The following is a 71,410-nucleotide window of genomic DNA, read 5'->3' on the forward strand; positions in this document are numbered from 1 at the left end:
CAGTAAAATTTGGATCTCTTTGTTCTTCATTATTTTGTATGTGTTTATTACTTTAAAATAGCAATGCAGTTACATAAAAAAACATTTGAGTGAGAAAAAAACTCCATCAAACACATAAAGATAGATGTATGAATCAGCTAAACTGACGGCATTAATCACATGGACTGTAAGGCATCACATTGTGCAAGACTTGGTCAGCAGTGTCAGAAGTGTGATGCATTGGTAGACAAAATTCTATAAATGCATCCTACCAAAAAAGAAATGTGAAGATCTTCTATTACATCTTCGACTGCAATTACACGGCCAAAAGAGAACGCTGTGTAAAATAGAGCTTCACTCGACATTAAGCTTCAGTAGTTTTCTAGTATTGTAGTCAATGGTTAACTGCATTTTACCATTTTAGACAAGATCGTTTACTTGACAAACATTAATGTATTGATGCAACAATAAGTCTGTGTGTCTTCACAGCTTTTTACACTAGTTTCCTGTCACATGACACATTACCAAAGAAAGATCTTACAGGAAACCACGCCAATGACACTGTGTTTGCTCTGTAACAGTTCAAATCACAGGAACTGAAACTGCTTTAAAAATACTCTCTGACTGAGAGAGTCAGAGGGGAAAGAGTTTCAACATTCAGAGATTCTTATGTGCTCTGAGGCTGTGTTTGTATTGTTAGACTTTTTAAACATGATTGGATGGAAAGCAGTTCTATTCTGGAGATTGTTCAGAAACCAAGAGGTCACAACGGGTCATTTTATACTGTGAGGTCAAGTTTCAAGAAATGGCCTCACTGTGAAAATGGCAAATATGGCAACTAACAATTGGTTTCAATGCATCAATAAGAGTCATAGCTTTCCAGTCAATTTTATTCAATTTCAAGACTGTTTTGGGCTCACAGTCATTTAAATATCTTGAGGTCAGTGGTCAAGGGACCTTTGACTGTCACAGTTCACAGTATTGAAGTTTTTCCCTCACCAAAATGTAGCTTAACTTATGAGCATTATTTGCCAGATACCCATATGCTGGGCTGCTTTGAAAAGCAGCCCAGCTTCTTTAAAGAGAGTAATGTCTGCTAATATTGCTTGTGGTCCTGCAGGTCTAGAGATTTTATTGGCTCCAAAGTTTGAGAAAGGGAAGAGCAGAAGGGGTTTTGTCTTCAACAGGATTAAACTCAATAAATTTGACTTTGACATTAAATACTGCTGCCCCAAAAATTGACTGCATCCTGAAAATTGGGTTCAGATAAAGTTCAGTCAAAGTCAATCGGCTGGTTGGTGCACAGCAAGATGCAATGTCATACAACACAAATACTGCTCTGAGAAATAATGGAGATTAATATCAATATGTATGAACACAAAGAGATAGAGGTAAATTTACAAAAATACATAGTGTAATTAGTTTTACGCTGCAGTCACCTAACATGACACTGTGGTATATGAGGACCCTTTCTCTACCTTTTTTCAAAGTAAAAGAGTCATGTCATAATCATGCATTAAGTTACAGCTTCATATAGGATGATTTGCTAGCAAAACATCAGCAATATCACCAAATTAGAGCTCGTCCCAGTACAGGTTTGTTTGATTTTGCCCGAGGGAACCAAGGCCTCTACATCCCTGCATAACGTGTACCCAAAATATCCCTGTGAGTAAGCGCTGATAGTGCTTACGGGCCTCTTTCTGCAGGGTTCACATGCACTGAGTCAACAGACATCGCACTCTTCCTACTGTTGTGTCTTTGTGCTCTGTTTGTGTCATGCTCTGAGGAAACATTAGATACCACGGTTGTCCAGGTGCAACTGACCTTGTGGCATCACGTAGGTATGTAGCTCTGAGCATTTTATAATGCCAAATAGGTATTATTGTGACTGTTCTTATCTTTCTTTGTATATCTAGAAATGTTCCTTCATTAGGACAAAAAAAATAGGGAAAAAAATATTGTCTAAAAGATCACCATTGTAAGTACTGCAGAATAATAAAAGCATTTCTCACTAGATTGCTAAATAGTTGCATAAAAATGCAATAAACTCACAAGAAATTGGTATGGGCCAAAGTCTGTGTTTAACCAATAAAAGCATGTATAATAAACTCAAATCTTAACTGCTTTAATATATTTAAATATTTATATATTTTTTTAAAAACAGAGTAACTAGTGGGTCAGTGGAAAATATTTGCTGCCACTTAATATAATGGTTGAAGAAAAGTAAGACAAGTGTGCCCTCTAGAGGCTGCTGCTTGTCTTGACTATTATGAATACTGGAAATGTTCTGGAAAATATATTGTTTTAATTTTCTTAATGATCATCTGATATAATTTTGTCCTACAATGTGAGACGTTAATGGGCAAGTTAGTATGTTTACAGTATGTTCCTTTTCCACACAGTTTTCTTGTAAAGTGAAGCAGATGTAATGATGAATGAAAAAGAAAAATGCAACAAAAATTGGGGGTGAGTAAATTAATATAAGTTAATAAAATAAATGTTGGAGGAGAGAACAGATTCTTTAACTTAAATTGCTTAGAAAACATACCAGTAAGTACAGTCAGTCATACCCAGAATAAGGTCAAAGCCAGAATGACTTAAAACTGCACAAATGTGTAGAGGTAGTACCAAGTCATTGTTTTCGAGTCACAAGTAAGTGTCAAGTCTTTTAACTCAAGTCCCAAGGCAAGGCAGACAAGTCCCAAGTCAAACCCCAGGCCATAAAGAAGTCATAGCACACTCAAAATGCAATGCCATGTTACAACAGAGGAATAACATATTACATTTACAAAGATCAAAAACAACATTTATATGTTTTCATGGTTCCCTCCTACAACTTCATTAAATGATATCAGATTTTTGTGCATCTGGAGAATGCTGGGAATTAAAGCATTAATAATAGCTGGTTCAGGAAATTAAGTTATTCATGCCACTGTTTAAATAACATACCTCTTCATCTTTGGGATTGGAGGAAGGTACCAAGTATTTGCAACTTTTAAAAAAAAAGTTATTAATGTCCAAGTCGAGTTGCAAGTGCTTTTTGATTTTGTCAAGTTAAGTTTCATATCATAATATCATAGTCTAACTCAAGTCCACCTCTACTAATGTAAATGTATACATACTCACTGACATGGCTGGAGTCACTGTTAGGCTCTTTAGTTTCATTATGAGAGGGGAAAATCTTACATTTCAGATTTAAATTTTTTTCTGTGTATACATTTAAAATGTGTTCCTCATATATCTTTTAATTCACAGGGTATGTAACATTGTAGGCCTACATGGCCAGAAATATTTAGCTGAGAATGGATAAATGAGAGGCAAATTATGCAGCCCCTCGGATAAATGTGATTAAGTAAATAAAGGTACAGATACAGGAAGATGTGACAGGCATTGTTTTTTAAATGTATCTATTTACGAAGCGCTTAGTGGCAAAATGCCATTATTTTTTTTATTTATCAAACTGGTCTCAACGCCATTATTCCATTTGTTCAAGTGATTGGCTAATGCTTGAAGATCTGTGTGTCAAACAATGGAAAATTGGAGGAAACTGCTTTTAGTTTTTCTGCTGCAAACACTTTTAACAAAAAACGTGATTGAAAAAACATGATTACAAACTACTCTGTTGTTGACTTTTGTTTGTTTGTTTACTTGTTAACTTCATTGTGTTTTAATGATTTGATATACTTGTACCAACGACATCATTGTAAATGAGAGCTTGCCCTCAATGATTTCTTGAGATTACATGCATAAATGTTAAATCAAAAATGTTATAAATAAAATAAACGCGGCCCAGTTACCAAGCCAACCCCATAGGACATATGAACAGTGAATATATTTCAACCTAAGAGGATATATGCTGATTATAGTTACTTTTTGTGTGCAACAGATGTGGCCTATGCTTATATTTATAAATAGATAGATGTTAACATTTATATGCTATCCTGCAGTAGTCTACCTCCTCAGCTAATCACTGGGTGCTCCTTGTTTAAGCTCATATTATTGTTTGTGGACTCGCTATGTCAGAGTATATTTTAAGTTGTACTGTAGTGACAGTTGCAGTTTGCAATCTAATGTGGCCAGATCATTGAAGGATGGGACCGGACACAAAAATAATTTTTAGTAGGATCTTTAATACCCCAACTGCCCTCAATTGAGCACAGCATTAATTCTCTAATTTTGAGAGAAATGTTTGTTACAGTCAAATAAAAAATCAAACTAATTGTTTCCTTTCTTTCCTGAATATCCTATGACTCTGTCAGTACAAACAACAAAAACAAAAAAAAACAACAACAAACAACAGCAGTGGCCTTATTCCTATGTAAGCAGAAAATGATTGAAAATATATTAATTAACATTAATACATTTCTAAGCCACTCTTCTAAATTTAACAGACACATTTTACAATGCACATCAGGTTTCAAAATGATTTTAACTCAGCAAACTTCATGAATTAAATCACTAAACACCATAAATTAACTTTAATGTACATATTTATATATCATATTGCAAAATAATTTTTTTTTTAATTGCTTTAAAAAATAATTATGGTGTTTTTCTGTTGAAATCGACCAGCAGAGGCGCTTGTTATGTTTGCAACCAACGCCGCCTGGTGACGTAATGACGCTCCCAGCCAAGCCGATCCAGCCTACACAGGCCGGGTAGGACCCCAGCAACAACGCTGCGATCGGTTCAACCTATGAAGATTGGGCTTTTCAATCGCCATCCATCCTTCCAGTAGACAACATTTTGTGGAAATATATCACTGTCACTGATCAGAAGATACACTAAGACGTTAAATCGGTAAGTTATGGACGTGGGTGATTGTGTAAAATCTCCAGTTTTGCTCATCTTCCCCGCTGCCCAGTTTTATTGTTGCTTTGTTCTGGGCAGCAGCCATTTTTAATCGCCTTGTCCTACATTCTCATCGCTGTCGTGAGAGCCTGAAAAAAATCCCGAAAGGTTGAAAATGCTAGCATTGGACTGAGTGTTTTACAGAGTTTTTCCGCAAAAGAACAGTGTGTTTAGTGATGTCAAGCACAAATGCAAATGCCTGTCAGGGCTGTTTTTGAACACTGGACTGGGAGTTAAACTGGGATTGCCGTTTCGCTGGTTTCTGAACAAGCTGCGACGGTCGAAGCTAGCTAATGCTAAGTAAGACCAGCTGCCTATGTGTTGTTATTTATACGTGCTAGCTTACAGAAAACGTAGAAATAGATATTTACCCGTATCTACACTGTCTAATATGTGGTAGAAAATAATGACATACAGTTCTAGAGAAGCTTGGCTCTGTTGGCCATGTTTACATAGCCATTTTTCTTGAGCCACCAGCTACTAGCATATTTTCCAAGTGATGGCTAGCAACTGTTCTTATGGTCAATTTTTACGTTTGTGCTGTTAGGTTACAATTTAAGGCAATGCTGTGTAGTCTTTGTAATTCGCATGACTGTTTTTATTTTATTTTAACCTAAAACGTCTACTGGAACATATTGTTTTTGTTTTCGTGCAGCAAACCGGCTGGTGTCAGTTTCATGTGCTGGCATTAGCATTTAGGTTTAGGTTTATTTTATTTTTGCACAGTTAGAATGACATAAAATGACAAAGATACCATATAGCGAAAGTGCAGGGAGAGGCAGAAAACCCTAAAAAACAAAAATGAACATGTTATAAAAGTGTATTTGTGTGTGAATTAGAATTTTAAAACAGCAGTTAAATGAGCTTTTAGACATCTTTTGAAACATTTTAAAGAGATGGAGTCCTTTGCCAGATGGGAAAAGGTAGTTATCCATAATTTGGTCCCTAAATTGAACAATAAATTGACCTGTATGTAAGAAATCTTGGAGGATGAAGATCAAATCAAAGCATTAGCATTAGCTTTCTGTGTGGTAAGTTACAACTAACGCTAGAGAGGTCGTCAAAACTATGTTGTAATTATACCGAGTATATTTAGTTGTGGTTATTATGTTGTTTTTTTTCGGTAGTCTACAGTAATAACTTTAAATGCAAAGAAGGAAATAACATTGTTAGCTATCGTAACGTTAGCCTCAATTTCTAACCCACCATTAACTAACTCTATTTTTTTCAATTTGGTGATTCTTGTAGGAAGTCGAGGGTTTTTTGAGAAATCAAAGGAGAAGGGAAATACATTATCTGTTTTAATTCTCAGGTTAATCGACCTTGATAGACCGATATTTCCTCGTAATGTCCCGGTAAAACGCCTATGCGGAGCTTTAACACAGCGGCCTTCGATAACCAACGTTATGGGTTGGCTGGTATTCGGCAGAAACCACTGTAAAATATATAAAATAAATAAAATGCTCACAAACATTAACTGTGTGCTTTTTAATTAATTTTTTAAATAAAAAAACACAAAATTTCCCCGAAAATATTGGAAGCTTTGTGTCTCCATCTCTTCATATTTATTGTTTTGGGAGTCCATGAAACCACCTGCACATTACTTTTTCATGACGTGAAGACATAAAAATGAAGCAACATTGAGCCTTGCCATCAGCTTCCCTCTAAAGTTCTGGCTTGAAACTCAATACCAGATTTTTTTTTGATGATATTCGGCCAAGTAAAACCGGAGATAATGTCAAATATATTTAGTATAAAAATATAGAACTAGAGATTATCCTCATTTTACCTCATGTTACATCTGCAACCTGTACATTTCTGTGTGTGAAACATCATTTTCAATATCAGATTTTTATGTTTTTCTTTTGTTTATTTTGGGTAAAAAAATTTCATCAAGTAAGTCAAAGTTAAAAATTAATTATCAGGACATATAGGTGAGGTTGCTCTGAAAAAACTGATAACTGATACCAACATGGCATGGTGAAGATTTTTTAACAGTTTTTTTTTCACGGACATGATAGCCCAAGATTTCAGAGGTTTAAGCAGTCTCTTTGAAATGTGAGCGAAAGTACCCTTCATAAAAAGTGCTTTGAAAACATGTTTGGCCATGTATCACAACACAAATCATAGAATAAAACGCGTTTGGGATGTGCACTTCATCACAATTGATTGCCGTTGTTAAATCCATTTAACTTATGATTTAAAAAAAATCCAAGACATGGATAACAAGTTAACAGATTTAGCGTTATGACTTTTGCTAGTGAATGTTTGCGGCCACTTGAATATTGTGGCCAATATAGGTATATGTAAAGATAACAAATTCATTAAAAAATCCTTTTACATTTTTAAGTATTTCATCTATCCTGAAAAAAACAAGGTTTCCTGAAATGGGTAAACATCAGTAAATTGCAGTTGCTTTCATTTCTGTTTGCAGTGTAAAATGTTTGCATATTTCTGTTTTGTAACAAGGATTGTTGAAGCTAACCATTGTTATTGTTAGTGTCAATGTTATTGAACAGTATTCAATGTGTTTAAAACATAAATGTCACAAGTCAAAGCCATTCCTGCAAACATTGCATTGGTTCTATGAACTATCTTAACAGTAAGGGAAGAACATGAATGGAATTTCAAGCAGGAAAGAAGGGATATTTGGCATAGCAACATCATTATGTCATTCTTAATTTTAATTAATTTTATCTTCTGAAATTTTGATTGACATCTGTTCCAAGCCATGTTTTGTCAGTGGTGATCAGAACCGACTGCCAAAGTTTTTTTACATACAATTGTGATGTTTCTGGGGTTGGAATTGAACTGTTTATGATCACTTTGTGGCCAACAACCCTCACATACAGAAGAATTTGAAGCACTGACAAAAGAGTGACTGATGCGTCATTTCACATTGGTTCACATCTTTTGTTAAAGTTGCAGATGAACACGGTACGAAAACTAAAAGCTGATTAAAGAGACTCTTTGTATGTTCATAATAAAAACGGATTGTCTGATTTAAAAGTTTAAGTTGGCATTATCACGTTTTGCTATGCCTTTCTTTCTGTTTGCTTTGCACTTGCATTTATGGGTAAAATACAGATCCATTGGGTTGGACTGAAAGCTCTCTCCAATCCACTGCAGATTCATGCTTAACTGACAATAAATCTAAAGAAGAATATAAACTAAATCCCCTATCTGCATAATCTAAATCCTCCACCCCTAAAGGTAAATATTTTGTATATTTTCTCTTTATAGAATCAGAAGGCACTGGGAAGAGGCGCAAAGAACAATTTCCATACTCGATGACATTACATCGCAATGTCCGATCGTTTGGGGCAAATAACCAAGTCCAAGGATGGGAAAAGCAAGTATTCCTCACTCAGCCTATTTGACAAGTACAAGGGAAAATCAATAGAAGCTCAGAAAAACACAGGTACGGTTGACTTGTTTTGTATGTCTTCTCAACAATGTATTTATTCTTTCAGTCCCTTTGTTGATCTCTCTGCCATTGCTTTATATACCTGTGTTTTCTCTCAGTAGTTCCGCGACATGGCTTGCAGAGTCTTGGTAAAGTGGCCGCAGCCCGGCGCATGCCCCCACCTGCTCACCTGCCGAGCTTGAAGTCCGAAAACAAAGGAAACGATCCCAACGTGATTATTGTGCCGAAAGACGGTACAGGATGGGCGAACAAGCAGGAACAACCCGATCAAAAGAGGTAAGTGGAGTAAGGTTATTGCAAACTACCCTTTCCTCATCATTATATTTAAGTTCAGGTAGATCTACTGTACTACAAGTAATACTTTCATATTTATGATATTTTTATGCACTACAGTCATACTGACAGCCTTTCTAGTTAAACGTTTTCAATTGTAAAGATGTAGGCATTGAAAGAAAACAAGTTAACTACACTGAATGCAATGGGAAGTAAATTCTAAGAGAGTAGCATAACTTTAACAAACCCTTTTATCTTTCTAAGACGACAGCATGTGGGAAAAGTGCAATAGAGCTTTGTGAAAGTCAGCAGTTGTTGCAAAGCTAATGATCAGAGATAGCTGTTGTATTTTCACCTGCCTGGGGGTCCAGTCTGTCAGTGAAAGTCAGTCCAGAGTCTTGTGGTTCTGTTCTTTTTGCTTTAATCAAGTAAATTTCACAAAACTAACGGTTTCCTTTTCTTTTTTCTTTTGCCTTTTTGAAGTTCTATTGCATCAATACCACAGCTGCCGGAGTTGCAGCCGCAGCTGGCTTTACAGAAATCTGTCTCCAATCTTCAGAAGCCCTCACCGGTAGCCAACCAGGAGGTTTGTATTTGTAACTATTTCATTAAATATATCAAAAAAGAAGCTCCTTCTGTGCAATGAATCTCCTGACAGCCTTGAATTTAATGTGAACAATTGTGGTACCAGGCTTAATAATCCAGTTGGTACTCATACATTGTCACTGTGTCTCACTGTGTATTATAGATTCAAAGCTGTATAAACCATTTGAGTTAGAGAGCGAATGTCTCTGCTAAGTGAGTGTATATTTTTTCATGCAAGGTACAGAAAAAGGATGATACCCAGTCCTTTTTTTCTGTTGCAGTGTGTCTGCTCTGTTTCAGTGTGGCTAAAGCTGCGAGAAGGTCAAGATGGAGTTGGCAGCTTTTAACCACATTTTTTCAAGAAGAAAAAAAAACCCTTTCAGTGTCTCAAAGGTCAAAGAGACATAATGCACATATTATACTGTGACCTCGGTTTTCTTCATTTCCACAGAACACAAACACAGGTGGACCAAAGCAATGGGCCCAGCTAAATGGAAAGGCAGTAGAGCAAGATGGTAAGTCTCAGATCTATTGATCTCAGATTTATTAATAATTGAGAGTACTGCTGTATTTAAAATCAAAAGACTAGCTAATGGTGAAGGATGTGCTTTAAAGATTGTGCCCCCCATACATGTTTAGCACCATTTGGCAATGTGTGAAATTAAGCTTGGTGAATATTTGCCTCCTGGTCACTTTCATTCTATGAGCGTGAAGAAGAGCATTGCTTTGAATATAACCTTGGTGATGTTTGATCAGTGAATATTGCCTTGGTAACTCACCTGCATTCACATATGTGTAACTGAACCATTCTTCTGTTTGCGTGCATCAGACAAACATATTTCTTTATGCTGCTTCATTCAGGTTCAAGGGCCTCAAACCGACTTCAGCCCTTCTCTCACGAGGAATTTCCCACGCTGAAGGCAGCTGGAGAACAGGACAGGGCTGGCAAGGAAAGAAGCGGCTTCGATCCGTCGTATGGGCCCGGACCAAGCCTCCGCCCCCAGAGTAAGTCTAACCCTAACTCTCAGGAATTGGTTGGCCATCTCATAGAAAAGTTAATGTCTGATAGGAAAATATTTATTTAATTGGTTGCAAGATTTTTGATTATGGAATTGCTGACTCACAGCCTCCAACCCTGGGTCAGGCATCTGTCCCTTGAGGCAGAGGGGAGAATATATGTTGGTCTTGATGTCTGTATGGGCAATTTTGGATGTTCTGGATTAGCTTTTTCAGTACTATGAGGGCATAGATTGAGCCAACTTGTGTCATTAAACACACTGAAATTAGTTAATTCAGTGTGGTATTGCTTTTAATTTAATATTTTCACAGTGTAATTCATTTCATGTAGAATTTGTTCACTAACATTTCTGAAATCTCTCTCTCCGCACTTCAAGATGTGACGAGCTGGAGGGAAGGTGGTGGCAGGAACCTTCAACCCTCGTCCCTGACCCTCGGCCTGCCAGCAGAACCTGAGGTTAAGATCACTGCCCTGGGTGAGACAGGCACCCCTCCTGCCTCATCTCACCCCCCTTCTGCCACCGGCGCAACCTCTTCTAGTGTAGTGACGGCTCAGTCACCAGTCCTTGAGCCCAAGGAGCCTTCCCTGCGCCCCGCCCAGCCTGTCCGCAGAACAACCGTCCCTACTGCCCTGCAGTACCAGCTTCACCATACTTCGACTGCTGTCTACCATGACATGCTGCCTGCGTTTGTAAGTACATGAGTCCTTTGGGGGCAAAAAGCTTCACAAACAGCCTGCTGGTTTTACTTGTACAAACTTTAAGGGGCTCCTTGTATTTTTACTATAAACACATTGTTTCATCCTGCCGTTTTCAGATGTGCTCTAAAGAGACACGTGAGGCACCAGACCATGTTCCTACCACCGTAGCAGCCCCAGCCCGATTTGACAGCAAACCCACTTTTAGACAAAGCTACGCCAAACCTGAACTTGTCAAGTAAGTACATTCACAATGTCAGAGCATTTATCCATTCATTAAATGGTTTGACCAAGAGGGTTGTGACATTTGACCATGGCTAATTTTCCTCTCTGCCATCTCTGATTGCAGTGGTGATGTGAGAAGAGAGAACCGCTTTGTTCGTGCTCCACCTCGACTGTCTTCTCAGCCAATCCGCAGGCCCGGTGACAGACCGCAACGCCCAGCCATCATTAATCCAGAGGACCTGAAGGATCTGGATGAGCTTGACAATGACTGCGAGGATGGATGGGCAGGTCAGTATTTCTTGGACTTGTTTTATGAGCCTCCGCCCCCTCTTGTAGTAGCCAAAGAAAAGATTACAGTCAACTGTTGTTTGTGCTACATTACGTTTCTTCTTCAGCTTCTGAATATTTACTATTACCATAGTTTGTGTTTGCAGTATAGTTTTGTTATTAGTAAGTCAAGGTGTTTCAGATGGAGAGGAGTGAGATTTGCATACTACATCCTGGTATGTAAAGGTAACCCAGACAGTTGTTGATCTGATCCGGCTGCATCTGCTCATGGCTCCCATAATTTACTTAAGCAATTGTGTGTGACTATTATTAGACAAGTAGGATGTGTTGGCATTCCTGCTCAGGACACTGCTGGTTCAACTGCTCTCTTATGGTTTGCATTCAGCCAGATCAATGTTGCTTTTTATTCCTCTTTCGAATGTCTGGGTTTATTCAGGCACACTTTGGGAATCTGAGTACTGGTCATATATGTAGTGCTTAGTTTTGTATGGTTGTTAATTTCAATCACTGGCTGCATGAATGTATTGTGGCTTGTTTTATATGTATATTTCTGCTAACTAGCTGAAAGCATCCAGATAGCATGCCAGTGCCCTATATCCCAGTGTATATTACTGCTGTTCACTGTTAGTTTGTTGTTTTCTTCAGGACTCCACGAGGAAGTTGATTATAGTGAGAAGCTTAAGTTCAGTGATGATGAAGAAGACCACTCCGGTGAAAAAAACAGAATGTGGTGAGACCTCTTTCCTGATATCTCGTAGTTGCTGTAAATGCGCCCAATTTTGTTTTTTGTCATCATTTTTACGATTCCTTGTTTAATTTTGATCTGTTACTTTGTAGGACTGATTGGGAGAGGGAGAGGGAAAGAGAAAACCTGCGTGACTGCCAATCCTCCCTCAGTTCAGGTGAAGTGTCTTACCCCCAGGAGGGCCCTGAGGAGAGCTACTCCTACCAACATCACCACAACGAGGCTCCCAGGAAGACCAATGGCAGATATCTCCCAACAGACACTCCGGTAACAACTCACTTTGCTGTGTTTTTCCACTTTAATGCTCTTCCTCTGAGATGATTTGTATAAGATTGACTCATTATGATGTTATCCATAGTTAAAACACATCTTGTTCTCTAATCCCTCTGTGACTGTGGAGGATAAGCCAACACTACAGAGCATATGAATAGCAGTGTGCCTTCACACGCCCTCGAGTGAGATTGTCATTGTGAATTGGGAGAGATGACCTTGCAGTAACCATAGAGATATGTGTCTGACTACTTTTCACTCGCCATGCTTTTTGCTTGGCAACTGAAAATGTTGTGACAGATATACAGATTAATACAGTTTTTTGGCCTCTTTCTGTGTGAAAAATCTGTCAGATGATTTCCCTAAAATAAAACTAGAGTTGCACATTTAAACCTACATATATATATATATATATATATATATATATATATATATATATATTATTTTTTATTTTTTATTTTTTTTCACTAAACAAGATTAGGCTTTTAAGTTTTCAACAGAGTGCAAGTTCATTTGAAGCCTAGAGTCTAAGTTCCCTATCATCCTTCCACCCCTTTTCCTTTCTGTCAATTATTTAGAGTAATGCATGTTATGTCTTGTTAAAAGTTGAAAACTAAACATGAATTGAACTATTGTGTATGATTTTTGAAAAAACAGACACAGGCCTGTTTGGTACTTAAAATGTCAATGTTGGGGATAAACGGACGACCATCTCCAATCATGCACTTTTAAAATCTGTAAATCCTTTTGGACACATTATAAATGTTTATATAGAATTCTTTATACCTCCCCACTTAAGCCATGTTTGTTCAATCTCAAGGCTCAGCAGAAAATCCAAGGTGAGCCACTGACTGACCAGGAAGATCACCAGCGTCAGGGTCAGGCTCCAGCCAGGGCAAAATATGTGTCCCCTGAGCTGTCTGAGGCTGTTGAGAGGGCCCGCAGACGCCGGGAGGAGGAAGAGAGGCGTGCCCGTGAGGAACGGCTGGCTGCCTGTGCTGAAAAACTCAAAAAGCTGGATGAGAAGTTTGGGAAGACTGAAAGGCAGACATCAAGGACAGAAGAGGGCCTGAAAGAGGGAGAGGGCAAAGAAGTTCCACTCTCTCCAGACAGGGAACAGAGTAAAGCCCATCATGAGACCTGGCAGTACAGCACAAAAGGTAAATACATTTAGGCATGTATATTTATATATAAAATCTTATCTTAATAATCCAGATATAACTACAAAGTGTAAATCATTTCCAGATGGAACTGAGTGTCCCCCACACAACTCTCCTGGACATAGTTACCGTGAAGAACCTGTCTTCTCTAACTACCGTGCCAGCGAGGACGATGGCCAGGAGCCCTCCTCCCCCTCTGGAGACTACAGTGGACGTCATTCCTCCAAACCCATCCCACCTCGCTTTCAAAAGCAGCCACAGCACCAACAGCAGGTGAGCGCCAGCTGATGCCCCTTCTAACCCATAAAGTCTTAATCCCAGACTAATGCGTCAATGTATTAGTGGCTGCTTTGTGAGAAGAGGGCTTTCAAGGGTTCATGGAAGCAGGGATTTTTTAAGGTTGCAGTCATTAACGTGCAAACAGCCTTGTGAAGCTCATTAACCTATTTGTTTTTGATTGGATTGTCTATTGTAAATTCTTGTCAAGGGTTTTTGGAGCTAATGCTCTTTGGCTATCTCATGCAAGAAAGTAGGAATTGTAATCTGTGGAAGGTGGTGGATTTATAAATATGCAAAATGTAATTTTCTACATTTTGGATCACATCTGAAGAGTTAGGTGAGCACACTGAAGCCTTTTTTCACTTAAGACTTCTTGATGTGTCAGTAGGAAAAGCACAGTTGTAAATTATAAATTTAATGATGGCTGAATTTTGCTTGCCGTCACAGTGCCATAGCATACTGGAACACATGAATAAAATGGAAAAATTTCCAACTATGACAAGTCAAAATATCTGCTGTGAAAAAGGCTTATTGCTACACTTTGGTAATGTTCTCTCCCTCCCAGAGAACAGCTGCTGTGATGATGACCATCATGCATGAGGAGAGAAACAGGATGTTCACATTAGTCTTAAATGTCTTTATATTAATCTTGTGTTATTAATCTTGCTATTAATTCCTTGCTCGGACCAGTTTTTGGTTAATGGACTGCACTTGTATAGCTTTAGTTATAGCTATGCTATATATAGCTATAGTTTTTAAGATCTTCTGTGTTAAATTGTAAATGTGGAATTAAATAATATGTTTACACTTCTTTTAATTTCTCTTAAAATTGCTGACATATTGAAACAGAACATTTTATAAAATGAAAACTGACATTTGAAGATATCCTCTTGACCTGGCTATCTTTGTAGTCTCGAATTGGCTACAGTTGGATGTTATAAGTAATTTTAACACAGCAAAGACTGTACCTTTTGTCCACCATCTCTTACAAGTGTATTGGTTTCCATTCTACAGGAACAAGTATACAAGATGCAGCACTGGCAGCAGTCAGGTCACCCTGCCCCATCTGGCTCAAGCCACGCCCAGCGGGGCTACTACCCCCCACATGTCCTCGGGTTTGATCCCCGCTGGATGATGATGCCGCCTTTCATGGATCCCCGCATGGCCCAAGGACGATCTCCTGTGGACTACTACCCCGGTCCTGTCCACTCTTCAGGTGAGCACTAACTCAATAAAATGAGCACATACCTCTACATCTGAGTGTTTTTGCAGGTTTTTACTTCAGGAAAACTCCCATTTTTTACCCTCATTGCTCTCAGCAGGAATGATGAAACCCATGATGCATCAGGACCACCTGAACAGTCCTGGTTCTGATGAGGGATGCCATCCCAACCTACACCAGGAAAGAAGAACCCCATCTACTGAGCCTTATCCTATGTGGAACCAAGATGGCTACCCCTTGCGTAGTTTCACTCCACCTTACCAGAGACAGCACGAAAGCTCAGACGGTGGCCAGCCAGATGACAGGTCAGTTACTGATGAAAATATGAGAGCCTGTGCATTTTTAAGCTCTTTAATTAAAGCATAGTATTTTTGTTAAAATCCCTCGACCTGACCTGCGCAGGGACATGTGCCCCTCTTGGTGGGAATTGTCTGTTGACATTCTTCATCTTTTTATGTCTTCTTTGTTCCACAGAAGTGACATGGCCTGCTCCCAACAGGACTCCTATGAAGAGAGGGCCAATGAGTGCTTGACTCACCCTCAAGATGATAGCCCCCATCATGCTTACCAGAGCCGAGGCCCAGACAGAGAACACAAGCACCATGACCAAGGCTTGCTGACCACAGCTCAGAATCACTCACTGAATCATGCAGATGGTGATTACCCAAAACAAGACCCTAGAGACAAGCATCTCAAAGACTGCTCTGATTCTCACGATGAGACGTTAGATGGCTCCAAGGACAATTGGAAAAGAGATGGAGGCCAAAAACAAGACGGAGGACTCAACAGTTCTCAAAGCCAGTGGTCCGAAGCCAGTTCCAGTTCCAGTAGTAGTGTTAGCCAGCCATCCGAGACAAGCGGGCGCACCTTGACTCGCAGAACTGGGCCCATCAAGAAACCAGTACTCAAGGCTCTCAAAGTGGAAGACAAGGAGAATGAGAAGCCCAAACCTGAACCAGAGGAGAAGCCTGTCCCTTACCGCCTGGAGAAGGAAGTCCTTACTAATGTTTACGACTTGAAGAAAGATAACCAGCCTGCTAGCAACAGACGTTCAGCCTCACCTGTGGTTGAGAAACAGCCTGAAGAAAGGCAGCGTCAGTCACCAGCTCCAACCAAAACAGAAAGGCCTCTAAGCACCCACAGTGATGACTCTCCCAAGGAGAGCGCCTGGGACAGTGGCAAGAGCCAGTCATCAAGAGATAGCCAGGAAAATCGTGAGCCCCAGGCACCACGGCGCAATAACTGGATCTTTATTGATGAAGAACAGGCCTTTGGCGCAGTGAGGGGAACAGGTCGAGGCCGTGGGAGAGGCTTTAGGGAATTTAGCTCAAGAGGTGGAACCCGTGGTGGCCGAGGTGGAGACAATCTCAGAGGGGCTTATAACAACAATAACAACAGCAGTGGTGCTCAGCGGACGGGCAGAGGCAGGGCACCACCTAGGGACCTTATCAAGGTTGAGGAGTTCCAGAGGGGCAAGCCCCGCAGGCGAAATGTCAGTGAGACCTTGAGTGAAGCCTCTGAGTATGAGGAACTGCCCAAGAGGCGCCGCCAGAAGGGATCTGAAAATGGAGAAGGTTACACAGAGCCTGGAGAAGTTCGTAAGGCTGATAGAGACTCTTGGAGATCCAACAAAGTGTACACAGATGATCAGACAGCCCCAGATTCCAGAGAAAAGGTCAAGGCCAGCAGGGGTTTTGGAGGTCGCATGCTGCCTCCCAGACTGAACACCACTGGAGGTTACAGTCGAAGCTTTGGGGGATCCAGAGACATTTCTACATGGAGGGGCCGTGGGCCCCAATTTAGTAGCACTGGTGGTTCCATGCAAGAAAATGGTTATGGTCCTGGAGCTGAGACTACTTACTCCCGCAGGCCCCCTGTTGAACGCGAGACCCTCAAGTACCCCCCAAAATTCACCGGCTCCTTCATGGAAAATGGCACAGAGGACCGTGAAGGAGAATACTATTTTGACAATGACAACCCTGACAGGCAGATGTTGAGGAGACGGCGTCCACCCCGTCAAGACAAGCCCCCACGTTTCCGTCGTCTACAACAAGAACGAGAACCTGGCTCCAACCAGTGGACAAGCGATGAGTACATAAACGGAGACTTTGCTAATCCCTGGCCTGGTCGCACAAAAGGCAGCGGGGAAGACAACTGGCCCACCGGCCACTACTCTGGTGGGCGCCCTAGTCAGCATGGTCAGGCAGAGGAATGGGAGACAGGATCAGAAAACAGCGACTTTGGTGACTGGAGAGAGAAGCGAGCTGGAAGTGGAGGTGCGGCTACACAGGGACATGGTGATATTCCCTCAGACTCTGGCCATAGTGAACCAGGCTCTGGTGAGAAGAGGGAACTTTGCAAGAGAAGCTTCTCCAGCCAGAGACCATTGGTGGAACGGCAGAACAGGAAAGGAGAGCCATCACTGCTGGAAGCGAGCAAAATGGCACGTACACCTGATAATCCCCCCACCTCCTCCAACAGGAGTGACAGTTGGCAGAATGGAGGGACTTCTTGTAAAAGGTGAGGTGAACAATGGCAAAAAGTCAAGTTTAAGTAATTGTCCTCATACTGCACCTACATATATCCACTGCACTGGGAATGAATTATATTAGTCCTCTAGTGGTTTGTTTCAGGTCTCGTTTGTTATAGTTGCTTAGAAACCAACAACACAAGGTGTCTCCTGTCTTGTTTTTGACCTCAGTAAAGTCATTTTCTCTTTTGCCTCTCGACCAAGATTGGTCTGTCACTAGTTAGCTTTCCATTCTGCTTAATTTTTTAAGGAAGTAAGAATGTTGATACTGTTTTCCCCTGGCCCTGGACAAAACCTGCAGTACTAAGCAGTTCTCACGAGGCAGGCTGTCCTAGATGAGGATGTAGCTCCAATTCATTGGCTAGATGAATGAGGAAAGGCACCTGTGCCTGACAGGAGGATTGTCTACTAGCACTGTAGATTCTCTACAGATTCCCTCCTGAGTCTGAATTTTCAGTCATCATGTTTCTTTTACAAACCAAGATTTTGTTTCAACTGGCAAGATGAGATTATTTGGTTATTTATATTTACAACATTTTAATATCAGAATACTCAAATAAAACCCTTTGGTCTCTCCCTTTCCTGTTTTTCAGCAGGAGCCCAGATGAGTCAGGCTCAGTCTACAGCATAGAGCAGCCAGAGGAGAGGGAGTCCGCTGAACCCTCAGGGAAGAAATTAGACAAAGAGCTGAAGCAAGGAACTGCTAAGAGCGACATTACTGAACCTCTGTCCCAGTATGAGCTCAGCAGCTACCCAAGTGAGTCCAATTTTTTAATTTATCTTTTTCTGTTCTCCGTGTTTTCATAAAATGTTCTGAATGTGAACTGTTGCTCATTTACATTGAAATAATCACTGCAAGATTATTGCTGCTACATTTTTAGCTGATTTAATTTATGTAAAAAAAACAACCCACAACAACAACCTGATGATGCATGTACTGACTCTCAGAAATAAAGATCATGTTCAGCACTGCAGTTCCTACCTACCTGCAGATAATTTTGCATTGACCACATGCCTGTTTTGTAGTCGAGGGGGATGCAGGGGGACCAGTTTCGAGTCCAGATGGATACCAGGATGCCTTGTCCAAAAAGCAAAGACGCCCACAAGAAGATGACAGGAGGAGGAAGGAACAGGGGGCGACTGTAAGTTCACATATGCTGAGTAATGTTGCCAAGGATAAACAAAAAGTTTGTGTTTTATAAAGCTTTTTCTTGTTTTTTCTTGTATCAGGTGCCAGTAAAAAACAGGACTATCCCATCCAAGATACCACCACGTTTTGCCAAAAAGCAGGGAAGCATGGGTATTGAACAACCTGAGGAAGCGCTTTCCTCTAACAACCTGGGAACTGAAATCTGGGAGACCAACAGCTCAGGTACTAGACAGACCCAACTGTTTCTCAATACTTTCTTTCTCTTGTTCTGCTTTTGTCACACACATTCAAGTAACTTGAAATTGTTTGTAGAGCATATTTGCACTATGACTACACAACTCAGAATATGGCTTTGTACAGGTTTTTGCTTGAATATTAAAATGAGACAAAGTTTATGATGATGACATTTCTTAACCTTTTATTTCGTTTTAAAACTGCCAGAACAGTAAACTCTTAGACTTACTCTAACTCTTACTCTTACTTAGAATGTTAGTTTTTGTTTTTCCACTCAGAACAGTGTTTATCAGCATTTATAAACTTTGGTTTATTATTCTATGAAAAAACAAAACCGTTTCTCCACTAATGGCATTCGTTTCTTTTTTAGCTCTTTCAGTACAGTCTTCAGGGGGAGACTCATGGACTAAACAGGTGTCTTACACTGGGAGCGAGCCCAACTCTGAGGTAGTACAGTGCAGTTGCTCATTGGAACCTAGATTGCATGTTTTACTGAATTCTTATTATTTCTGCTTTATTATAAAATAACAAATTGGCTATGAGTATCTGATAAAATTGAAAAACATCAACCAATTACTGCCTTTTGTTCTCCTTGGCCAGGACTCTGATGCTGGCCCAGAACAGAGTAAAGAACAGCACAAGCCTGGGCCCATCGGAAATGAACGCTCCCTGAAGCACCGCAAGGGATCAGAAGGTGTTGATCGGTTGGAAAGTGGCCCAATCACCCCAGTCAATGGTGTGGACCTCCATGTAGACACTGTGTTGCCCGTGCCTCCTATTGAGTTTGGTGTCAGTGCCAAAGACTCTGATTTCAGCCTACCGCCGGGCTCCACCCCAGTGCCCGTGTCCAATCCTGTCAACAAGCTTCAGGACGCACTTGCCACCAACGTGAGCAAATATATCTATACTTTTGTGGTGTATTGTAAAAAAAATAATAAGTGGAAATCCAAATGCATTAGAGGTTAATTATCATTACAGCAGGTATATATTACTTCAAGTGTTTTTAATAATGGGAGAGTTTCTATGTTGCTTAAAAACAAGAGATACTGACTTGCAACTGATTGATCCTGAAATTTTGTTTATTTTTAAACAGACGGCTCTCAATCAGAGTATCCCCATGCTGCGTTCCAACCACCTGCAGCCTGGTATTAACCTGAACCCCATCTCCTTCCCCAGTGCAGACCTCACTCTCAAGGTATTTGCATTACAGTCCAGCATACACAGAGTAAATACGTATAACATCAAAGCAATGCCTGTTTCTGCAACTCCTTCCTATATGGAAAATAATATAATGGTAATATTTAGGTAAAACGGGACTGTTATCAGAACATGCATATCAACCATAATTGTCTCTTTTATTAAAGATGGAATCAGCACGCAAGGCATGGGAGAACTCTCAGTCCCTTCCTGAGCAGGGCTCTCCTGGTGGCAATGCTTCAGGTGCTCAGCCTCCCTGCAGCGTTGGTTCCTCCAGCGGTGTCAGCTACAGTTCCTTCGGAGGGGTTTCAATGCCTCCGATGCCTGTAGCATCAGTAGCACCTTCTATGTCCATGCAAGGTGAGACTGCATTTCATTTTTTCTACCAGTGAGCGGCTTTGTCCTTGAATGGAACTAAACTAACAGTTGTCCGTCCTGTAGGTAGCCATATCCCCCCGTTGTATCTGGATGGTCATGTTTTCCCTAGCCAGCCCCGCCTTGTACCTCCCACCATGACCCAACAGCAGACGTACCAACAGGTAGGGAAATAAACTGACGCACACACATACAGGCATGCTTGTGTATGAGCAGAATTTTAATTTTTGTTACATTTGTTCATCCATCCAGGCGGCTGCAGCCCAGCAGATTCCGATCTCTTTACACACGTCTCTTCAGGCGCAGGCTCAGTTGGGGCTTCGGGGAGGTCTACCTGTTTCTCAGTCCCAAGAGATGTTCAACTCCATTCCCCCCTTCAGGTACTGCCATTATCTGTTTCATGTATGTGGCACCATGTACTTTAAGATGTTTTCCTTTAACTCATTCTGCTGCCCGGCTGTGTCTTTCTCCTTTCAGGTCCCAGGTGTACATGCACCCCAACCTGTCGCAGGCCAGCCCCATGGTGCTGTCGGGCGGAGCCCCTCTCAAGGGGCCCTACTCTGCTTTCCCTGGTATGCAGCCTTCAGACATGGTCAAGACCCAGTCAGGCTCACACTATCAGCCTATGAATGGCAGCCAGCAGCTGGTCTATGACAGCCAGATGAACCAAGGACCTGGTATGAGTTCCTCCCAGCTGATGGACTCTCAGCTCATCCAGGTTAGTAGATTGTTAATCTGATGTTTGTGAGATTTGAAAGGGATTTATTCAGTGTACATAACATTCATGTCAAACCAGCAAGTATAAGCCTTTATAGAATAATCAGACCATCTTTGGACTGTTGCTTTAAGTGATAACATTGTTGTATGCATGTAATATCCTTGTTTTTTTCTAGGTGACCATGCCTCTACCCGGCTCTCAGCTGCGCTATGGCTCAGCTCAGCAACATCTCATCCTCCCACAGTCCATCCAGCTGCAGCAGGGACAGAACCTGTCAGTCGGGGGCCCACGCCGAATGCTGCCACCTGGCTCTCAGGCTGCAGTTATGACTGGTGGCCGAGAGGTGGGATTTACTAAAATTGTTGCTCAGCCAAAAACTGGTCTATTTAGTCATTAGTGTTATGTAAAACTCAATTTTATTCCACACAAAAAACACCATGTGTAAATTGCTGCTTATCTCTTATCTATAAATAGGCATTCCACAATGTTTCAGTGCATTGACATTGTACTTTCTTTTTGCTCTATTTTCAGGGTTCACAGATGGAAATGAAAGGCTTCCAGTTTGCTGAGAAGCCAAATCATTCCCCAGGCATATCTGGAGGATCCTACAGGTGAGTGGAATTGACTTGAAAAATAAAACAAGTGTGAAATGGTGTATCACAAATGAACATTTAGGGAAATGTATTGTAAAGCCATCTTTTTTCTGTCTCCCCTCTCCTCGTTAGGCCTGGGTCTGCCAGCCCTAGTGGGAAGCCCTCTGGTCCTGGGGGACCTGTAGGCCCTCTGCCTACACATTTTGCCCAACAGGTATTTACTTTTCAAATATGTATATTTTAAAAATTTGTTTTCTTTAAAGGTTAATCGGAGCATTTTTAATCTTTGGAAATGGAAGAGGTTTATCACCTAAGTCTGAAAGCTGCTGTCAAAATGCTGCTGTCCATCTCAAAAACTTTGCCAGGATTTACTTTTAAGATTTAAAAATTAAATAAAATGATTGGTTAAACACATTCATTATGTGCAAAATACAAAACTGTTTTAAAATATACTGATGGGAAGTAATTGAAGAAACAAACAGGTCAAGTCTGAGAATTACTTGGAAATTAATGCATACAAATATTTGCATGCTAATTAATTTTTTTAATTTTATTTTCCTCTTTCTCATTACCCCACCCGACCCCCACCCCCCCTCTCCCGGGACCAATAGGTCCAACCTGCTCAGGGCAGCATGGTGATGCACATGCGGCCCCCCACCAGTGGCCCTTTCCCTAACCCCATCCAGAGACCAGTCATGCAGGTCAACAAGCCTGTCATCATCCGCCCCCCCCCCTTACCCCAATCCTGGCCGTGACCTTTCCCACTCTGCCCCTCCCTCAGCCCCCGAGCCCCCTGTCAAAGGGCCGGAGGATGGCATGAAGGTGAGCCACCCACTGTAAATATAGGTAATTTAATTTTATCCATTTTCTTTTTCTCTATTTGCATTACTTGTATTGTGTATTTTTAACTGTGTGCCTTTGACTTTAAGTGTAGAGGTGGTGTTAGCGTATCTGATAGGTCTTGATATACATTTGTTGCACTGTAAGACTTATCTGAGATAAATTATGTAATGTTAATAATAATATTGATGTGTTTATTATTTAGATTAAATTGTATTAGGAAAATGTTTCACAACTAGTTACCATAAAATTAATTGGCGCATTCTTTTCCACATGCTACCAGTAATGACTTGTATTCTTGGATATGATCAAATATGAATAAATGTTCTCACATTTTTGGATAGTCTAAAGCTGATAATTTAATATTAAATGCTCTATCTTGCAATCCTAAAAAATGATTTGGATCTGCGTCAAAATGCAAGTGTATCTTCCTTGGCTCATTTTACACCCTTTCACCAATTTTCGTGAAAATATAACAAGTAACGGGCGAATTAACTTTTTAAATTAACTAAAATTGACAAACTGTGCAGATTAAGAAAATCGTCAAAAGACTGTATTTTCTTTTCTTGTTTTCGTCAGCCTTGGGTTATCCAAAAACCATGACTGTGCTCTAAGTTCATAAATATGTGGTTTTCCATGTGCTGCATGAGGTCTTAGTAACTCTGACTTTACTTTGTGCAGAATAAAACCATGCGAGAAGTGCGCAAGGCAGTGGGTGAGGGCAAGACAACACCAGGGGGCATGACCAGCAAACTCCAGGAGCCCCTGCCCTCTACGGGGCAAGCCAAACCAGCACGCACTGGAGCCATCAAACCCCAGGCTGTCAAAGTAGAGGAGGGCAAGGCATAACAATGGACCTTAAAATCCTCATCACCACCCAGCCTGCCAACACAAGCCCCTTGGCCAATGTCTGAGCCTCTAAGACCCACGTCATCCCAAGGCACCATGGCAAGGGGCATACATGCAGACATCATAATGAATTACCCTTCTTGAACTGTCAGAACTGGACACTATTATTTCACACCACGTATAGAGATATATAAATATATATAAATATATACATAGACACACAGTCTTTTAAGCAGATCTCTTCAAGGTCCTCTTTAATTTATTATTAGTCACTTTTAAGGGGAGATTGATAAAGAGAAAAGATATTTCTGTTTTTTTGTGTTTCTCTCCAAGTTGGGGAAAAGGAAAATGGCCAACTCAGACAGATGGTTCATTTTTCCACAACATTTTGCCAAACTGTATTTACTCCCTCTTTATGGACTGTAGCTGTTAAGACCAGGCAGACACTTGATACAACTCACTATGAGAAGCAAAGTCTGTTTAAATTTTTTTTAAACAAATTTGAAATGCAGTGGGGCACTTTTTTTGTCATTTTTTTCATTGGCATATTTGCTGGTAAATATAATGTTCAGGTCATCACCCATTCCTGCTATTGATCAATGACTTCTTTTATTAATCCCGAAAAAAAATCCTCAAATTTGTGGACATCATTGCATGTCAACATGGCAAAAGTCAAGTGCATCATTCTAGAAATGCATCTTCTGGGGTACTTCACCCAGCCCATGAACTGTGGCTAAACTGTTTAGATTGGTAGAAACAATTTCTTTTCTTAAAACTCTGTTCTTTGCTTTTACATTTTGTTGCTCGCTCTCTTCTGTATGTAAATTGAAACTAAAAGGTGGACATTTTACCAAAATCATGTTGCTTCCATGGGAACTTCACTGGCATTGATACGGCGTGTGCATGTGATGTGCTGAACGTGTGTAAACTTGCGGGACTCCTACTTAGAAACCGAGCAACATTTCACAAAGACTGCACCTGAACTCAGCATTCATAGTGCTGCCATCGACTTGTGTGGATTTCGATCAACCAAGCCGGCAACAATTTTTTGGGCTCATTGTGAAGTTTTTTTGTGTGGGGCGGGGGGAGGGGGCTGCATTCGCGATTGCTGTAAAGGACCCCCCCAAAAAATAGCTGATTGAAATGTTTGCTTTCTTATCGCTTTGTTTGGGTTGTAATGATTCAAATCGTCTGTTAATGAACATGTGATGTAAGTGATGATTTTTACATCCCTCAGTCTGGGGCGTTTAGCTTTCTTTTTTTTTTTTTTAAAGACTCTTGAAAGACTTTTCTCTCTAATTCCGTTAAAGTCCCACTTAACAGTACTGTGGGGACTTGTGGAGAAGCAGATTCATCACCATTTGATTATTCAGCATCTGGTCTCTGAGGTGGCACTAGCAATAAATGCAGCCTAACTATAATCACAATCAGGGTCCAAATAACTTTTTTTTTTTCTGTTAGAAGCTAATGATCACAAACGAGGGGCGTGTCGCATTGCTTGTTGAATTAAAATACAATATTTGCTTAAGCTTTTTTTGTGAGCACTGCAGTTCCAGTGGACTACGAAGGACTTTTAAAGTGTTTGTTCTATTTGAAAATGTGAAGCTGTTGGAATCATCCTATATTTTGTTTTTTTTGTAATGGACACTCATTTTGAAACTCACAATGCCAATGTCATTACTGGTTAAATGTTACTGCTTACCATAACGCTCCATGACACTACAAAATGTTGCGATTTATCTTTGACAGTGTTTCACTGGTATATATGTATATGCATAATTAACTGTACAGTCAAGCCTTGTCAGCGAGGGGAGGCTTAAACCCACATTTCATTTTAGATATTGTGGCACTATAAAGGTAACGTTGAAAAGGTCACTGTGTTCTCAGAATGGACTGCTTTCACCTGTTGATAGGTTTATTGGGCTTGGAGTGTTTTTGCCTCTCATCCCTTACTGCAAAAGATCTTGATGCTTCTCATCATTGTACCTGCACCAAAATGTTGCCCTGACTTTTTTTTTTGTACTTTTTAAGATGCATATTTCATTTTGTCAAAGGACCAGTGCTTTCTACAGCTGATCCAGCATTCTATTTATCCTACCTGATCTTTATCCTTTCAGATATTTGGTCATTACTCTCCCTTGTTAAAAAAAGAGCTTATTGAAAGAAAAGAAATAAAGCAGTTGTGATTTCTTAAATGTACTGTTGATTCTGTATTCTCACTTTGTCATATTAAAATCATGCATCAAATTCTTGTCAAAGCAGAAATTATGGGGGAATGATTTTAGGCTATGTGTCCAGCGCAAATTCTGTAAAACACTGAACATTTCTACTTTAAAACCTTTTTTAATTACCAAACACATTTGGTTTGTAAGGACAGTTTTACAATGCATGGTAATACTTCAATCTAACTGGAACAAACTTTGATGGGTCAAGAAAAATTGTCTGTGGAAATTCAAGACAATGTTGTCCAGCAAGCTCTTCCTTTGGACTTGTCTAGTTAGGAATTGCACTAATTTTAAACCAGAAACATGCAACTTCTAGACCAGTGCCCCCCCCCCCCCCCCCCCCCCCCCCCCCCCATGCTTTGGTTTAAGTGCTAATAATCTGGGTGAAATTAAGTCCTGCAATGAGGACTCTAAACATTTCATTTTAAGGGGTCAAGATTTAAAAGCTGCAGAAAGCACTGTTTTAGAAATATAAACCACTTAAAGATTTGTGCTAGATTGAACTTACATGCACTGCAATATTGAGTGACATTATCACAAAGTTTGTTTCTTAAATCCTTGAAATCCAAAATGCTTTAAATCGACGCGAAATTATTATTTAGCCATTTCATTAATCACAATTACCGTAATACCACGGTAAAATAACAAATGCACCTGCAAAAATCCAAGCTGCCTGACGTCAAAAGTATCAAATTCCTGAGATTTTTTTCTGCAAAGAGGCCTGTCTGGACGAAGAAACTTCCCTTTGTGCCTACGGAGTGAGAAACTCTCGTTCTTTACCACAACAGGATTTATTTTCCCATAAACAAGGTAACTTAACTTTTTGTCTGCCCACACCGTAGTGTAGAGATGTTGTACCGTAGTGTATTGAAGGCCCGAATAACGTTTAACATTAGAATTCTGCCGTTTTTAACCTTTAACGTCGTTCTGAACGTAACTGCTACTTTTTTCTCGAGTTTGTTTTTTGACAATATACGACCATGTGTTGTGTGTGTTTGTCGCTAAAACCGCGAGTAAAACTTCTTACCAAAGTGTACCTTTATCGTTTTTTATCGAAAAACCGAGTATGATAGTTCAGTTAGATTTTAAAAAAAGGAAGCTAAATAGATTATAATAAATTCCATGTCACTCTAGAGATTAAATCATGTCAGCCATCTTTCCTGGATCGAGCTAACTCTTGTTTTTCTAAATCTCTCTTTTTAAACCTGTCCAATTAGCATCCACTTTACACCATGACAATGTGGTTTGTCAATAATTGACAGGAGATGAACTGTCGACTGTTTTGAGAATTAATTATTGGTTAATGCTTGTCATAATCATATAAGCAAAAACACCCAGTAGTCTCTTGTTCCAGCTGCACGGAGATGCTGCATGATTTCCTCTGTTTTACATCATTTTAAGCCACATTTGGGTTTGGTACTGTTGTTTGAACACAATTGTCACATTGGAAATATCTCAAATAACTTCTATATAGACACTTAGCAGTTAGTTGCACTATTCAGGCGACTCTTTGGCGATTTGACGTGTCTTCAGTTATTATTGCCATGTTAGTAAAACTATATGACTGACACAGTTATGCTTCTAGTGAGGCTAAAAGATAGTTTTATATGCCCATGTTGCCATTTGATGTTGATTAAGACATTGATTAACAGTCAAAATCAAAATATTACAGTGCTGCTGTTCTCAACCCGTTGCAAGTAATATTGAGTAGCTGTCACAACCATAATTTGCAGTATTTTGCATGATCAGTAAAAGGGTTCGGATACTGGTGAGCTTTTTATTGGTAAAAGTGTATCTGAAAAGATAGCAGCAAGATTGTTCCCCTGTAGGAAAGTTGTTCCTAAATAATTAATGTCAAATCAAAGTTGTGTCTCCCTCTGGTGGTAGTGTGTATTAAATGCTTGAATTCTCTGCAAGATCACATTTCACACTATGTTGAGCTCAGGTGATTCATATTTGAGACTCTGGATTTTTAAAATTCCTATTCTAATTGGCCTTATGTTACAAATCAGTATGATTCAGATTTCTTTGAATTACAGGTGACCCAGGATGGCGACCAAGGCCAGCGTCAGGCCCGATGAAAGCCTGATGCTGATGCAGGAGCTTGATGACCGACTCAAAGAGCAGATTGACAGACTGGAGCATGTTCGCCTTGCTTCTGTTGAGCTGAAGGACAACTTGTCTGGGGTATGTTCGGCATGCAATACAGGGCCGGTTCTAGGCAGCATATATGAGGGGGCAGTCAGAAATGTGAAGGGGGCATCATGTGTACACATCATGCTCCAGCACTTTTTTTTCTGTGCTTATAGTAATGATGCTTTCTTCATTGAAAGGGGTCTATTGTCAGGCCTCTACCCTCAGACTAAATAAAACATCCTTCATCCAGGTTTTAACCAACAATCGTGTACCGTGTGTCTGTTTTTCGGCGGATTTTTCTACTATTGCAGATAATTTTGTCAAATTGTAATGTATATTAATTTTGTGAGTATATTAAAATGTGCTTTCTCAACTTCTAAAATTTTAATTTGAGGGGGCAAGACATTTATTTAAGGGGGCTCGGCACTCTCTTGCCCCTGCTTAGAGCCGGCCTCGATGCAATAAATCCCAATCTATAACAAAAAAACAGTTTCAGTAAAACAAATTTAACAAACATTTCCTTGAGCCATATTGACATTGTTTCTCTTTTAAAGCAGAGCAATAGTGATCTTACCAACTCTATCGCTGACCATCTGGAATGGTTGAATCACTTGTCAGAGCGAGTGGAGACCCTTCATGTTAACACAACGGTTTTTGTTCAGGTGAGTTTTAATGGGATCTGGGTAATGTGCATGCAAAAGTTGGCAGGAAGCCTCCTCTGGGTTTTTTTTATAACACCACTGTGAATGTTGTAATGTTAATCATTAAACTGCAGAGATAGAATGATGGATGATAATTAACTGTTCATGGACCTGTACTTGCAATAGCGGAGCATAGTACAAAAAAAAAGAATTTTGCTGATGAATGCTGAATTATTGTGAGAATCTGAAATTAACTAGGGTTGTCGAATAGATGATTTAGCTAGTTGTTTTGTTTGAATCCTCATTTTTGAAAGTTAGAAATTTTATTAATTGCTATTTTCTTCTCAGGACTATTTCTGAGACTTGGAAAAACATCAGATACTGCATGGTGCTCTTCACTAATTTCTGCTTCGTCTATTTCCAGATGAATCCCAAGCCTCGCACCTGGGCAGGGAAACAGGGTTCCAAATATGGCTACCGTATGGGACGCCTCCACCATGCTGAGGACGCCCACTCGGAGTTTGGCTGGTCCCCCATCCGCACACGACGAAACAGTGATGCTGCCTCTGAAATGTCTTGTAACTGGTAGACTGTGGCCTATATATAGTTTCAATAATGCAAAATGTTGTCCAGCTGACTTCCACCAAATTAATGATTGACAATCCAATTATTCGCACATTTTTTATTGGTATATTTTCACTCATTATGATGCTAAGTTTAACATGTAATACTTTTTCTACATCCTGTATTGTAATGTTGTTGAACATGCTAGATTTTTAAATTAAATTATGGCTTATCTGGTCTGATCAGTATGCCTATTTTATCTTCATGCTACCTTTGTGTAAAAGTTGATAAATGCTCTACACTGTTATTTTTAAATTCCCCTTGAATAGAAAAAATACTGCACACATAAGATACAATTGCTGCTATGAGCTAACATTATTCAGAGTAATGTCTAAACCTAAACCTTCCTTTTAACCCACAAGAACCCACGGATGACACCCATGTAACAAATCTTCTACAAATCTTCTCAATTTTGACAAATGTTATGGAGATGCAAACAAAAAGGCAAATGGGTTATTTGTTTTTATTTATTATTATTTTATTATTTTCTTACTTAAAAATAAATCTGAAAAATAATTTGTTGTTAAACAGCACTATTAATGTCACAATTTTGATAAATGTGGAAATGCAAAGAAAAAGGAAAATTAGTTTTTCTGTAGGCAGAAAAGGTGTCTAGTTTTTTTTAAATTTTAAAATAAGAAATATAAACATAAATACCATGAACGCCCATTGTAACATATATGTCACATCACAGATCTTTGACATTTACGGGTAGTATAAAAAAAACAATTAGAAATGTGTTCTATGTGGTTCACTTGGTCTGTGGTATATCCCCTATAATGTTCCTTCAAGGATAAATAGGTCTGGGTTCTTATGGGTTAGATTTTTAATGTAGTTAATAAAAAATTCCCTGTTGTGGGACTAATAAAGGAATATCTTATTTGTTAATGTTTAATTATTTAAGACTGGACTTTGTAAGTTTGTGCACCTTCTTCTCAAACAGCCAACAGATACAACAAACTGATTGTATCAACTGGACAATAGGCAGTGCAGTGTCTGATGTAATGTTTGTTTTAAATGTGCAATCAGACATGTCGCACTGCCACACTGTTGGAAACCTGTTGATGTGTATGTAGGTCACAGCGTGCTCCACCAGCAGGGGTCGCTGCTGAGACTGCATTAAGTCACTGTTCACCAGTCTGTTGTAAATAAAGCTTTGGCAGAACGCGTGGGTGATAATTGTGGAAGGAGCGTCAGAAACGCTGAAGTAACACTACCTTCTTTAAAAAGGATTATTTTGAACACGCTAAGTTGTACTTATTTTTGTATCTATCTTGAATATTACGGGTAACGAGTGAACCCCTGAAAACATGGCAGAGAGTGACTGGGACACCGTGACTGTGTTGAGGAAGAAGGGGCCGACTGCTGCCCAGGCCAAATCCAAGCAGGTTAGCATGTCTTCTGTGTTTGTCTGACTTGGTCCGAAGCAAAATCTTAACTATGGATCCTCTAAACTAACCAAAATCAGGTTTAGGTTATAGAAAACACCCGTGTAAACTGCTAGTGCATACCTTAATATCAAAATGTGGTAACTTTACACGTGGTTGGGGGTTCAAGCAAACATCGCTTATGCTTCGTGATTGAGTTAAGCTAATAACAACAACTGTGGACATGGTCGTCTGTCTTTTTCAACTAATCGTTAATCGTTAACTAAACTGGTGAAACTAACACCAGTAGTGTTGGGTCGAGTCAGGGAGACGTATGAGCCCTTCGTGCCGCTGAGTTAGTAGGGCACTCGTGTTTTGATTGCAATCTAACTCATATTTTCCCCGAAACTCGCATTAAATGCATATTTTGTCAACGCGTAACCTTTTAAATTTACTCGTAGACTATTCGGCAAACGAAGCCTTACTCAGAATTGATGACTAGAGGCAGGGGTAGCTAACGTTACTGTTGATTTAATATTTGACGTCGACCAAAATAGCAACTAGCTAGCTAGCATTAGCCAGCTAACCTAAAAAGGATACTTGGCCATAGCTAACATGAGCTAATATAACGCCATAAACAGGTTTTGGCTTTTGTGTGGCATAGGACGTCACGCCCAACCCCCATGCTGGTGGTAGTTAAATGACTGTTATGAAATCAAATCGTCACCCTGTTAAAATAATCGCCTAAGTAATTTGTTCACGTTTTGCAGGAAACACAAAAAAGTTAACCAAAAGTGTAACATATGACATTTATTGATCATTTCACTCAAAAAGGATGTAACAAAGACTGGCTATTGGCATAGTAATAACACTGTGTGTAAATTATGTAACTTAAGAGAAAAAAATTACTTGGGCCATTTTTTGAGCATGCCTTCGTGACTTAAGCAAGATGTGGTAACACTTTATTTTGAAGGTGTCTACATAAGAGTCACACAAGCCTGTCAGAAACATGACATGACAAGTATCATGAGCATTAATGTTACTTCAAAGTGTCATTAATGTTCATGACACATCCCATGTCATGTTTATGACACACTCATGTCACTCTTATGTAGACACCTTCAAAATAAAGTGTTACCAATATTAGTGTCAACAATAAAACACTGATAAACTAAATTGATAACTAAACAATCTCCCTCTAGCTCTTCTTTGCTGGGTTCTTATTTGATGCCTATGAATGTGGCAAATTGACAAAGAAGTGATGATCTTAAAGGGGTAAAATCACATGATCTGATCAACTGAGGATGTAGGCGATTTTACCATAGGTGGTCGGCGTCATGAAGAGGGCAAAAAACAATTTTGACAAAATATTACCTTAGGCGATTATTTTAAGTGTGTGACGATCTAGGCCTTGGTAGTTGACACTAATCGCCGAAGACCATGCTTTTGCGTTTGATGTCCCTAAATGCCACTGACCATTCAAAATTAATCTACTGTTACTGCTATTTTTGTCTTTTTGTTATGTTAGTTCCTGAGAAATAAATGTTAGCCTAAAGATTAGCCACAGCCCTACCCAGTGGTAAAGTTGGTTGTGCTCAGACAGGAACTAGCATGTTTGTTTAAATTATGCATCATACTTGGATAAGCAGAATGGTTACTTATTAACTACATGTTTTGTAACAATAAGCCAAAAGCTGAATATAGTATGGTCTTAATGTTATATCCCGACAATAAATCTGAACCCAGTTGTAAAGTTGTCAAGGTTGTGCTCGGGTAGGACTGTGCATGTGTTTTTTGTTTAATTTAAGTGTCATAATTTGATAAGCAGATTCATTACATATTAACAGACCGTTTTGAAATAATTAGCTCAATGTTCAATATGGTCATATTGTCATGTACAGTCAATAAATCTGAAATTTTTTGCAATGTAATATTTGTACCTGTCCATCTTTTCTCTAGGCAATCACAGCTGCTCAGAGACGTGGGGAGGACGTTGAGACATCCAAGAAATGTAAATTTATACTTTATGTACAAATTTGAAAATTTCCAAGAAATTTTGCAGGCAGAATATGACAATCACAGCTGACAGGTTCATTTAGTGCTAGTGCTGCAGATGTGTCACCCTGGTTGATGCCTCAACATGACTCTGATCCACTGCTTGTCACACAGGGTCTGCAGGGCAGAACAAACAGCATCTTGTGACAAGGAACACGGCCAAACTGGACCGGGAGACAGAGGAGCTACACCATGACAGGGTTCCCCTAGAGGTGGGCAAGGTCATCCAGCAAGGCAGACAGGAGAGAGGTCTGACCCAGAAAGACCTGGCCACTGTGAGTATACAGAGTTCTAATATGTTGACATGTATTTAGTACATTGTTGAATTGTGGGGAAACAAAGCGTTCTTACCTTTCCACATTTGGAATTGTGCCCTTCTTATATTTGCTTGTTGTCAGAGAGGTGTCCAGGCAAGCTGGCTGCATAATGATGTTTGACCAAAGCCTGAACAAAGCTCTCAAACAGATGGACTTGCATGTCCAGATTTGGAATGGGGGTTGGTGTAAGGGCTTCATTATGGCACCCTATTATTGTTATATTAAACTACTAAAACTCATGGAAATGAGGTAAAATATTATGCAAGAGGTCTTAAAAACGAATTGGTGGAAATGTGTGGAAACCCCAAATCACATTTTGATAACCAATATGCAGCCACATTTGGCATAATGCCATCACTTTGAGTATAAAATTATCTTATTTCACAGTTAGCTTCGTTTTCATAGAAAGATATTTGTATTGTTTTATTCAGCTGGCAAAGCGATTTCCTGTGGAATTGTAACCCTCATTCTGCACGTTGGTTTGTGGTTGCACATTGCAAATTCTAAATTATTTATGATAAATCTTTTCCTCAGAAAATTAATGAGAAGCCTCAAGTCATTGCGGACTACGAGTGTGGGAGAGCAATTCCCAACAACCAGGTCATGGGCAAGATCGAGAGAGCAATCGGTAAGAATACCCACTAAATACTCACTCATACTTAAATAATTATTATTATTACCCCATTGAAAATCATTTTGTTCATCTTCTTTCATGAACAGGGTTGAAACTGCGTGGAAAGGATATTGGCCTACCCTTGGAGGCAAAACCCAAGAAGAAATGAACACAAAGCCTCGAAATCAGCCCTCCCCTTTCCCCGTCTTTCCCTGTTTCTAAAACCAGAACCCTCTCCCCACCCCATTTCAAAGATCCCTTTAAAACTCCATTCTTTTCCTCTCCTCCCCTCCCCCTCCTTCTATCTGGGCTGATCTCACCTGCGTCCTGCCGAGGACCTGGTGCTCCACTGCATTACAGGCTGCATACTGAAACAGTTTCTTGACCACAAAATCAAACGAATGATCGAACGTTTTTTTTCAACGTCACAAACTCGAAGTTCTGTGAATCTTCTTTTCACCTGTCTGCTTAAGCTTTGGCATGATAAATTCAACTTTTTGATAGTAATGTAAACTCATTGAAAAAGTAGAATTATTTTCATAGCCAAACAAACTAGTTTGACTCACATTAATTCTGAGCATGATGTTAAGCCAAAAGTGCTTGATTGCATCTTTTTCACACTTGACAGTGGGTTGGATGTCATTACAGTGTTGAAATGTTTTAATGCTGTGCTTTGTTTTGATCTAAAAACAATAAAGTTTGGCAGTTCATGACATTTCTGATTGTGCATTTGTAGCCACTTTAGCGATTTCCTAACAGTGTTCCAAAACATGACTAAAAAGTAATATGGGCAGCTAACAGTCATTTAACTCTTTATTTGTCAACACTGATAAAGAATTTGATATTAATTCTTTGTCTTGATGAGACAAAGGCACTAATCATACCAGAAGCACTTACACTGAATGCACAGAAAGTTAGAGAAATGCTAGTTTTCGTGAATTTTGTACTACGTCAAACAGAAAACAACCTTCTCAATCAAAACTGCATTTAGATTGCTGTACTGTAAGAAGTTGGGGAAAATGCTGACAACCTGAAATATGACTGTAGTAGTAATGTTTATCCACTAGATGTCAGTCCCTTCCACTGTCCCAACATACTGTCTAAAACTGTTCTGTTGCACATAAACATTTTCGCTAAGTTCTGACTGCTTTGTGTAATAATGTGAACATAGTACATAAACTGCACAAACATTTTTTTTTTTTTACATCTTGAAATTTTAACTGCTGATAAATACATTCCTACGGGTGCTGGAAATCCCTTTGGAATTTTAATGGTGTGTTTTTTAAGTTTTGAAAAGCGTGGATTTTAAACAAAATGAAGTGTCAAACATTTAGAAACACGTTTTTTTAATTCAATTTGTCACACTAGAATAATTGAAAAATGGTCACAAAATTTAAGCTGTTTTTGCAGAGATATGTTAAATTGTTCTAGCAAGTTAAATGTCTGTTTAAAACGTAACTTGTCCTTAACACGAGACTCCCCTGCACCTTTCAAATGTACTAAAATCTAAAATATCAGGTCTGGATGAAGCTTTTAAGTAGCTTTCTCTTTCTCTGCAGGGTTCCACTTCCACCATGGGTTATTGATTTGATAATTACTTTTTCCTAGTGGTAGGGCTGCCTTCTGTTTTATAAAAGATTCATGGACCTTATTGTTCCAGATTGAAAAAGCAACACGGTCAGCGGAAGTGCAAGTGGGACAGAATACATTCAAAGGACGATGCAAGGAAAGAATTCCATTGGGTGCTTAGAAGCTCTTTAGCTGAGGCTGCCAGAGAGACAAAAAGGAGCATAAAGAGGTTAAGCAGTGCAAACCATGAAGTCCTCTGGCCTTCTATCAAGCCCTACAGTACAATCTCTGGTTTAGTGAGATATGGTCCTTTGGTGCCCCTGACACATCAGTCAATCAATGTGGTCATCATTAAATTAAGGTATAAAAAATATAACAGCCATCAGAATGCAGAAACCATAAAGCTGTGAGTGGACACTGTCCTCCTTATATGCGATAAATGGTCCCACAGTATGCTGGGTACTTTTTGTAATTAGAGAACAGTGCTTGAATTTATGAAACTGTTAGTCTTGGCTTCAATATAGCATGGTTTTTAAAATTGCTGTATTAAAGTTGTCAATCACAATGTCTCCCAAAATTACAAAAAAATGTCAGTGTAGTATGTCGTCCAAAACCACAAAAAAGTCATTAAAGTTTGTCGTCCAAATTTGCAAAAAATATCATTGTATAGCATGTCGTTTAAAATCTCAAGTATGTCGTTCAAAATCACAGAAAGTCATAGTATAGCAAGTTGTTAAAAATCACGATGTCATCCAAAATTGCAAAATAATGTCATAGTGTATTATGTCATCCAAATTTTCAAAATTGTCATAATATAGTATGTCGTTCAAAATCACAAAAAGTCATAGTATAGTATGTCTTTCAAAATCACAAAAAGTCATATTATAGTCTTGATTCAGGATAGGAAGGACAGAGAGAGGACTATCTTAGATGCCCCACATCTCAATGGCTCATGACATATCCAAACTGTTATTGGGTGAATAGATAAGCATGGCTTGAATATGTCATTTACCAGTTTGAGAACTATTCACTGTATTGTATTCATGTAGTTTCAGGATCAGTTCTTGTGTTTCCAAATATATGCTGACTGCACATGTAAACATATTTTGTGACTTTGTATTGGGGTTGTGGAAGTACTTATTTATTGACACCCCTTATGTTCATATTGTCGATATCCAACATAGCCTCTGACTCTATGAAAGCAAAGAAGTTCTAGTAGATGTTTTTACCACTCACCGCCACACATCACCTTACAGTCTCTGTGTGCTTGCTTCTCTTATGGCACTTCATCTTCCAGACCCTCTGAAGACATTCATCTTCAGGCAGGAATTATTGTTCTTTCCACTGCAGTCTGTCCTCACCCTTGAAAGAACTCCATATTTTGCTGCATCGTTCACAAAACAGTCCATCACAGTGGCCCTCAGTTGTTGTTTAAGGCCTGGAGAAATACTACCCTGGGTGTCTAGTTGCATTGCACATTTTCTATGGTTTGCATGATTAAAAGCAGCTCCTGGGTTGATCTCCACAAGACTTTCCCTCACTTTTCTTCTCTGCATGCAGATGCCTTGCACTCATAACTGCCATTGATAGACTTGGGCTTGAGCTGATTTTTCTCCCAACCAGATGAATGACATAGAGAATGACATTTTTATATTTGAAAACCTCCATCCACTACCCACCCAATCCCCAGCTCCCCAAAGGGCATATGCACCAAGATTTACTTTGTTGCACATGCTGACAAGCTTTTTTGACCTCCTGGATATATTCAGTTTGCTGAAGGAGCACATCTGCAGCTGCTTCACTGAGAAATCTCCCCCTTGCCCAGTTGAGGCTCAGCTGCATGGTTTCTATTCTGCAAATTGTAACACAACACTGCACACATCACATCTGTAGGGACCAAACACACAACTGGCCACAGCAAAGAGCGGTTTAGGGTCACATCCAATACAACCAGAGTGCTTTGAGGCTTGTTTTTAGCTCGCATTGTCTGAACCAACACCACAAAATAACCTGAGCTCCCCTGGTAACATGATTTGTCATATTTTGGGGGTCTCTAAAATGTCTAAAAATATGCAATTTTAAAAAAATGTATTTCTATTTATTTATGAGGGGGATTCATCATTATTGCACTTAAATAAACATAATGGCATGCAATACATTCTTAGAATAATTGTGCTCACCTGTATGTGATTTGTTCACCTATCATGTCTTATTTCTTCTTTCTTCTTATTTAGAGTATGCTGCGCTGTGCTTCTGTTGACTGTATTGCATTATACTGTGATGTTTGGTTTTGTGTGGCACTTTGATGTAATCATCAAATGATTATAAGCCTACATATATCAGATTTGCTGACATAAAGCAAGTAGTATGAGTGTATGATTGTCCATTAACAAAGTGGATTTAGACTAATGAAATGTAAAGCAAAGTTTTGCAGTTGTATGATTTTCACATGTGGAACTGTCCTTTTTACTTACTACCTAAAAGTAAATTACTATGCTGCCCGTCGCAGCAGTGACTGGCTTTCAAAAAGCTTTAAAATAATCAACCTCTTTTTACATTATTGTTATTATTTATCTTTTCAATTACATCCATATGAATTCCTTTCATTCCTAATTTTCCACCTATTCCTACTTCAGCTTTCAGGATCCAGCATACACACCGCAACGTCTTCCTCTAGTTTTACACAAACTTCCTGTAATTATTGTGTTGACCATTTCGATTAATTGTACAGTATCAAATGTTCGTTGCAGTTACTGTTATGCATTGACCATAATATGAGATATCCATAAAATATGATGGAAAATGGGTCCAATGTTCTGTAACTTGTTTTTTGTTTAATTATAAATACCAATAAAAAGTTTTTTCAAAAAAAACAAAGTGGATTTAGACTAATGAAATGTAAAGCAAAGTTTTGCAGTTGTATGATTTTCACATGTGGAATAATGTTTTGTAGCAGCGGTAGAAATGCTTAACCTTAACTACTAGTGGTGGAACAGGAGCAGGCAGAGCTTATATAGCAAGTACTGTCAACACATAAATGCAACACCAACACCTTAGTGAATTAATTCTTCTATATGCTGCAGCAGATGATTCTAAACCACAGGGCAGTATGCTCCCAGGTGGCCAGGAGATATCTCCACCAGGGGGCGCTCGCAGCCTGACTGTTGAGCTACTTACTGTCAGTCACTGGTCTTTTTCTCTTGTGAGTTGAATTTGTGTCTAAGAAATGTGACGATCATCAATCTGATAAAAACGTTTAACCCTCTGGAGTCACCAAAAGCAGAGAACAAAGCAGCGTGGAGCCCTACTGTAAATTTACCTCTAAAGTTCTGGCTGTAAACTCCATGAGGCCAGTTTCAGTTTGATGATGATATACCAAGTAAAACTGGAGACAAGGTCAAATATATTTTGTATAAAATGATAGAACTGGATGTAACCCTCTTATATGTTATATTTGCACCCTTTGTTCACATTTGCAACATTTCAAATTCTTTATTGTTCATGATAGTGTTTTGAAAGAAAAAAAAAGTTTCAAAATCATATTTAATGTTGGACTGAAGGACTAAAAAAGACACAAAATGACAAAAAAAAAGACACAAAAGAAAAAAAAATGAAAACCACACACAAAATGACTAAAGAAAGACACAAAACGACTAAAAAAAGACACAAAATGACAAAAAAAGGACACAAAATTACCAAAAAAGACACAAAATTACCAAAAAAGACACAAAATTACAAAAAAAACCAAAAACACAGAAGAAGACACAGAATAACCAAAAAAGACACAAAATGAGAAGACAAAATAAAAAAAAAAACACAGAAGAAGACACAAAATGACTAAAAAAAGACACAAAATAACTAAAAAAGACACAAAATAACTAAAAAAATACACAACAAAAGACACAAAAAAGACACAAAATGACCAAAAAAGAAACAAAATAACTCACAAAGACACAAAATGGCTAAAAAATATACAAAATTACCAAAATTGTTACGCTGTAAGAGTTGGATGACAGGATATCACATAATCACAACATCACATTTATGTTTGTTTTTCTTTGTTTCTTTTTGGTTCAAAATGTTGATCCAGTAAGTCGGAAAATAATAAATTATTATTAGGTCACATAGCTGAAAAAAATATATACCAACATGGCTTTTAAACCATTTTTAAGTGGTGTATACAGATAGGATGAAAAGGATTCAAAAATGGACAAAATAGCCCAAGACTCCATAGAGTTAACATGAAAGCAGCCATACATTGTCATCCACATTACAAAGTATGTGTATGTGTCCATTTTTCATGTGTCTGTGTTCAGTGTGTCTGGCCTGTGGTTGCCTACAGTACATCCTTAGAGAGGTACACTTTGGCCAGAAAATTTGAGTCTGTGCTAATATGATCCTTGTAAAGAAACCGTTCATTTTGGGGGTCTCTAAAATGTCTAAAAATATGCAATTTTTAAAAAATGTATTTCTATTTATTCATGAGGGGGATTCATCATTATTGCACTTAAATAAACATAATGGCATGCAACACATTCTTAGAATAATTGTGCTCACCTGTATGTGATTTGTTCACCTATCATGTCTTATTTCTTCTTTCTTCTTATTTAGAGTATGCTGCGCTGTGCTTCTGTTGACTGTATTGTATTATACTGTGATGTTCGGTTTTGTGTGGCACTTTGATGTAATCATCAAATGATTATAAGCCTACATATATCAGATTTGCTGACATAAAGCAAGTAGTATGAGTGTATGATTGTCCATTAACAAAGTGGATTTAGACTAATGAAATGTAAAGCAAAGTTTTGCAGTTGTATGATTTTCACATGTGGAACTGTCCTTTTTACTTACTACCTAAAAGTAAATTACTATGCTGCCCGTTGCAGCAGTGACTGGCTTTCAAAAAGCTTTAAAATAATCAACCTCTTTTTACATTATTGTTATTATTTATCTTTTCAATTACATCCATATGAATTCCTTTCATTCCTAATTTTCCACCTATTCCTACTTCAGCTTTCAGGATCCAGCATACACACCGCAATGTCTTCCTCTAGTTTTACACAAACTTCCTGTAATTATTGTGTTGACCATTTCGATTAATTGTACAGTATCAAATGTTCGTTGCAGTTACTGTTATGCATTGACCATAATATGAGATATCCATAAAATATGATGGAAAATGGGTCCAATGTTCTTTCGTCAAATGTTCTTACAGTTGTTGCATTTATACATATTAGTTGTGGAAGTTTGGGTGTGGAGTCTTTCCTTTCATTCCTGGTAGGTCCTGTGCTGAAGACGGTGTGCTGGGATGCATATTTGCTCAAATAAAGTATGCAACCTCCTGACCGGTGTTCACTGGACAAACAAAGGAGGGAGCCTTGCTGTTGTTACCAGGGGGTTATTTGGATTCTTGCTCAACAGGCTGCTTCACTCGGTGTGTGTGTGAAAAGGAGAGGGAGACAGAGACTGACTGCGTTCCTGGAAATGCCATTCCATTGGTCAAAACACCATAGCAACATAGTTCCACCTATGACAAGGGAGCAGCCAGTGGTTTTGAAGGAGTGATGTGAAGCAGAAAGCTACATGGAGGGGGAGTTGGGGGTAGCGCTGGGGGAGGGATTGGAAGTCTGGGGTCTAGTTTTGGCCCGAGGCTCCAAACTCAAAATGAGATTCCACTACACGTACAACCTGTTGTGTTGATTCATGCAATGCACTCTCTGTCTCCCCTACAACAGCAGCTTCTCTGTCAGCCGTCTTGAGTTTTTTTGGCTTTCTGTTTGTTACTTTGGTGAATTTTTTAAAATATTTCTATCTGTTTGAAAAGTGTATAAATTACTTTAATCCCTGCAGAAAGAACCACCATAGTTCATGTAAAATGTACAATGACATTTTATTGACATTTTGGAAAACATACCATACTATAACTTTTTTAATGCAATTCTTGACAATCTACTATTCTATGGTATTTGTATGCCATTCTAAAGGACTTACTATTACTACTATTTCTTGTCATTTTGAGAGAAAAAAACAACTATACTATGACTTTTTTTGTGTGATTCTGAACGACATACTTTACTATGACATTTTTATGACAATACTATGCTATGACATTTTTTGTGTGATTTAGAATGATATATTAGAATATGACTTTTTGGTGATTTTGAACTACTTGCCCATGATTGTTGATTATCGTTGTATCAATGTCATGATACAACGATAATCAATATACTGCAAGACAATCATCAATTTATCACAAAGTCTGTGCAGTCGTGGAAGACTGTCTCTCTCTCTCTCTTGTCTATGTCCATGTGTGCCATAATTCTATGGTAATTAGCCATAAACTGCCAGAAAGCGGCACAGTTCAGGAATGTTTGTGTTGTTAATTTCCCCAATGCTCAAACAATAAAGTTGAAAGTACAAATAAATGCATGTAATTATGTCAAAAATAGTTTTTTTGAGGAAAAAAGTAAAAACATGATCTCAACCAGAGCATAAACTGGAAAGCTGTATTCCTGTTTCCTGGACTGGCGGTGGAGGAAATGATGTCATGACCTGCTCACTTCCTGAATGAACTGTTTCAGTGGCCTTTTTGGTGGGATACCTGCTGAGTCAGTAAATCAACCAAATGATTTGTTTTCTTGGGTTCTGAGTGGATTTCATCACCATCAGTTCACTTGCTCAAGTTCATAGTATACTATGTCGTTCAGAATCACCAAAAATGTCATAGTATAGCATGTCGTTCAAAATTGTTTTTTAAAAAAGGCAATCACCAAATTGTGATTTTGAACGATTTTTTTTTTACGGCATTCTGAACGACATACTATGATATGACTTGGCTGCAGGGCATTAATACCGAGGCCATCTCCATGCATTGATTCCTAACTTGTTTATTTCTCCTGTTTTAGTGAAGTCATCAGTCTAACTCATGGTGACGGGAAGATTCAGCCTAAGATGCCTAATAAACCTTTCTTCATGACAGAGCGTGAATCTACATAATTTCATATAAGCTGAAAATGTCCTTGTGTGAGTGTATACTGTCCTTTAAATGACTGTAACTACCCTTTTTATTTGAATTATATTTTATTCTAGCTTTAGTGTTTGGATATTATACTAAAGTCCTTGTAGTCATGGTTTTCATTTGAGTCAGCCATGCATTCTTTTAACCTCACAGCTATGCTGATTTGTATTTTTGTCTGAAGTTCCAATTAAAATGTGTCTCTTCATGGTTCTGCCACTTTTACAACCATGAAGAAAAAATACTATAGCTTGACTGTGTGATTGGACTTATTTACATAAAATAAATTATAGATGAAACCACTTAAAAGTTTATTAGGTAGTAAAAATGAGCGGAGTCATTTCACAGTGTGGTATTAGTACTTCTACTGAAGTAAAGGATCCGAACACTTCTTCCACCACTGTCTTTTTTACTTCTTTACTTTTTTTTCTTTCTACTTTTTTTTACATTTATTTTTCTTTCTTTCTTTTATTTTTATTTGATTTTATTTATATATTTATTTAATTTTGTATTATTATTTTTCTATGTTTCTGCGCATGTGCGGCCTTTCCAGCTTCTGCGCGAAAACGGCCGCGCATGCGCAGAAGCGCACGGGGCGCAGAAAAAAAATAAAAAAATAAATAAAAATTAAAAATTAAAGAAATAAAATAAAATAAAATAAAAAATAAAATAAATAAAGAAAAAAAAGTAAAAAAAGACAGTGGTGGAAGAAGTGTTCAGATCCTTTACTTCAGTAAAAGTACACACTGCGAAATGACTCCACTCCGCTCATTTTAACTACAAATAAATTAAATAAACTTTTAAGTGGTTTAATTTATAAAAATGGGTAATCATTTTAAATGTATCATGTTTTTCATTTTAAATCTTGACCTGAAAAGTAAGTAAAGCTGTCAGCTAAATGCAGAGGAATAAAAAGTACAATATATGTCTCAAAATGTAGTGGAGTAGAAGTATAAAGTTACATAAAATGTACATAAAAGTACCTCAAAATTTTACTTTAAGTCCAGTACTTGAGTAAATATACATAGTTACTTTCCACCATTGCTACCTGCCTCTTCTAACTTATACATATCAGTTAAGAGTCCTCCTCCAGATACTGTATGAGGATTAAAGGGATAGCTTGTGCATTATTATACAAAACTTGGTACAACTATTGTCAATGCCCTCCTGAGGATAACCCTTTAAGGTTTTATTGATCGGCCCCTAGGTGGCACTGTGGTGGCAGTCAAATTTCATATTTGGTACCATGGCCACACTATAACACTTAAGGCAATTAAATTCATAGGGGTGGTATAGACTGGCCCCTGCAACGCACACACCGACGGCAACCTCTCATTGAAAAATAAAAACTCAGTCAACCAAATAGTAAAGTGGTCTAGCAGACTGATTGGTGATTCACAGCTTAACGTGGAGACCTTGTACACAAAACAATTACAGCGCATTACTGGTTCAATTTTAAATGACAGTTCCCATCCATTGCACACAGAGTTTCAGCTCCTCCCCTCTGGGCGTAGGTTTACAATCCCTAGGTGTAGAACAAGAAGACACAAAACAGTTTTGTCCCTGCTATGCTTTGCACAGGTGTTTATTTATTGTTGCTTTTATGTATGTTTTTACTATTTCTATATATACATTTTAACCTTTATCTACGTTTTTTACAGCCAAAACAAGTTTTATTTTGCTGTTTTATTTGTTTATTTTTCTGTCTTCTTTTTTTTTTTTTTTTGCTATTCATATTTTAGTTCACATCAATATCTAAGTATAGTCTGGACCTCTAAGAACTTTTAATCGTTTTTAATTTAATTTTTTATTTAACTTGCCATTTCTTAACTCCCACTGTCTTAAGTTGAATGATGTGTGATATGTGCCTCTTTTGTGTGTGTGTATGAGGACTCTATTTGTACCCAGAGGTAGATTTTGTTTGCAGTATGAAGTAAATAACATAGATAAAAAGATAAAAAAACATGATAATGATAATGAATTTCATTGCCTTAAGTCTTATGGACTGGGCACAGTGCCAAATATTAAATTAGACTGCCACCAGAGTGCCACCTAGGGGCCGATCAATAAAACCTTCAAGGTTTATCCTCAGGAGGGCATTGACAATAAGTATACCAAGTTTGGTGTTAATCCGACCAACCGATTTGGAGATATAAAATACTTCAATTTAAAGAGCGCCGCCTAGTGGTCATCGGCCAAAATTTTGCACAGAGCCTCAGGGGCTCATGGGGAAGTAGGATCTTGAGTTTCATGTCATTCAGACACACCAATGTGGAGATATACAACACTTCGTGTTTTGTGTTTAAAATAGCGCCACCTACAGGAAGTTGTTATTTAATAACTTGAGTATTCTTTGGGTTATCAAAATTATTTTAATAACTTTTTGTTATGAGGGTCCATAGATGCTGTGTGCAAAGTTTGGTGCAAAACGATGAAATTGCCTAGGAGTTCGAAAAAGTATATTTACGACATTTTGCAAATTTGCGAAAATTTAGAGCGTGGCTATATCACGAGATTCAGCACAACTCAGTGAACGTGTGGATATAAGGTTTTTGAATGTGCGATAAAGTATGTGGGAGTTATTAGCCAAAACGCACTTTCCTTTATTATAGCGCCACCTAGTGGTAGAAATTCAGGATGACAATAGATTATAAAATTTTTCGCCAGGTGTGACTTATATTTAAAGTTTCATGAGTTTTGGGGTATGTTCAGGCAGTGAAAAATGCAATCATTTGGGAAGAAGAAAAAAAAAATCATTCGAAATACAATAGGGACCTTGCAGGTTGTTGCCTGCTCGGGCCCTAAATATTAATATAATAATAATTGTATTATATTGAGGGACCGAGCACTAACGGTGCAAGGACCCTATTGTAATTGGTCTGTTACATTGGTCCGTATTATTATTATTATACTTTTTTTTCCTCAAAGTAAATCGCCTTTTTGAAGGCTTTATCATATTCAAAAACTCACCATATTTGGAATATACATAAATCTCCGCTTAAATTTACGTATTCTAGTTATTTCTTGAACTGAATAAATTATAAATACATTTCTTAAACTTTAAGCAGCCATTGTTTGCGTTATGTTTCATCCACTTTTTATTTACCGTCCTTCAGATGTTGGCTAATTACGCACCGATTTTTACAGCAAATTTTCTCATATTTATTTAAATCATTTTTATGGTATTTTGAACAACATGCTACACCATGACTTTTTTTAAATGTCATTTGGAATTACTTTAAATAAAAAAGAAGATCAAAGCACCAGATAATACTGTGAGAAAATATATGCACAGTTTATTGATAGATGCAAATAGGTGAGGCACACACAAAATATTTCAAATCAATATTGTATTAGTTGTGAGTTATGACAATGTTTTCTTTGATTTCTGTAATATTAGAAACATCAGTCAGTCATGGACAAAAACCTGGTGCAGGCTGTTAAATTCTTGACTTTGTTGGAGGATAAAATACCCATTAACTCAATGCCTACATGGGACACAGGAGGCAAAAAATTATAATAACTTGATAATCAACATATGAAAATAAACAGAGAAATTCCAGTGACTACTACGGGATAACAAATTATATCATAAATATTTTTAACTGCTGCTCGTATTCATGGCTTTTTAAGACCTGCTTGGGCTCATTTTTCTTCTCATATCATCTACAAATTACTGTACAAAGTTGTTTCTAGAACATTCGGTGAAAGGCCAGTTTCACAACGGACGAATGATCAGTAATATTTACATTTGGCTTCTGAGTCACTGTAACATACAAAGAACAAAAGGCACTGTGACAAATGTCAAAACATTTAAATATATACTAAAAGTAAGCGTGAGAAAAAACTGGGCATCCATTCAGTAGAAGCCAAAGCTAACATTGTTTTGTCAATCCAATGAACATCGGGTTGTGTTTGACAGTATGGTTTATGATTAATTCATGTCTCAATTCAAGTCTTTATTATGCAATACTGTCTGACTAGGATTGTGCAACTAGTACACCAGTATTAACTGAGGAACAAGCATTATTCCGTAACTTCCTGTGGATTTGGTTGAAGAAAAGTTGAATTTGTGTTGTTTACACAGTATACAGTACAGCACTATGGGCCCATGAATAAAAATAACGGAAAGGTGCAACAGTAAGTCTGCTAGTGACCTCATTTCTTTTTAAATTAAAAGTTAGCTGCACATTTGCCTACATACAACACAGTATAACTTTGCAAAGCTGGCTGACACAGAATAAACTTATGAATTATTAGTCTGTTCTCAGTGGGTAAAATGTCTTAATTGATATTTAATAAATACACACAATACAGTGTCAAACATGAAACTTTGGTAAGTGTGTTATAGGATTATGAACATTGTCAATATTCTTCCTTTTTTACAGATCTATTTATCGGCAACACTGGCACAGAGTAATTCTTGTTGTTGAGTGAATGTTTTAGTTATTCTGTCCATATGTCTGTGACTGTTAGAAGAATTTTAAAATAGCTGAATTTTCACAGGTCATTTCTTTGCTAACAGTCTGTAGCAGAACTGTTGGTGTAAAAGGTGGACGGTAAGGTTGATGCACGGCTCTGATGCATGCAGCAGTAGCACAAACAGGTGGGTAGGTTCACAGTATCTCCCATCCATAGTGTCGAGACATATAAGTCTTTCTCTTACACACATTCCTCCATCACTTTAGCGAGTAGAGCAGTTCAGCAGTATGGCAGAGAGACAGAGGGTGAGCCGAGGAAAAGTACTGACAGCACAGCCAGTCCTCCAGCTCAGCGTTCCTCTCGGGCTCCAGCGAACGCTCTGCGAACTTCATCATGAGCAGGGCCCGTTTCACATCCAGCCAGTTCAAGAGGCCCTCGTGTCGAGATCCGTCGACAAAGCCGACCCCCTGTCCGTGTCTCTCCCACTGCTGCTCCATCAGGTCCTTCCTAGGGCCCCAGAGCAGGCTCTGCAGTATGCGCTTTGCCTCCTGGATATGGATGCGTTTGATGGGGTCCGGTTGGAGCAGGAGCTGGGCCAGCCTGTGCAGGCCGACGGAGTAAAGGGAGACGGAGGGGATCGGAGGCAAGTCCTCACAGCGGTAGTCTTGTTCCTTCAGAGCTGGGCTTACCTCAAATGGGTTTGCTTGGTGGAGGAGCTCATAGATCAAAATACCTGTTTGGAACTCGTCAAATTTACGGTACTGGGCTGCTGAAAGGATCTCAGGTGCCAATCTGGCGTGGTCACGTTTGATGCGAGGGTCCACACTGGTGGAGGCGGCATCCTCAGAGGAGCGACGCTTGGCCTTGGCAAAGTTGCTGATGAGGAGCCGGGGAAGGTGACGCTGACCATCTCCACCGTTACTCGTGGCATTTTCAGTCGAGTTCTGATGAAGGAACTGGGAGGGCCTGCGGAGATGAGGCACCAACAGCAGGTTTTCGAGGCAGAGGTCGCGGTGCGTGACCCCATGCTCCTTCAAGTGCTCCAGACCATGGCAGAGCTGCAGGAGGAGGAAGCAAACACGGCGCTCATAGACTTCTGGTTGAGTTTTATGGAACGCCGCCCACTCCCGAACAAAGTCAGCTGCTGTCTGCTGAGGGATCTCAGAGGTGATGACCACCACTCGCTCTCGGTCTACCTGCTGGCCAGGCGCAGACCCTGAGGGCTGAGGCTTTGATGAGGCTGGTGTGGTGGGCAGAGAGACTTCGTCAGAAGGCAGCATGCTCTGGGGGACACAAGCGAGAAAGTGGCCACAGTCCTGCTGGAGGTTGAAGTGGGGAGGCATGCTCTGCTGCACTGACAGGCCGTAGAGATGGCCCTGCTTGGCATCCATGGATGGACTCTTGCAGATCTGGAGATGTAGAAACACAAAGATCAGTAGGAGGAAAGGATGAAGCAAAGAAGAAGAAAAGGACAGAGGAATTTCCCAGCACAAGTGAAATCAATGTTTTTGATGCAGAAAAACTTTAAAAAACAAACAAACTACAGCTGTTTGTCATTCATGAAAAAAAAATCAAACCTCTATTAATCTAATCTGAATTCTGAGAGAAACATACAAATATAAAAAATGTCACTGTGTGTTGGATTTAAAAATATAATCTCTTCTTAGTGAACTAGACCAAAATGTTCTGTATGTAAGTTTTAGTTTGCAGAACACTGTCAGGAAATCTGAATATTAATCCATAAAGTACACTAACACTTACTGTGTAATACTAATCAATGCTGATTTCAGATTACAATGTGACCATGCCGTATGACACAAATGGTGTGTACTGAGTTACGCAAGTGTGTGTGTGTGTGTGTGTGTGTGTGTGTGTGTGTGTGTGCGTGTGTGTGTGTGTGCGTGTGTGTGTGTGTGTGTGTGTGTGTGTGTGTGTGTGTGTGTGTGTTGGGCTTGACAACAGGGGTTTGTCTGACTGTAAATCCTGCCTGGAATCTAAAGATTAATTGGGGCCTAGAGATATTAAGCAACACTGTGGGCACCCATGCTGTGGCACAACACATACTGTACAAACAGCTGCTGCTTTGTACAACACTAATGACTTTGGGACAAAGGTTAGTGAGACTGCATCCACACCCTTCTTCCTGGTTGTTTACACTGCATGCCCTGAAGGTTTGTGCTGTAGTGGGGCCATCCCATTTGTAGACTAAGAACAAACAAGACCACCGCCTGATTTTAATCTCCTCCTTCTATCCTCAAACTGTCAAATCCCTGCTTAAAAGATCAATTTACAACACCCACTGTGCAAATCATTCCTTAAACAACAGTTGAGTGGGCCGGGAGTTGCTCTCTTCTTTACAGCAAACTCGGAGAGAAAAAAACACAATTCCTACATCACAAAAACACAGAGTTGTTTACAATACTACACTTGTTGTCTTCTGTACCAACTGTTCAACATCAGGGCCTCCATGAAATAATGATGAGATTCATATCATCATTAAAGACTATCCAATTTTAAAAAAAAGGACATTATACTGATTCTCGCATTAAAGTTATGATCCCGAACATTTTCCTTAAATCCTGTTTTTGGTATCATTTATATTCTATATTTAACCATCCATTATATTCACATCTCTGTACATTATTGTTCCTTGTTAGTGCTGGAGTCAGTGAACTGTTGCAACAAATATTAAATAAGTAATTGATTGTTTGCGTGTCATAATTCCATGAATACAAATAAAGGAAAAACTTCTATTCCAGGCTTTAGAAATAAAATTTTCAGTTTCAAATACATTTTCTGCAGCTTTTGATCACCTGTCTCATGAAATAGATGAACAAAGCTTGGTCTGCATAAAATTCAAATTGCCCTCCTGTACACAAGTGCAATGATGCATTTTGTCTCATTGATATCAGCCTCACTATTTACTATCCACTATCCTAATGCTGAATCAGAGCTGTGTTAGGTTACTGCTAATGAAAAACAAACATTTCATGTTGCTGCTGCTTCACATTTAAAGTGTGGTGACTTTTGTTAAGTTATACAAGAAACAACATGCATTTGTAATTACAATCATCTTGTAACATGGTCATTTTTGGGGGTATTTTTTTAATCTTGTTTTTGCAGCTGCTCAGGTTTGCTGCACTCAGAAGTCTGTCACCTGCAGTATTACACTGCACATGCAGATACCACCAGTAATCACATGTATCACCAAATTAACTGGGACTGGAATATTAAGGATGATAAAAGTGTTCAGGAAGTGAACATGGTTACACCAAACAAATATTTAACAAAGTCACTACATAAAATACTTCAATTATGCCTAGTATTTAGGGCTTACCTTTACAGCGTAGGAGTTGGCGGGGTCTGAGGCGCAGGCAGCAGAGTAGTACACAGCATCTCCAGAGTTGCAGCTCGGCTTGTTGGAGGTGAGTCTGAACAGAGACCAGTTGCTCTCCTCAAACCTAAGCGGGTTCTTCTGGGAGCGAGTGAAGTGATCCTCACATTTTAGAGCCAAGCGCCGCAGAGACTCTGCGTACAGGCCTCCAAGTTTGGAGTACACTCCCTCCCTGCTGTCTATGTTACTCAGAAGGGTCTGGAGCTGCAGGCTGGAACCAAGATTTGGTGCAGAGCCAGGCTCTGAGGTTGAGAAGGGCACGCTGAGTTGTGGGGAAGAGGAGCAGGTGATGCTGCTTCGACAGTGGACACCCAGTCGCCCGTGAGTTTTCAGGGGCTCATCCAATGTCCGGGACCTCGAGGGTCGACTTAGCTGGGCATGACAACGCTCCAGAGACTCGTTAGAAGAGAAAATGGGTCGCGGGTCAACAGGGCTGGACGGTAAACTGGACCGGGAGCTGACATCAGCAGGTCGGCACACGTTGCTCTCTGAACCGGTGAATGGGAGGCGTGGGTAGGCTCGGACAAAGGGTTTTCCGTTTGAGCTGTCTGGAGCCGACACAGTGCGGTTGACCAGCTTCTTCTCTGGGAGTGGAGGTGGCTGGCTACCTAAACTGTTGAAGGCGGGTGGGTGAGGAGAACCAGGAGCTGAGGCCACTGGACTTCTGGAAAATGGAGAGGAGCAAGACATCCGTGTAGCATCCCGAGAACCTAGGAGGAGAAGACAAATTACATCAGCAGGTCTGATTAAAATAAAGTGAGTGTTAGGTCAACAGGTGGTGTCTTATATACACAGTATGAGTATAGTTTAGTATAGTATAGTATAGTATAGTATAGTATAGTATAGTATAGTATAGTATAGTATAGTAAGTGTTATGAAACAATTGTATTAAAAAGAAAAAAAATACAGGAAATGTGCTTATTGGTTTTCTGAGAGATAAATGAAAATGCTAGCCTGGCTCTACTTGAGGATAACAAAATCTGCCTACCATCATCTCTTTGTACTTAATCAAACAAGATACAACATGTTACTGAGCTTTAACAATGTTGGTAGGAAGATTTGGCTTCCTTCAAACGAGGGCTGGATATTGTTACTTGATATCTTTAAAGCTTCAACTGAAATATGTAGTATCCAAGTAGTGTCAAAACTTGGTCAAAAGATGCCTGCATTTGATCCTTTTTGTACCCAGATCTAAAAGAAATATAAAATATATTTTTATGGTTTTGATTGGCGCACCACTGCAGCAGCTAAAACCCATACAGTCTGTGGTGTGGTGAAGTCAAGCACTGTTTAGTTGGCAGTTCAGCATGCCAAGAGGTCACCAAAATCTTTGAAAGTATCGAAAAAAGTCCATTATTAGTATCTGTATCACCTTAAGGACACTGGCATCATATTTATTTTAACAATACCTAGCCCTACTTCCAACAGAACCAGACTTTTCTCCCTATTTTTCAGTCTTTATGTTAAACTTAGCTAACCAGCTGTTGCTTCATATTAAGCAGACCGTGTCAATGCCGTTGTCTAAAAAAAGCAGTAGATTTCCCAAACTATTCCTTTAACAGAATCAACTGACAGATGTCGAGTTGGAAAACAGGCACACACCCAGACACAAACAGAGATACAGACAGAGCCCAGCGACCATGGGTGGCATTTCTTTTCACTGGATTCACACAATATATCCTTTGCTTCTCAGTGTCCTTGTGAGTTAATTTCCCATAACCTCACAGTACTCAGGGACTCATATATTCCTCGGTGACAGCTGTGAGCTTGATTTATTTACTACTACTCCCCTTCTGTTACTGCCTACTGCCCAGTCTTAGCACAAACACATACCTCGTTTCCTCAACAGAGCTGGAAATTTCCACAATCCAGAGTTCAAGCTGACACTCAAAACATCTTCCATCCAATAACGATCCATTTGTCAATTAAAGACTTAAACTAGGAACTTGACATCACATAAGAAGAGACAGATACTGAGATAATTGTGTGGTGCAGTCTTCAATAACTGCTTTCACAGAAGGGGAAGACTGTAAAGGGGAAAAAAAGTACTCTGTAGGATGTAGCCAAGCCCTTTTTCCCTCGTTATCAGAGTCCATAATTATCTCTTCAAACAGCATTGCCCAGGAAGTTACAGCAATTACAACCGTCTGCGCCACCGAGGTTTAAAGCAGATATGTGAAGGATGACAATCATTTCTACACCAAGGACCCATGCCACTCATCCTGAGCCACGTCTCAGGTTTGATGTCGAAGTCAGGTCGTGAAAATGAACAACCGGTAAAAACAAACTGTATGTTCATAAAAGAGGAAGAGATAAGCTCACAGAATGCGGCTATAAAACCACACAGCACTACTTTCCCCTTTTCACTGTTGTTGCATAGTTTTACTCTGGACAAAGTGCATCTTCATAGTTAAACATGGTGAAATGGATCTGAGCAGCAAGATAGCTAACATGTAAGCAGAAACACATCAACTAAAGCACACTGCATGTCTGGAAAAGCTGTGTAAGAAGCACCTTGCTTAATAAATTACAAATGATTTGCTTCATCAACTACTGCATCATACACTTCCTGGATTCCATTATGCATGATTTTATTGGAGCACATCAACTTGCACCAAGATATATAAAAGTATGAGTCTGAGTGGTACTCACCAGTGTCAGTGGTCAGGTTATCGATGGAGGCGGTGGATAGGCTGACACTGCCCAGGCCCCGCAGAGATGAAGTAGGGCTCTCTACTGACCCTTGTTGGCTGCAGCGGTCCAGCTCCATGTTGCTGCCACTCATCTTACTGCATACTCTGTAATGGAGAAAACAACAGAATGTGATGAGACAAAATGAGTATGCATTAAACCCATATTTTGAATATTTTTTGTGTGTCTGCATTGCTGACATCATTGCCAAACATCAGCCTTTCCTAATGAAGTGTCCTCTGGTAGTTAGTCTGGACGCTTTCTGCTGAAACTGAATAATTTCTTTTGTGCAGCTGCTCATAAAACGTGGAACAACTCCACTTCCCCTTGATATTTTCTTATCTGCACAAATGAGTCTACGTAAAAGAGCATACGTGATATTTCATGACAAATGACGAACAAGAACCGTCAGGCGTAGTTTCAGTTCCTTGTTCGATAGGGGCACTTCTTTATTCGGTGTTGAGTGAGAGCTGAAACGAACAAGCCTCACTAAAAACAAATGAAATCATCTTATGGCATGTTATGAGGGTTATGAGGGTTTGGCCATTTTGCTTGTTTTTAGCTCTCCTTCTTGGAGACAGTGAACTGCCTCAGGCACATAACTAATAGACTGATGCCACAAGATAGATTTCAGATTGGTGGTAAGAGATGTGATTTTTAGTGGGTTCTTAGAGCTTTAAATATGGGCCCATCTGTAGCTGTATGTCTTTTTTAAAAAATGTCTTGGTCTGCATAGTAATACGGTTTCATTCTGACAGCAACATAATTAAAAGTTTTTGATGAAAATTGTTTTTTAAGTGAGACTAGACCGGACAGTGGCCACAAGTAGTAATTTCAGGATAATGGTACATTGGATTCCCCAAGATTCCCTTGAGTAAGTTTCCCCTTTAAAGGGAAATTCCACCAAGTTTACACATCAAAGTCTGTTTACAGCTTTAGCAAGCACTCCTGCATGAATTTAAAAAAAAGCTGTAAACTAAGAAATCCTCTCAAGTGACACTGAGTTGGGTCTGACGTCAACTGAATTCTACTTGTCGTCTCTGCTTGAGGTTAGTGGCTCATGGCTACATTAGCAGCTACTACTATAGCACCTGAACCTCCAACCACACTGTCGTGCACACGTTGCATTGTAGGTAATGTGGGCAATAGGTGTGGACAAGGAAGAAGAATGTGTGTAGACTGTATTCAAAAAGCCATCAAACTGGCTCTAGTAATGCAAGTTACACAGCAAAATCTATGTGTAGTTTGCTAACATTTTGCTACCGTTATGCTTTGGTCACATCAGATTAAATGGCAGCAGGGCACCCTAAGGGGGCTAGAGGTTAAAACACCTAATAAGTACTGCAGTGTTCTTGGTTTGCAGCCAGCTGGGAACCTTTGTTGCATGTCATTTCCTATCTCTTTCTCCGCTCGTTTCCTGTCATCTCTCTGCTACAGACTATAAATAACAGTATATACTGCCACAAAAATATCTGAAGCGTCTGTAGCAATAAAACCCCTGAGCGTATTGAATTGAAGGTCTTTTTCATTGTTTATTAATTTATCTTTTTTCCATTATGTAAAAGAAAGATTGAGTCATTTCTCCTTCAAAAGTTACATACGTTTGCTTTATTTCTTTTTACCTACTAGAAAGAAGCTTTGCATTCTTCTTGTTAAGTTTGCCTGACTATGATGATGGCCACTTATAATACCAATGAAAATTGTGCATGAGCAGACTTCCTAATCAAGGTGACCAATTAGGCTGAGTGACAGCCATTCACTTGTCTCATTATACCCGCTAATGGCTCAGGGAAGCATCTCATCGCTTCATCTCTCTTTCCTCCCTTCCATCACAAAATGACTCCTCTATCCATTTATCTGCCGGCCCCCCGACTTCAATTCCACCATAAATCAGCAGAACAAACAGATGAGGAGGAGAAAAGGAGAGGAGCACGGGGGGGAAAGACAAAGGGTTAGGTATTCTCTCTGGGCAGTTAGCTAACGGATCCGCTATCGTTTTACAGACAAAAGAGCAGTGATGAAAGGCGGTGGAAAACGCTGAGGCAGAGGAGAAATGGTAATGGCCGCAGGAATTACGAGTCTACGTGCATGTGTGCGCCTGTGCATATCTCACTCTAGATCTCTCAGATTTGTATCCAAAACATGAGATTTTCCTTGGTGAAAGAATGTCATTGCTTATGTCCTGCGGGAGGATGTGCACGGATGAACGAGCCCTCTGAGCAAGGGCATGCAGAAAAAGACCTTGACTTAGATTAAGAAGGCATGTAAGAAGCATTTAGGGGCTGCAACTAACTTTTGGTATCATAACCGATTAATCTAATGGTTATTTTCTTGATTAAATGATTGTCTGGTCCATGAAATGCCCATCAATCCAAGGCAATATCTTTCAACGGCTTTTTTTGGCTGATTAACAATTCAAAACCCAAATATATTGTCATTATTTTAATGTCAGGCAAGGAATCATTTAATCTTTTGCCAAAATATCTGCTATTAATATTCTGTTGACTGACTAATTGATTAACCGTTTCAGACCTCAATCACTTGTTATCTACAATCAAAATAAATAACTTAAATTTTCCAAATCATGTTGCCACAACACAAAAAGCACCATTCATCTGGATTGTCATCACTCCACTTGGAATGCCCTGTTTCAGTCTAAACATCTATTAATAAATAGCTTAATTGCTTATTTCCCCCCAGAAAAGACTTAATCACTTCTGGGCTAAAACAAGGTCGATGTGAGATATGGTAACCGCCCCTGTGAACCTGTCACACGAGGTTTGTGTTCCGCAATCAGTCCGGCAACGACAGCAAACCCAGATTTAGAATGTAAACACTCATGCTACAGTAAGAAACACACTGGATCTGTTGACACACAACCTATTCTGACGTGTGTGTGTGTGTGTGTGTGTGTGTGTGTGTGTGTGTGTGTGTGTGTGTGTGTGTTTGTGTGTGTGTGTTATTAATAAAGCTGTGTGAGAGGAGCCGGGGGGCAGATTTTAAAAAGGGATCAGATTGGGGTTATAGCTAACCAGCTACAGATAGCAGTGTGACAGTGTGAAAGTGCAGTGTTGTTGTTGTTGTGGATCAGGTTCACACAACTGGTTTGACTTCCTGACTCTTATTTAGGTCCTTCCATGACATAAATATACTTATGGCTATGAAATATGATGATACATATTGTCAAAACAATATAAAAATATCAATCATATATATTTTTCTGTATCATTTGTATCGATGCGTTACAGCAATATTTAATTTATCTGGAGAACGTTGATGTTCTGATGACTAAAAAAAATAATTGTAATATATTGTATTTAATTACCACAAAAGTAAAGTACACAAAAATAGGCTTCACCACATAGTTATTTCATATAGACTACTTACTGAATTATCAGAAAAACATAATATATATGGCTACTGAGATATGAAATGACCTAGAAAATATTACCCAGTCCTACATATACTAAATAAATTAGGGTGTCACGATTCTTCCCATCCACAATTTGATTAGACTTTTTAAGGTCATGATTTGATTAAATTTTTGATTTCATTAAAAAAAAGAGTCAGTATTGGAGGTTATGGCATTGTTAGACTGTCGTGTTATTGAGGTTTTAAGGCCTCACAACTGGCATTCACATCTTCAAATTCTCTTTTTAAAAGATCAGCTACATGGTGTTAAGTGTGACACGACTGCCATATTTTTTTAATATATGATACGAAGGTCATATGGTCAGATCTCTTAATTTGCCAATCCTGCCTTTGATTTCCACAGTTGAAATTGATTTCTCATTTCAATCGATTTTTGATTTATAAATTATATTGCGATACCCCTTTGTACGAGAAGATGACGATGATGTTAGGTGTGCAAATGTTCATATACACAAACGCACATTTGCTCTCCAGGGCTATTTCATGTCAAGACAATAATCCTTTTGTAAAAGTTTTAGAGTATTAAAAGTGATGAAACAAAATACTGTCACCTGATCACAGCCAGTGCATGAATGCTGACAGTTAATATGAGGTTTTGTTACACTGAGGTGGAGTCAAGTATGTACTCGGGTGTAGATGTTATCGTGAACATTGTACCATGTAATGCAATCCGCCACAACAGCCATGCAACATACACAACCTTTAAGAAGCTGAACAATGTTTTGACGAGACGGAGAGGAACTGACTGATCTGTATCTGCATTGGAAAGTATAATCAGGTGTTTGTTTTGTTTTTGTGAGTTATATAAACTCACAAACAGTAGTATTTATTGCATGCTGTTACATTGAAACACATTATATTGTGCATGTGATTTTGGGCCACCTCTGTATGTTACAACACAGTGCAGAGAAGAATAGCACGCCTTGTCTCTTTCCAATGACTGCAGGAGAGTTACCATGGCTATATAGCCATATAAACCACGTCTTTGAAACAAAGATCCATTAATGTTTGACACCAATCTTTGTTATCTTTTGCACACTGCTCCAGCCTTGCCTTGTTATCTTCCACTCTGTCAGCCATCTCTTGTCCTTATTCAGTGCAAACCACTTTCATTTATTTGCCCCACATCACATAAAGCAACACACTTTGTTCTGAATCAATCATCCTATTCATCTTACAACTCTTTCAATCCCTCCAACAGGATGGGCTCAATAAAAGAATAACAGATAATCCAGGCAGAAATGGATTAGGAGAGATTAGAAGAGCAAAAGGCAAGGGGGAAATAAAGAATGAGCAAAAAAGTTGACCACAAGCCATCTGCCACTGAGCCGTTCAAAGCCACCTACCATGACTCCTGACAAAGGTGTGAAATTAAGCCTTCGTTTCTGAAACGCACTATGCAACCATTTTCCTGTGCAAACAAGACCACTTCTTCTCACAAGTCTAATGATAGATCAATGCAAGAATCACGTATGAGAAAAAGATGCCATCAGGTGCCTACCTTATGCAGGACAGGCCAAGGTCCTTGACGGGCTGGCTGGCACAAAATGCCCCTGGATCAGACTGGTGGCTCTCTAAAGCCCCGCCATGTGTAGTAACACAACCCTGGCTCCACGCGAGTCATATGTGTATTTAAAGTCTCTCTCAGCAGGCAAAGCAACAGCACCCATTAGATGCGCAAAATTTAAGCACCCATATCTCATATATAGCATTCACTCATTGACCTGGTAGTTCACTTCGGACGGCAACAAGATGCTATCTGTACTGCTGCACAGAGGGATCAGGAGGATCTGTGGAGGGAGGGGCGTCTTGGAACTATAGAGCAAAAGGCAATTCAAACCCAAGTCAGACTCAGTGGACTTGAATCCACATGTCTGATCTATAAATTCTACTTCTATTGGTGGCAACCGCCGGCCAGACTGGGACAGTTTGGGAGTTGCCAGGGGCAACAATCTGTTCACTAAAGCCCCTCCCTTTGGCAACCTTCACTGACCAGCGGACACGCCTTCCCTGTTAAAGACTACTTACACACACACTCATGCATGACACAGGCGCATGCACAAACACACCTCTTTTTATCTTTATAGGCAAGCCTTTTTATAAACCCTATTCCCTGTCTTGTGTTTTGGTTCATTTTAGCCTGGTCTTTCTATCAATGTGCTATTTATTTATTTATTTAAATGTACTTTGACTGTATTCATTCATATTTCTTGTCTGTGCATGAAGCATTTTGTAATTATGTGTTTATATAAATAAATTAAGCTTTGCCCTTAGGCTGACCCACCACATGATACGTAGGTTGAACCGAACGAGAAATAAGATACAATTTGGTGTTTTCCACTGTGATCAAAGGCTCTGAGAGGCAGATTTTTCCAACCATCTGTGGCTTTTAAATGATTCAGCACATCAAAATGCTGCTCCGCGGGGTGCATGTGTACGTGTGTCTTTCTATTGTGAATGTTTTTCATTCATGCCAGATTTCCAGTTTTGAATGCTCTGCAGATAGGGCTGCAACTAACAGTTATATTCATTATCGATTAATCAGCTGATTATTTTCTTGATTGATCATTTGGTTAGAAAATGTCAGATATTTGTGAAAATGTCTGCCCCAGTTTGCCAAAGTACAAGGTGATGTCTTCAAATATGTTATTTGGTCAGTCCAAACTTCAAGGACATTCAGTTTAATGTGATATACAACAGAGAAAAGCGGAAAATCTCCAATTTTGAGAGGCTAAAAACAACACTTCTGATGCCATTTCTCCATAAAAAAATCACTTTAACACAAAATGGCCCATCAAAATCGTTGGCAATTCATCAATTAGTTGACTAATGGTTGCGTCTTTCAGCAGATACGGGATATCCTGATTCACTGCAGCCCTGTCATTGAGATTCCAGTACATGCCTGGTGCCTGGGGACACTTGTTGATTAAATAAACTAAACCCGCTGATAAACTTGGAAAGCCACAACTGTTGCTGGCTGGCTTGAGGCGTGTTCCCACATAAGTCACAACAAGGTGTATTTTTATCGGCGCAGAATGTCGGCAATGTCATAACAGCAGAGATGGGTCCTTACTAGAATTACCACAAACATAAGGGCCCTTGAAATGCGATCGGCAATCTGTGTTTTTGACAGTAAAACACTCTCCACTCAGCTTTTGCTGACTCCAGCAGCTCAAGATGGCAGAACATCTGTTCGTCTTGAGGAAGTCACAGTGGTGAGTTACACCTCGTCGTGCCGTCCCAGACAAAGCAAAGTTTATTTTGAGGAGATCATTTGATGCTCTAATAACTGCAACACAAGGCCTCTTCTCTCTTTCTGCTTTGGTGTAGCTGACTCAGACAGCGGAGGGTATTCTTAGCCTCATGCAGACTCAGGGTAAAGCACGTGTGCAAAAGTTACTGCTAATAAATGGCTATGTAGGCTAGGAGTCCTGAGTACAGTAAATCATAATACTGGGCAATGAGAGTGTTGAAAAAGGGTCTTACTTGCCAACAGTGCAAATATGATCATTTATTTGCTCAAAGATGCATTTGAACACCTGCTAATGACATCTCTGTCCCTGCATGACAATATCAATGGAACAAAGGCTAATGTTTTTTTTATAGTTCTGTCTATTGTGCTGCAGCCAAAACAAATTTACAGCAACGTGACACAGCAGGAGACTCTTTAACAGACCCATTTTGTGTGTTAATTAGAATTGAAAAAGTCACATTACTAGCATGAATAGAACAAGGCATGCATTGAGGAATATGCCCGAACAGTTTGAATGATCACAAGCCACAAGAATGGAGGCTGATTCAAGGCTGAATAATGATGCTATGAAAGGAGAAGGCACAGTACGGTTCACACAGCAGTAAGATGCATGCATGTGCACTGTCACTGGTAATATATTCTCTATATATTCCTTATACATTCTGCCCAATCAGAGAGCAAAAAGCATTTATGCATTTAGACTAAGTGCATGTTGTATGTGCTAAATTATGTAATATAATGAAACCATAGTGCCATGGCTGAATTACAGTCCCATTAGTTCTAATGCAAGTCACAGGTAGGAGACGGAAGGACAGGCACGCAAATATGAGCTATAATGGGTAGTTCAGGTTTGATAAATGCACAGCATCCATCTTACAGTAAGTGTTAAGTACACTAGTGTGTAATTAAACCTCTATTAGACTTTCTCTTTTACATAGCTGCCTCATCGTAAACAATATTTAACACCAACCCCTTCCTCAAGATTGCTGGTGAATGGATTGTGCTTTACCCTTATTTAGTGTAAAGAGCATTATGAGAAATGTATAGGGGGTAATTTGTTGGAAATTACATGTGATCAGATGTAAGTCTTTGCAACGCGAGTCTTTTCAGCTGCATTAAATAGAGTCAAAGTACAGTTGATAATATAGTTAAAGAAACTATAAGCTAAATGATGGTGAAATTAATAATCCATCTTTCTGGAGAAAAAATATATTATTTAGTGGTAAAGCTTCTTTATTGTCAAGAGCTGCTCACTTTGCATTTCTTCATATAGTAATCTGAATACTTTAAGGATTTGTGTCTATTGTTTAAACTGATTAAAGAATGCTAATGACCTCCGCTAAATTCAAATTTTTATTTTGTCGTTACTTCTCTCACTGACAACATTATCAACTGTTAAAGATGAATGAATAGTGATAATAATCATATAATTTTATGAGATTAATAAAACAGTTCAGCCCAGATACAATAGTAATGTTCTATCGCATGTTTGCGGGTTAATAATTGAATGTGTAAAAGTCAAACAAAAAGTTCTTTGTTGTTCTTACCTGTGCAGCTTCTTAGGTGGGGGTGGTGGTGGGTTGGGCTCATTGTTGGCAGCTCCCTTTCCTGCTGCCAGCAGCTCTGATGAGCTGCCATGCAACGGCTGCTTGGACGGCATGCTCCCGTTCTGCTTGCCCTCCTCCTCTGCACCGGTGCCCTCAGTCTCCCCCTGACAGGCACCATTGTTGGGGGCAGCCGGGGGGGCCGTGCCTGGCTCTGTCATCGAAGGGGGGCTGCTGTGGGCCTTGCAGTCCCTGGCCTCCTTCCAGACAGCGGCACCATTGACCAGGCCTGTCACCCGAGAGGTTGTCCCCGAGTTGGCGGAAGACTTCTTCTTCTCCCCCTCTTTCCGCTCCCTCTCGTCCTCTTCCTCTTCTTCCTCTATGCGACAGTTCCAGCCAGAACTGTGGTGGTGGGGCTTGTGCCAGCGTTCGGACGTGTGGGTCTCTGTGTGGACCTTGAAGTGGCCCTCTCTAGCAGAGACGAGAAAAAGCATGGGGAGTTCGGGGAGAGGGACGGGAGACGAAATGGACGGTGAGAGGCTGGATGTGCCGAGTCTGGGGAGATCAGGAAGAGGGACAGGAGAGGACATGGACGGTGAGAGGCTGGAGGTGCCCAGTTTGGGGGAACGGGAGGTCCTTTTTGGGGGGATGGGTGGGCTAGACTGAGGTTTCGGGTGGAGACTTTGGGCTTCTGTGACCAAAGAGGGTGCACTGTGGCTGGGGCTGGGCCAGCGGAAGGCCGGGCTGCTGGGGTCTTTACGTGCTGTGGGGCTGAAGTTGCAGTGGGTGCTGATGGCTGAATCTGGACTGCTCAGGAAGAAAGTCCTGTTGTTCTCCTCTGTGTGAGCAGCCATGACAGTGATAGTGGCCCGCTGAGTCTCCCCTGAGAGCTCAGAGCCCAGGGATGAGTTCTTAGTCTGGTTTGGGAACACAGGGTGGGATTGCACCCCATTTCCTTGCGGCCTGCGCTTTTTCTTGGTGCTCTCTGCATAAATGGGTTCTGAGTCTGGCTGTGCATTGGGAGAGTTGGGAGCCGATTGTGAGCTTCCCATGTTTGGTGGGCTTTGGGGGCTACCTGACCTAACTTGCCTTCCTCCTGACCCCTCTGCCCCAGGAAGTGAGTCTGTACTGCTACGATAAGAACTAGAGGAGTCTGATAGGCTTGTCTGTTCAGACAGGACGGGAGGAGAGTGGAGGGATGGCGGGGTATTGGGACTAATGGTGTCCACACTTAAGGCTGTGGTGGGGGAAGTGGTTGAAGTGCTGGATGTTGTGACAGTAGCAGTACCCCCACTGCTGATACCATTGCTATGAGCTGTGCCAGGACTTGTAGGGACAATATCCACAGAAAAAGGCATCTCCACAGATGCCTGATGAGACTCCTGAAAGTTTGGCCTGGGAGTCACACTAATTCCATTGTAAGTGCTCTTGGTTTTAGCGGTGGGTGTATTCTGCTGCCTACAGGTGTCACCATTGGCGTTCTTCTTTAGATTCTGAGAGCTTCTACCCTCCTCCTGGGTGACGAAGATGTTGCTGATGATCATGGAGTCTTTGGGCAAGATATTAGGGGATAAGGAAGACAGAGAAAAGCAGTTGTTGTAGTCCATCTTGTTTTCAGGACTCTGTAGAACCGCCTCTTTGTGGGCCTTGTTGCAGCCGTTATTGTCAATGTAAAGAGACGACAGGTCCAAGAGCCTCTTCAGGCCCAAACGATCAACTTGGCTCTTTGTGTTCTCCTGAAACATAAAACACACATTACAGAAAAGAAACATCATCTTGGACAGGAATAGACTCTGAGGTTTGTTTAAGGGTAATGACCTGCTCTATGTTCATGTTGACGTCAGTGATTGACTCGCTGGTGTCAAGGCTCATCATAGTGGGCTTGACAGCGATGGTTGGCTTGCTGTAGGGTGAAGGTGCCGTTATTCCAGCTTCTTCATCGCCTCCCAGGATGCTCTTCAAACAAGCAGCTGGCACACTGCCATCCAGACCGCCGACAGTCTTGTGGTGCGCACTGAGCGGGTGGAAGCAGTTCTTACAAGAGCCAGGTTTCCACACGTGTTCTGCAAAGTCGCTGCACGCTGACATCTTTGGTTTGCTAAATCAGGTTCGGTCAGAAGTGGCTGTTGAGTGATTTGGCGGATACCGGATGAAACAACATGGCTGGTCCACGGGAGGTTGTGGCATCACAAGATGTAGATCACACAGCAGTATGTGGAGGAGAGAAAAGAAGGAGGTACATTGTTAAAAGAAAGTCAGAATGTCTATGTACTCACTTCTTTGCCCATTGATTGTAAAATAATGAGAATCAACTGTGTCTTTGTGACCAAGTAAACAGTTTATATTCTCTCAGAACTGTCTTAAAATCCAATTCTTCCCATCATTAACTCTTTGAGATACACAACTAAGACTTATTTGCTGATTATACTGACTTATTTATTTACAGAACATATAATGCATAAAACTATGCTTGGGATGATTTTGAAATGGTGTTAGCCATTTGTTTTATCTTCATTTATTCTTCATTTAAATTGTCAGCAAGTGGCTGATATTGCATATACAGTACCGTATTTATTTTATTTATTCTTAATGTTCTCCATTTTAATTTATGGAACTGGTTGACAATGCAATTGTCAATGCATAATGTATTACAAGGTATAATAATTTTAAATATTCTTTTATAAAATTATTTTTTTAAGAAAGCAGCCCTTTGGGCTACCTTTACAAAGTCATATCAGTGTAAAATTGGTGTACAATCCACATAGAAAGGTTCTATTTTCAGTCCAGCTCAAAAAAATTCTCTGTAATCAGTGATGTTTTTTCTTGCCTTCACTTTTTTGAACCTGAGATATACGGTTTTCTGAATTAAGATGCCTTAAAAATGAGAAAGTAAGTGAAAAAAGTTCAAACATCTATTTGAAAGTGTGAAGACAGTGATGAGGGAGTCCAAGCTAACAAGTGTCGCCAGGCTAATAGAAGACCTCCGTCAGGACTTAAGTGTCATCTGCGGATGTAACTTAAGAAGACCTGATGTGTGCTGTGCTACTTGTTCCCATGCCCTCTTAAATTAGAGGGTATGTGGTTGCTGTTCAACCAAAGGGCCTGCCGGTGTGAGCCCAACGACATAAAAGCCCTCCAGAGTCCTCTGCAGCCCCCGACATGCTAGAAGAAGACGGAGGAGCCTCAAACATCCAGGAGGTCGGAATGCCAGGAATGTCTAAAGTCTCACCAGGGTGAATCTCACACCCACGACAACCTCCCATCCCCCTCCAACACACACACACACACACACACACACACACACTCCACATGTGTGTCCTCCTTCTCTCACAAACAAACTGACACACACACACACACACACGCACACACACACACACACCCCTCCTTCCTCTTCTGTGTGTCCTGTTTGACTGGGCTGACAGTGAGAAGATCAACACCATTTCAGAGAGATCATTTGTTTCCTTGCATCTGGGTGTCCTTCTTTATGTTCTTTGCACAGCTTTAATTGCCTCTCAACAAGGTGCTGCAATGACACACGGCAACATTAGCCCACTATCTTGACTCATTATCCGGAAAAAAACAGGGGAAGGCTAACACTTAGTCCCCTAAGACAATGAAAAAGGTCTAAATATACACCCAGGTAGCCTAAATATTACTGTTAAATTAGGCTTTTTTGCCCACAGTTATTCTTGATTTATTTTGTTTATTGACGGAAAAATACCAGACCAAAAGATAAGGAATGCTTAGACTTCTGAAGGCTCCTGGTAATTCATGGCTCCAGTGTAACAGCCTTGCCATCAACTAATCCTATAGGAATGAAGAGTTTTCCTGTTGGTAAAGATAATGCATGTTTACATTTTTCTTTGTTCTGTCTGACTCAGTTTAGGCAGGAAAGCACCCACCAGCTCTGTGTTTGTTTAACCCGTTCCTGCGACAACAGAGGAAATGGAGCCTTGCCTAACTTCTTATGGTATTGTGCATGAGTCATATGAAGTGATGACTGATCATTAGGCTGCTGTCGAGAACAGGCTGACTGCCAATCACAAACGTGTCTTCTGGGGTTTTGTGGAACAATCACGTGACAGAGTACTGTCATGGTGTGTTTAGTAAGTTAAAGCCAAACAGACAGGGACAATTTAGGCTATGTTGTCCCGTTTTCCCCCGCAGGGAAGCAAAGACAACAAAACAAGTTGACATGTGGGAATTTCATTTGAGATGTTCAACATTTTCACTATTTCCAGAGAAAACACATCCATTTCAGGCGATCCTACTCCTTGTTTACATGTTCATCCCTGCTTGTTTGAACAGAGGTAGACCCCGCTGTCTACATTCCCCACACCTCCTCAAGCTCAAGGTCCAATATTTCTCACTTCCTCTTGTAAAAACACACACAGAGCATAACCGCGAGAAGTTCAGCTATATGACAGAATTCAAGTGCTGCCTTCAATTAAAAGGGAAAAAAACAAACACAGACTATGAAAAATTTCTCATGATTGTGTGAGAAGTCGGGGGCTGGAAAAATAAGTTTGACTTGAGGTTGGGTGTTGAATTTATAGATTTGGGAAGCCTTATAAAGACATTATGAGCTTTCAAGTCACAGGCCACATCAGGCTTCTCATACCTCTTACAAAGTCAAATTAAAGCATTTTTAAAGCATTTTCAAGGTGCGATTTCAAGCTATTCCAGCATCTTTACAGCTGTGGTAAATTACATATTTACACAGTATATAGAGTATACTGATTAATACACTTCTTCCTTACATCTTCCTGCTATAAAACCAAAATTATGCTTTGTGAGAGCTTTCAGAAGCACGAAAATAAAAAATAAAAATAAATAAAAAACATATCTAAGTTTCACTTTTCAAAATGTGTCACTTGTTTGGAAGTAGGCTTGGCATAATATATGACCTAAATGTCTAGCAGTTCCGCTTAAAATCAAAGCACTTTTCAAACCTAAAAACCCCCTAAAAACCCCATAAAAAGTTTTTTTCAAGGATTTCCAGCACCCAAAAATCCCCATGACCTCTGTACATCACACAGTTATCTGGCCACTAGATGTCTCAAAGACACATTCAATTTTGCTGACAAAATTAAAAAACCCACTACCCTTACCATGTGAGGGGCTCTAAACTGAATTTATAGTCTTCACGTCACATCACGTCAGTTTACCTTGAAAACATGAAACCAGGAATTTGCTTTCAGCTAACAGACTGTTATGCACTGAAGAATGCAGCCAGGATGTAATGTCAGACTGGATGGCAACAGTTTAAATAGCCTAGAGATACGGTGAGCAAGATGAGTAATTAAGGTAAAGGTTAGAGGGCTTATCAACACTCAACAGCTGGTAAAATTACATTCTGTCTGGATCCTTCTGCAGCAGCGAGCAGGCACGTCTGACCCCCCTAAACACACCAGTGTGCACGCACGCGCATGCACACACGCGGGAGCGAGCCTTAATTAGTAAAGGTTATCTGATGGTTATTATTGTAGAGTAACTGTAACGTAATTCATTCATTAGCCTACAGTTTTAGACGGAATCCATGTACACCCGTACACTCAAATGAATGAGATGCCTATAGAATAAGTCATTCATAATCAAAATAATTGAAGAACCTATATAATAGTTCATATTACGGTCTGATAACCAGGTCATCAGCATCAGCGTGTAGTCATCCACTTTGAATACAAATGCTTTCACGAGCAACATTTGTCACGCCTGCTTCACTCACACAGCCCATTCATTCATAGGAGGGGGGGCACAACCTGTTCTGTCGATACTCGGTAGGGATTTCCGCCAAAACTTGTGAACTTTTGACAAATATCTCAAAACTTCCACTTCAAGACCATTTATTTCGATGTCGTCCTAGCATTTATAGTTAATACACATTCGGCATAGCCTACACACCCCACGTGTTTAGGTTTAAGGCGTTTTAAGGTTTAATAAATGACGATTTGGGTAAACATTTGTCTCGCCTGTAGCGATATTTGGTTTACGGCAGTTAATTTGGCAAATAAATCCGTTATGTCCTCGTGCGCTGGGGGACCTGGCAAAAACGATTTTAATTATCTGCATAATTACAATACATTAACAGGAAATGTAGCAACCCCTTTTGCTGTGTCAACAAAATACGTGCAGAGGGGAAATTAATGCAATGTAACCAAGCTAAAGTAGCCAAGGTTATCTAGTGCCTATTGCCTGGCAGCTTACCTGCTCGGACTTTCCCTTCCCTGGCAACACAAAAGCTCTCCGAAAAACAGCAAAAAAAAACCTCAGCAGAACTCTGTCGTGTCTGCTCTTTTATTTTCCACAGAAGCCGATATCCGTGTCTTCAGGTATCCCACATGCGACAGGTTAATGACCCAGGAGACTGCTGCTGCAGGCTGGTTTCGGCTCCTGCTGCTGCTGCTGCTGTTGCACTGTGCAGAGGTGGAGTGTTGAGGCGGAGCAGGAGTCCTCTGCAGCAGCGTGGAGAGAGCACAAGGAGGTGGGAGGAGCTCCCTAACCAACCATGCAGTCTGGTCAGTGGCCACTCACAGATTTTCATTAAAAGGCTTTTGTTCTATTAGCTGTCATAAGGATATTTTTTTTTACCACCTAGCTGATTTGCAGAATTTACACAACTGCAAAGCCCCTTAAAATTTAAAGTCACAGCACAAGGCAAGGGACAAGGTCTCACAAAAGCAAACACTTTTTTTTGGTTGGAAACCAACTGGGCAGTGCAGGTTTATTTTGCAAGCAATCCATCTTGATCAGAATCTCTTTGATGTGGTGTAGGTGGATGTATACAAGCTTCCCTGGGTTTTGCTGCCCCTTCCCTCATGCTCCCCCCTGGGCTGCTCCTGCTTCTGTTCATCATGGCTGGGGTGACAGAGTGATAGAAAAACACTGCCACTGCTACTGAGCCAGGCTGGACCCCCTGCTGGTTTCCATTACAGGCAGCAAAAGGAGAGGCAAAGCTGACAAACACAGCCACTGTGTTGGGTAAAGGCGGTCAGCCGTAGAGATTAACCTAACTGAGCATCTCCTCTTATGTCTCAATGAGAAATAACACTGAAACAAGGTGTAATCTGTTGGCTTTTTGTAAAAGACTTGTTTAAACAGGACCAGAGTCTGCTCTATTTTGGCAGAATTTCTTTTTGGTTTTCTTTAGTTTGTCAAGGAGGCAAATGGGATTGGTTCTGAAGAAATGTATAACAGGAGAAAAAAACAACAACTAGAGCCGTTGACCCCAAAACCAACCTTTCCTCCACTCAGAGGATCCCCTTTCTCCAGTCTACTTCCTGTGAAAGGACACTTCCGTGTACATGAATCGATTGGACACAGAACCTGCCAGTTTCCTGAAACCACGCGAGGATTTATAGCAGAGCGGAGACAATCAGCATAAGTGGCACAGCAGAGACTGGATCCAGGAAAAGTGATATCTTTTACAAGACCACCTGTTGAATTTGGATAGAGTCTCAAGAGGATTAAGTGTTTGTTGCATTGCATCTATTTCTGGCAGTACAGAGCATGTAATAATTCTGCTAATGGGGTGATTCAAATCAGCTTGTGCTTTGCATAAAAAATTTGTGGAAGCTTCTAGATACATCCTGCTGTTTAGACTTGGCCTGCAAACATGGCTGTAAGCAGGGTTAGAAATAAGCAAGGTCCAGAATTTTCTCTTTGAATTAAGTTTATTTACCTAATTTCTGGATGATTAAAATACATGGTTGGTCGGGCAAAAGCAGACCTTTGAGGATGTCATGTTTAGCAATTTCTTTTAGCCTGATACTTTGTTTATAATGCTGCATGATTTACTCTAGAAAATGCTTCAGCAGTCACGTCTCTATAAATAAATGAACTGATTCCACCATGTGACTGTGTTAGCAGCAGGAGGTGGACTATGATGGACTAAATAACAGCTGTAAAGGGCAGCAACTAATGATTTTTTTCCCATTAATCGGCTGATTTATTTGGACTTCACATGCAAAATGTGACTTGAAGCAACGATGAAGAAATGCAAAATGACCACAAAGAGATACAAAACAACCAACAAAGATACAAAATGACTGTAAAGAAATGCAAAACAACCAAAAAGGACAAACATTGACCACAAAGAGACACAAAACAACCAAAAATATTTACCAAAGGTCACAAAAAACTGCAAAGATATGCAAAACAACCACAGAGAGACACAAAAACCGACCAAAAATATTTACCAAAGGACGCAAAAAACTACAAAGACATGCAAAACAATCACAAATAGATACAAAATTACAATAAAAAGACACAAAAATACTATAAAGATATACAAAGTGACCAAAAAACACACACAAAGACAGTGAAAAGATCCATTGCATCTACAAAGAGATGCAAAACCACAACAATAAAAGGCAAAACCAGCAGTGGCCCTGGTGGGGCCTTTTGCACGCCTGTGCCCAGGGGCCCATTGTCTCATAATCCACCCATGCCTTCGAGTGTCTGATTTGTTTGCTTTGCAACAGTCAATATCAAGCTCACTATCACAGAAGACATTTGGGGGGTATTTTTGTTTGACAAATCACTAAAACAAATTGTAACTGATTAATTTTCTATGTGCTTGATTTTTGATATACTCATTAACCCATAAGAACTCAGACCTATTAATCCTTAAAGGAAAATCATGTGGGATATACCACAGACCAAGTGGATCACATAGAACACATTTATGATGTTTAAAAATAAATAAAAATACTACCCCTAAATGTAAAAGATCTGTGATGTGACATATATGTAAGGGTATTTTTTTTTTTTATATTTCTTATTTTAATATAAATAAACTCGACACCTTTTCTGCTTACAGAAACACAAATTTGCCTTTTTCTCTGCATCTACACAACATGCATTAAAAATTTGACATTAATAGTGCTGTTTAACAACAACTTATTTTTTAGATTTGTTTTTAAGTAACAAAATGATAATAAATCAATAATAAATAAAACCAAATAACAAACCCTAAGAGGGTTAAATGCAATTAAGGACACCCTTTTAACGGAATAGAATTGTTAAATGGGTTTAAACTTAGCCTAGTAAGAAATAATACGCTTTTTGAAATTAGCTACTTTTTTAGATTTCTGTTTCCAGTCACCCACATTTTGGAGAAGTCAAATGCTTAGGGATTTAATGAGTTAAGGTCAAGCATGAAGCTGAATATGGGAGATTGTAAAAGATTTAAAGTGTTTGTTACAACCGTGTCACCATGGGTTCTTATGGGTTAAGGTGGCTACATAAACAGCAAATTCTTATTTCATGTTACATTAAATTCACACAGGAAATTGCATATTCTGTCGTAGTATTGATGAGTATCTGTGCTCACAATCTCCTTGTAAGCTATGTGTGGTGTCACTCTGCAGGCTCACAGGAAATGTTGTCTTCTTATAAAACTGTTTCCAAGACACACTGAGATAAATCTTGCCTCACAAGCTGAGATTTTAGTGCTGAGATGTTGTGGGAACATTCAAATTAGAGGAGCACAGCAGGGGGGTGGAATCACTTATAGACACTGCAGTGTTGGAAGACTTTTTTCCCACATAATTTCTTCAGAAGAAATTGCATAGTGAGGAAAATCAAATGGTTGATTTAGAAGAAAAAAGGTGTGGGAAAAAGTGACTTTTTTGGGCTAGATTCTTCTTTGATTCAAATGTTATACCCACCAAACCACTTACCATATCATATCTATAAATTATTACTGATGAATTAAAGATGCCATGAGTCTGCATGTATTGCATGCCACGTGCTTGGTTCTTGCTTGTGCTGGCATGAGGCTGAAGTTGTCAGGCTGTGTACAGCGTGTCCCATAAAACATTTGGAGCTGCTCATCTTTTAAAGCGCTTCCTTAAATTATGAAGGGAATCAGAGCCACTTAATTTTAATTTGGCCATGAGAGGCTCTACCACACTATGCACACTGATGAATTAGCAGTTTGTTGACATGCTGCAGACTACTGAGAGAGACTGTGAGAGGCGACCTCTCTGTACACTGCAACACAAAGATGCTGTTGGAGAAGAGCCAATCATAAACTACCTAGATACGACACCAGGATGCTGAAATATGAGCAGCACTTTGACACCTCAGTATGATATATGTTGTCCCCTGATGCTCCTTTACCTCTGCACCATGACCACTATCACACAAGTGTTGAGTAAGTTGATTAAAAAATTGAATATTTCATGTTTGATAACATATTTGGATCCAGTTCTGCACCATAGACTCTACATGCCCAAGTAAGTCCACGTGTCCACTGCTTTCCCAGAATTCAGACGGCTCTACCTGCATGCTTTTTCCTCAGTGTGAATGAATTATTAAAGGGACAATCATCTCAAATTAAATTCAGAGTGGAGAGAAGTGGGTTTTAATGCAAAGTAGCAAGAAATAGACTTCTTCTGGTGATTGAAAGCATTACTCAGATCAGATAGGACACTGTCTGTCCCCCAGAGTCTGCTGTCAGTCACGATGAAGAAGAGTAATATTAGACCGCTGAGAATAGTTATTAATAAAAGCTCAGTAGAGTGAATTTCTTTCTCAGAGTTTGAATTAAACTGATTAAACTGAAGTCTCAGAACCTGTCAACTATCGGTCTGACCACGATTT

The 71,410-nt window shown here is 39.7% G+C and overlaps 3 protein-coding genes across 3 annotated transcripts; 2 read left to right on the forward strand and 1 right to left on the reverse strand.

Annotated features, from left to right (window-relative positions):
• Positions 1–4,626: 4,626 nt before the first annotated feature.
• prrc2b (proline-rich coiled-coil 2B) lies at positions 4,627–25,751 on the forward strand. The gene is given in 32 exon segments (XM_059357713.1): positions 4,627–4,779; positions 8,074–8,251; positions 8,356–8,533; positions 9,014–9,116; positions 9,567–9,630; positions 9,977–10,120; positions 10,510–10,823; positions 10,949–11,067; positions 11,179–11,342; positions 11,988–12,072; positions 12,180–12,354; positions 13,178–13,517; positions 13,603–13,790; positions 14,811–15,012; positions 15,119–15,323; positions 15,493–17,538; positions 18,142–18,305; positions 18,575–18,690; positions 18,779–18,920; positions 19,303–19,379; positions 19,533–19,820; positions 20,026–20,127; positions 20,297–20,489; positions 20,571–20,668; positions 20,757–20,884; positions 20,982–21,222; positions 21,398–21,565; positions 21,754–21,833; positions 21,948–22,029; positions 22,427–22,540; positions 22,542–22,637; positions 23,337–25,751. Coding segments are annotated over 31 exon segments (6,699 nt in total). The 5' UTR covers positions 4,627–4,779; positions 8,074–8,136; the 3' UTR covers positions 23,505–25,751.
• A 3,878-nt stretch (positions 25,752–29,629) lies between these two features.
• edf1 (endothelial differentiation-related factor 1) lies at positions 29,630–34,197 on the forward strand. Its single transcript, XM_059358295.1, has 5 exons — positions 29,630–30,518; positions 32,457–32,508; positions 32,667–32,827; positions 33,404–33,497; positions 33,590–34,197. Exons 1-5 carry the CDS (start codon positions 30,441–30,443, stop codon positions 33,649–33,651), a joined length of 447 nt encoding a protein of 148 aa, XP_059214278.1. The 5' UTR covers positions 29,630–30,440; the 3' UTR covers positions 33,652–34,197.
• Positions 34,198–45,337: 11,140 nt separating this feature from the next.
• LOC131992668 (inactive tyrosine-protein kinase PRAG1) lies at positions 45,338–67,172 on the reverse strand. Its single transcript, XM_059358305.1, has 6 exons — positions 67,010–67,172; positions 62,621–62,965; positions 60,806–62,538; positions 52,535–52,680; positions 49,826–50,592; positions 45,338–47,897 (listed from the first exon to the last, which is right to left on the reverse strand). The coding sequence occupies exons 2-6, from the start codon at positions 62,888–62,890 to the stop codon at positions 46,746–46,748; spliced, it is 4,068 nt and encodes a 1,355-aa protein (XP_059214288.1). The 5' UTR covers positions 62,891–62,965; positions 67,010–67,172; the 3' UTR covers positions 45,338–46,745.
• Positions 67,173–71,410: the final 4,238 nt, after the last annotated feature.

Source organism: Centropristis striata, chromosome 19, assembly GCF_030273125.1.
Source record: "Centropristis striata isolate RG_2023a ecotype Rhode Island chromosome 19, C.striata_1.0, whole genome shotgun sequence".
Taxonomy (NCBI): Eukaryota; Metazoa; Chordata; class Actinopteri; order Perciformes; family Serranidae; genus Centropristis; species Centropristis striata.

Coding starts and splice junctions, on each gene's coding strand:
- edf1 (XM_059358295.1), top strand. CDS start 30,441: ATGGCAGAGAGTGACTGGGACACCGTGACTGTGTTGAGGAAGAAGGGG. Junction 30,519..32,456: donor CCCAGGCCAAATCCAAGCAG/GTTAGCATGTCT, acceptor TCTTTTCTCTAG/GCAATCACAGCTGCTCAGAG. Junction 32,828..33,403: donor CCCAGAAAGACCTGGCCACT/GTGAGTATACAG, acceptor TCTTTTCCTCAG/AAAATTAATGAGAAGCCTCA.
- LOC131992668 (XM_059358305.1), bottom strand. CDS start 62,890: ATGTCAGCGTGCAGCGACTTTGCAGAACACGTGTGGAAACCTGGCTCT. Junction 52,681..60,805: donor CCACCTAAGAAGCTGCACAG/GTAAGAACAACA, acceptor TCTCCATTACAG/AGTATGCAGTAAGATGAGTG. Junction 50,593..52,534: donor TAACCTGACCACTGACACTG/GTGAGTACCACT, acceptor TTCTCCTCCTAG/GTTCTCGGGATGCTACACGG.